This window comes from Plecotus auritus (genome assembly GCF_963455305.1).
Source record: "Plecotus auritus genome assembly, chromosome: 8".
Taxonomy (NCBI): domain Eukaryota; kingdom Metazoa; phylum Chordata; class Mammalia; order Chiroptera; family Vespertilionidae; genus Plecotus; species Plecotus auritus.
Window position 1 is genome coordinate 65,597,987 of NC_137782.1, and position 72,089 is coordinate 65,670,075.

Consider the following 72,089-nt stretch of genomic DNA (forward strand, 5'->3'; position numbering starts at 1 on the left):
CCTCTTCCGGAGCCTTCCTGGGGGAGCCGTGGCCCAGGGCGGTGGAAAAGGCCTCCAGGGGTTGGCCAGAGCAGGAGGCACGGGCAGCTGGGGTCTGGGGTCTCCGCTGGAACAGAAGCAGGGCTCCAGGGACTCAGGAGTGTGCTTGTGCTATGTCCCGGGCCCCACCCCTTCTCTGGAAAGGTGGGGTCAGAACAGGGAAAGGCCTAGAAAAAGATACTTTCTTTAAGGAGTAGATAGAAAGAGGGGGAGGAGGGGGCGGGGCAAAGGCAAGGCACAGGCATTTGGTTTCTCAAAGTGTGTGTGTGTGTGTGGGGGGGGAGAGACAGAGAGAGAGAGAGAGAGAGAGAGAGAGAGAGAGGGAGAGAGAGAGAGAGAGAGAGAGGACACAATGGAGAAATGATAAACAGGAAGAAAAATGGGAGGAAAAGAAAAGAAAGGCAGACAGATAAAAGGAAAGAGAAGAAAAGGGGAAAGAGGGAGGGAGGACAGGAAGAAAAGATGGAGAGGAAAGTGGACGTGGGAGAAAAACAGAAAGGCAGCTTGACACGGAAAACAGAAACCAGGGGGAAGAAAGATAAAAGGGAAAAGAAAAAAAGCAGCAGCAGCAGCAGCAGCAGCAGCAGCAAGAAAGCAGCAGGGTGAGGATGAAACACGTGGCCTGGAGGAGGGTGGTCAGGTGGCGGCCACCCCGGCTCCTCAGGCCTGCGGCCGGTGGGGCCTCCCGTCCAGCTGGTGGTCCATCTTCCTGTCCTTGCGCGGGCGCGGGTCTCTCCGGCCCTTCTTCGGGCTGGGGTTTCTCTCTGCAGCAGGAGCACAGGCTGCTGTTTCTGAGGCCAGCTGGGTCCTGGAAGACCCTCAATCTGAAAGATGAGGGTGCCCCCCTCCCCCCGACACACACACACAAACCTCCCAGCAGGGCCCAGAGTAGCATTTGGGCGCTGACCTGGCAACCACTCCTTTTGGAGTCTGGACTGTGGGACAACGTACCCCAAACTGAACCCTTCTCTCAGTTCCTTGGGGGCAGGGAGGGGTGCTCACTTGCTGGGCCCTCCCCAGGCCTGAAGATTCATATAGGGCCCCCCAGGACTAAGGGTGGCCTTGTGGGGGATGCCCGGGAGCCTTCCATGGACACGCACTCCATGGCTTACAGGGATCTTTGCTGGAGGGAACACATTTACCCACTCACCTCGGGGCCCCAGTGATGCCACGTGAAACAACGACAATCAAAAGAACAGCAACAGCACAGAGCATTCAGCCAGTGGCCCCGCATGGCAGCCATGCTCCAAATGCTCTGTTAGACTCAGGAGAGCTGTGGGAGCAGGCACTGGCAGGCAGCACCGGGCCTGTACCTCACCCGGTGCCCCTGTGGGAGGGCTGGGCTGGGATGCAAACCAGCCTAACTCAGAATCTTGACCCCATTGTGCCCCGACCCCTGTGGAGCTGGGGTGAGTTTTTGTTTTTTTTTTTTAAATATATTTTATTGATTTTTATAGAGAGGAAGGGAGAGGGACAGAGAGTTAGAAACATCGATGAGAGAGGAACATCAATCAGCTGCCTCCTGCACACCCCCTACTGGGAATGTGCCCGCACCCAAGGTACATGCCCTTGACCGGAATCGAACCTGAGACCTTTCAGTCCGCAGGCCGACACTCTATCTACTAAGCCAAACCAGTTAGGGCATGTTTCTGACACAAATATCAGATGAGTCCCACATTTCAGATGAGATGACTGAGACGCAGCGAGAGGCCTTGCTTGCTCAGTGGCACAGCCTGGGCTGCAATTCCTGGTGTCACTTTCAAGTGGCTCCCAGCTCACGTGGCCAGGGGTGTCCCTGGGTTCAAGTCCTGGCTCCCCCATGTCCCAGGTGCCCGAGCTCCAGGTCGCTCATTCTTAAACACAACTTTGGATCCCTCTTTGCACACAGACCTACATTGGAATACCAGGTCCATACTCCCCTAGCTGTGTGAGCCTTGGGCAAATGAGTTAACCTCTCTGGACCTCAATCTTCTCATGTGTAAAATGGGTATAATAGGAATACTTACCTCATAGTGTCATTGTGCACATTAAACGACTTAATGAGTATAGAGAATTAGCATAGTGCCCAGCATATAGGAAGTGCACAGTTAACATTAGCTAATTCCATATTATTACTATTCACCATTCACATCTTACCTACCACACTCTGCAGTCCCTCTTTTCCACATCCATGGTTCTTAAGCGCCCTCGGGGAATGATTTGGATATCTGTGTGGTGATCTTGGTTGTCACAAAGAAGGGGGTCTCAGAGGCATTCAGTGGACAGGGCTCGGAGGTGGGACAGTCCCTCACTAAAAAGAGTTGTCCCCATCCCATCCAGCTCTCACGTAGATGAAAAATCTGCTTGCTCAGAGCCAAATTCCATCTTGCGCGTGAATGCCAAGGGTGTTTGAACACTTTCCCCATTCACTGACTAGCCTAGGGTGGCCAGGGTGGTGTTAATCAAGTGGCCAGACAGTTCTGTTGACTTTATTAAGAGCTGGTCACCATTAGGGAAGTTGCATCTCAGATGGCAACACAAACGTGCACTTGAGCCCTGACCTTGGCCATCACTTGGCCATGATTCTACTTCATTGAGCATTCTTGGGGATGCTGGGCCCGAGCATTGCCATCACGAGGTTTCTTTTGTTTCTCTATTACATTGCGTTAGGGCACTATGCTGATCTTTTTAAATGACGTATGCAAGTGGGTTACATTATCCATGAGTTTCATGTCAGAATATTAAAGAGAGTGTCCCAAAACCCTTGTGATGAAAGGGATGTGGCCAGTCTGAAAGTGATGGGAACCCTTGATGTCAAGGACAAGCTCGATCTTCCTAATGATCTGGGCCTGACCCCAGGAGCGAAGACCCTCCTTTGAAGGGACACGGGGAGGGCAGTGCTTACCCACATGAAGTCACGGCTAATGGTGGACGCTCAGGTCCTGACATGTACTCTTTGGGAGACCAGTGTCCCAAGGCCGCTCAGAGTGACCATGGGCCCTCCCTGCTGTAGCCCTGTGGGCCTGGCCTGGAGCTCACCTCCTGGGCAGGGCCTCCGGATGGCACATTTCCTCGACTCAGACAGCACCTGGCAGTTTGCTGCTTCCTCCTGTTGGGCGTGGCCGGCTTCTCGTACCCGGGTTTCCAGGCCCCAGGCTGAGCCGCAGGTCTTCCCGCGATGCATGCAGGGGCTCCAGCTGCCCCAGGGGCCCAGCTCACACTCCTCTGTGGGGTGGAGGGAAAGACAGACAGACAGACAGACAGATGGAGTCAGCTGGCAGGGAGCGTCCTTCAGATCCGAGGGCAAGGTGAGAGCGGTTCAGTTGCCTGAGGCACCATCTCTACATGCCCTCAGGCTGCACAGGAACAGAGGGAGACATCTGAATCGCAACTTCTGAGAGCCTGGGACGAGGGCTCTTCTGAAGTGTGCACAGGCCATGTGGGCCAGAAACCAGCGTGGCCAACTGTCTGGCTTTAAAGGGGAAGGCTTCCCCGAGGGGGTGACACAGAAGCTAAGGGGAGACAGTGGTTCACTGGGTGAAGATAGAAGCGAGCACACGCCTGGCTCCCACACACAGCCCCAGGGCCTGGAAAACCATGTTTGAGGGACAGAGCAGCTAGAGTGGGGGCACAGTGAGGGTCTGGGAGGGCAGGGGCAGAAGAAGAGGCCAGAAGGTTGGTTGAATGGCCCTCAGGGCCAGGACATGGGTTTTGAACTTGATCACGTGTCTTTGATCAGCTGTAGAAGGTGGAAGCTACGCAGTGCTGTTGGAGGGAAAATGAAGTCATGGACATAAAAGGTCTTAGTAGGGAGTAATTTAAAAATATATAAATAAGTAGATAAAGTCTTTCACATTTGATGCTTTTCAGAGTCTTGAGAGGTAGCAGACAATGGGGGAGCTATTAACACCCCCATTTGGCAGATTAGGACACTGCGGCTCAGAGCAGGGAAGGAGCTGGCTAAGGGAAGAGAGAAGGGTCTCGAATGAGAGAACACAGGAGGTTTAAGATCCTGTTGGGCCCAGAACCAGGTCTCCAGACCTTAGAACAATGTCCTTCTGCAGGATGTATGCATTTGACTGGCAAAGACTGAGCACCTACTGCATGCCAGGGGCTGTGCTGGGTGCTGAGGCGCAGCAGGAACAAGGCACACCTGGGTCTGCCTCCTGGCCTTCGCGGTCCGATCCGGAGAAGTCAGGCTGGAAGGACAGGGTGCTCGCACAGTCATGGGAGGAGCCCAGGAAGCTGTGGGAGCTCAGAGGAGGCCCAGGTCCCAGCCTGGGGGACTGGGAAGGCTTCCTGAAGCAGGAGACTCTGACCCTGGTCTTACAGTGGGGGTGGGGAGGTTAGCCAGGCTCAGGGAGGGGCAGGAAAAAGAAGTGCTCCAGGTGGAAGGAATAACCCCTGCAGATCTTCTGCAGGACTCAGCCTGGACACCAGCCCGGAACTGGGGAAGTTGGAGTATAAACTCAAGTGGAGAGAAAACAGTGATGGGGTGGAGAGGCTGGCAGATGGGGACCAGATTGCACAGGGCCTGGGAGGGCTCTCCCTGAGGACAGTGGGAGCCACAGAAGGGCACTGAGCAGAAGGGAAACCTTATCATATTGCCATTTTGAAATAATCTCTCTGGCTGCCCGGACTAGAGCCAGCATGGGCTGGAGGCAGGGAGACCTGAGGCAGGCAGACAGGCAGGAGGCTGTGGCCATGATCCCAGTGATGGGCAGTGTGGGGAGAAGAGGGTTGGGAGGGGTAGGATGGTTGGGGACCTTTATTCTGCTTCATTTCCCCCCACAAAGTTTTGTGTGTGTGTTGTTTTTTTTTTGGTTTTTTTTTGCCACCTGATATTTGTATTTATTCTTGTGTGACTCTTCTGTGTCCCAGCACAATGTTACATGCACGAGGGCAGAGGCATTACCTATTTTGTTCACTAATATGTCCCCAGCACCTCGGAAGTGCCTGGCACATAGCAGATACCCTAGTAAATATTTCTTGGCAAATGAACGAGCAGATCGGATTGGATGTAGGATGAGAGAGGAGAGTCACCAGTGATGCCCATATCTCCAGCGTGGCCAGCATGGGCCGTGGAGCTGGTTATGGACAGAGAAAGCACCAGGCTGGGGATGGGGAAGGAGGGAAGGAAGCACCCAGAGGGCAGGTGCGGATGTGGCCTGATGCTCAGGGAGGGATGTGGCCAGGAACAGTGAGCCAGGAGCCACCAGCTTTTGGAATGACTGTGAACACAAGCCCAGAGGGAATGTGTGGGCAGAGATATGAGATTCAGGTGAGAGCACTGGGAACAAGGACAGATCACAGAAGAAGAGCTCACAAAGAGTCTGAAAAGGAGCAGCGGGGAAAACAGCAGTAATAATAATGACATGTATTGAGCACTTACTGTATACTTACTAGTCACTCTATTAAGTGCTTCAAATTTTACTGATTAATTTAATCCTTATAACAATCCTCTCCCATGAAGTAGGCTCTATGTTCTATGGTAATTTTTTTTAATGTTTGAAGAAATTGAGGGATAGAGAGTTTAAATAACTTGCTCAAGGTCACAAATGGGTAAATTTTAGAGTTAGGATTTGAACCCAGGTCTGTCTTATTTCAAAATCAGTGCTCTTCTGTACTCAGCTGCCTCCCTTGGAAATCATAATGATGCTGATGTTGCTAGCAATAATAATCATAATGATGGTTTTAGCATATTAAATGACTCCTGTGTATACCTGATTTGGTGTGTTGGGCCTGCCACCCATGTGACATTGTTTCCAGGTCTCCTGACACCCTCATCAGCCTCTGCTGCAGGGCAGAAGGGGAACGGGCAGGATGAGGAGGCCCCCACTCACCCTGGCACTCCCGCGTGCTCTGCTGGGCTGCAGTGCCCAGTGGGCAGGTGGGCAGACACTTCCCCTTGTACAGGTAAAACCGCCTCTTGCACTGGATGCAGAAGTCCTGGCTGAAGCAGCTCTCGCACGTGGTCCCGCATTCTGTAACAGAGCCAGGGCCACCCCTGGTGAGGGAAGCTGCCCAGGAAGAGGGCATTCTGGGGCTGCCTGAGGTGGGGGGGCCTCTGAGCATCCCCAGGCCCTGTAGCACTGGGTCAGGATTCAGTGTCTCCTTTGAAGCCCAGACTTGTCCAAGGAGAACTCCCTTTCTCATTTGAACTGAGGCTCAGCAGGGGCAGGTAACATGTCCAAGGTAGCATGGTTATTTGTGTTTAAAGCTCAAGGTTCCCTTTCTCATTGGAGCAAAGAAAAGGCAAATGACTCAGCAAATCTGGGCTAGGAGTGAGGACTCCTCTGCTCCATTTCCATCAAGGCTCAGAGATGGTCATGGTTGTCCCAGGTCACAGCAAAAAGAGAGTTAGGAGCTAGGATGCCTTTTCTCATTCGAGCTAGGCTCAGAGGGAGAGTAACGTGCCCAAGGCCACACAGCAAACTAGGGTAGAGAGGAAGGTGCCCTGCTTATACCAGAGAAGGCACTGGCTTGCCTAGGGCTTTAGAGCCAGCCTGAACCCAAGCAAGTATCTGAGTCTGGGTTCAGGCCTACACCTACTTCCCCTGTGGCTGTGTCGGGGTGCCAGATAGGATATGAGCCAGAGGTGCCCAGGAGCCCAACACTAGCACAGGACAAGGGAGGAGCCACGTACTTTTGCACCTGTTCACCTCCTGGCCACGGACGCCGAAATAGCCGTGGGGACAGTCATGCACACACTTGCCGTACTGGCGGATACCTTCTCGGCGGATGAACAGGAAGAGCCTCTGCTGGCAGGTGGAGCAGCCGTTCTCCTCTGAGCAGATGACACAGCCTGTGCAGTTGCCCCCCAGACCAGTGCCCACTGCCATCCAGACCAGGGTGGAGGGTGAGGGAAAGGGAGAGAGATGGTCAAACCATATATGTTGGCTCATTGGGATATTAACTAAGCACATAGCTACCAGACAAATGACTACATTTCCCAGCTTCCCTTGTGACTAGATATGGTCATGTGACCCAAAGCACCTCTCACACATCCTGCTGATAACTCCATTGCTGTTGCTTACATCTGAGACCCCTGACTGATCCAGTGGGCTCATATGGAGGTACATAGTACTGATGCCCTGACTGATCCAGCTGGCTCATCTGGAGGTACACAGTACTGATGCTCCTGAGAAGAGAAACTGCCACAAGTAAAGGTTTGTGTGTTTCCAAAACTATAGGCCTGGCAGGACCTGAGGGCAGAGAGAAAGTGTGATGTTGTAAGAGGAACTTCCAGGGCCAGGGAGAGGACAACTGAGAAGTGAACAGTGCCCAGACCTCCCACACAATAGGCAAAGATCTTAAGTTCTGATGACACCAAGGGCTAGCAAGGATGCGAGGAAACTTCCATCCTTTGGAGAAAAATCTAGCAGCATCTAGTAAATTTGAGGAAGTGCTTCTGCTATAAAACCTAGAGCAGTTGTTCTCAAACTTGAGCAGGCACCAGCATCTCTTAGAGGGCTTGTTACAACACAGATCGCTGGGTTCCACCCTGGAGTGTCTGACTCTGTAGGTCTGAGGTGGTGCCTGAGAGTCTGCATTTCCAACAGATACCCAGGTGATGCTAATACTGCCGGTCCAGGGACCACATTCTCAGAACCACTGACTTAGAGGAACTCGTGTGTGTGCACAAAGAGACATGTACAAAGATGTTAATTGCAACATTATTTAATAGCAAACAATTGCAAAGACCTAACCATTTATCAAAATATAGAAACACAGTGTGGTATAGACAGATGCCACAGCCATAAACCACATATATGACCCAGTCATGATGAACGACAGAGGTAGAGTTATAGTCTTTCCATGGCTACTTCTCAAAGGAAGTGCTGAGAGCAAAAAAGCAAGTTGCACAATGAATCATACAGTAAGAAGCTATTTACATCAAGTTCAAAACCTGCAAAACAATATTTTGTAACATTTATTATACATAAATTTGTATTAAGAGTAAAAGACAGAAGGGACTGATAAACACTGAATTCAGGACATAACACCTCTGAGGTGAGAAGTGGGAAAAGAGATTGGCAAGAAAACTGGGGACTTCACTAGTATCTGTAATATTTAATATCCTAAAATCTAAAGCAACTATGAAAATGGCAAGATTTGATAAAAGTGGCTGCCCAGTACACAAATCCTCACCATATTGTCTTTTATTCTCAACTGTAGGTTGGAAATATTTCATCATAAAGTATATTTTTTAAAAGAAGAGTTTAGCCTCTATTTTGTCCTGGGGTGTGGGGAGGGGCAGAGAACTATATTCTTTCTATTTCTCCTCCTCCCATCTCCCTTCCTCCAAGCACTGGCCCATCCTCAAGCTGAGATCTTGAGCAAGGGGGAGGTGACAGAAATTCTGAGAGCAGTGGAGACCTGCGCCTCTGAGCACTATGCTACCTGTCTCCATGTCCTTTCTCCCCCTCCTCCTCAGTAATGGAACCCTGATTTTTAGCAGAATTTATGTCTTCCAAGAATAAAGACTACATTTCCCAGACTCCTTTGCAGCTGTGTGTGGTCATGTGTCTAAGTTCTGGCCAATGGATTTTAAGTGGAAATGTCCTGTGCCTCACCTAGGAAATGCCCTTTAAAGGAAGGGCAGGGCTATTCTTCCCTTCTAACTTCCTCCCAGGAGGCTGAGAATGAGGTAGCTGTAACTATAGCAAAGGCAGGTGACAGAGGGACCTGACTTAGAGACACTGTGGCTGAGCCAGACCAACCCCGGGACTGTCTACCTCAGATTCTTTTATAGGAGAGGGAGGAAAGTGTTGTCCCTCCAGGTGAGGCCTCCGGTTCTGTCAGATACAGAGAACTACATGATAATGGCTGATGATGTCAGGTCTTTAGCCACACTGGTGGGCACAGAGTGATGTCAGGGGACACAAGGGTGCCCCTCCTCAGTGCCTTGGCGTTGTATAAGCCCCCTCGACCTGAGATGCCACCCCACCAACAAAGGGCAAAGGGCAAAAAATTGGCTTGAGATGACCTCTGCCATTTGGCAGGAAAGGAGTTTAAATGAGAAATTATGTTCAATTACAGAAAATCAAAATGGCATTTCCTGCAAACTGAGTTTGTGAACTGAGACTCATGCTCTGACAGGGGTGTTGTTGCCCATTTTGCAGCTGAGAAAACAGAGGTGCAATGACATGCCCAGGGTCCCATAGAACCAGTTGGGGCAGGGACCACGTCAGTAGGCCGTCCACTGCCCTCGTAGAGCATTCCTTCAGGGCCTGGGGCCTCAGTGGTGACCCACACATGGCCCAGCCATTACAGGACCTCATGGCAGAACTGAAGCCTGCAGAGGTGACGGATAGCAACACAGATGGGGACAAAGCAACCCGCTAAATAACCACTGTCTCTTGGGAGGGCTTAGGGTGACTCAGCCCAGCCCCTGCAGTTTCGCCGAGAACCTGAGGCCAGAGGTGTCCAACCTTCCCCAAAGTCAGGCAGCCAACAGCAAAGACGCCCCAATTAGAGCTATAGCACTAATATTTGTAGGGTGATATTTCAACTTTCTGAAGACAAAAGAACCTCACAAGGACCCTCCCCTTGACCCTCAGATAGTGTCAGTCTCTGTGAGTGAGTGTGTGTGCGTGTGTGTGTGTGTGTGTGTGTGTGTGTGTGTGTGTGTACAAGAACGCACTATGGATCTCAACTAGCCCCTTTTAACCCTAGGTCTTTGAAGAGAGGTGGCTCTGTGTTGGTCCTGGCGTTTGGCTAGGGTGCCCTCTAGTGCCTCTATGTTGTAATAGCACCTCTCACTGGGAATTCTGATGGTCTTACTCGAAGTTTTCATCACATCTGTATAACTAGTTAAAAAGCAGCAATGCTCTTTTCCTCCACCCCCAAGGTCACGGTTGGGGAGAGTTAAATGCCAGTTTTATGACTAATAAGTGATGACAACTACAGTTTGTATAATGCTGCTTTAGAAAGATCCAAACTTGATGGCTCTTAAATTTGACTGTGCATAAGAATCCCCAGGGAGACTTGTAAACCCGGGAATGTACATTTTAACAAGTCCAAAATAAGAGTTCTAGGCATTTTGGAAGTGTCCTCCTTGCTCACAACCTCCTTCCCCTCAGAACTGGCCCTGGCAGCCATACTTGTACTGCATGGGCCTGTTCCCTGGTGGATACTGAACCAGGGACAAACAGCTCATGCAGGCTGGGCTGCATCTCTTGAGAACTTTGACTTGGGTTGATGGACAATGGTCTGGGCTGGCCTGCTGACCTAAGAACATTTGCAGGAGGGCAGAGTGCCCTGATCTGGTGCGCGTGTGTGACGAGCTCCAGTGGGCAATTGCCTCTGTGGCCCCCCTCTGCTAACAGAGGCCCCAATGCCTCTGCACTCTCTGAGTGAGGTTCATGTGGAGCCATCTCCACCCAGAAGCACTCAACCTGGGCTCGGCCAATCAGAGCTCAGGTCCCCTTGACTACAATGGTGGGGTCAGACATAGGCATGTATCTCGACAAGAACTAGTCAACGACTCTCTGTGTGTGTTCTTTTCCACTCCCTTTGGATTTGGAAAATGTAGACCAGAGCTGGTGGGCACCACATGAGGGGAGAGTGTCCCAAGAACGGAGGCCACAGAGCAGCAGCCCAGCCACAGATCGGCTGTGCACCTGGATCCACCCGTGGGGGCGTGGAGGGGGAGGTGTCCATAAATGCTCTTCTTTTCTCAAGCCACTTTGAGTTAGGTTTTCTTTCACTCTCAACCAAAAGACTTCTGACCAAGACAGATGCAGAGAGAGAGAGAGCGAGAGAGAGAGAGAGGCAACTAGAAACCAACTGGGCTCCAAAAGATCGAGGTTCTGACCATGTTCCATGCCCAGGTTCCAGTCCCCCCAGGGTTGGCTCACCACATAGATCCAAAAAAAGTCACTTTTTCACTTGAGCTAGCTCTCCTCCTGTCAACTTACAATCACATGGTGTAATTTGCCAGACAGGCCACAGATCATGGTTTCACAGGATATAGGGGCCTGGAGCACCACTACCATGGCACCCCAAGGGGCTCTGGGGTTCCAGGGCCACACTTTGAAAAGACCTGGGTCCTTCTTTACGTCACCTGGACCCTGGCCTTCATCACGCCCTCTCCCAGCTCAGATGCAGGTTTCTAAGTGAAGGCGTGGTAGTTCTAATTGCAACCTTCCCGAGTTTTCTTGGGGCACCAGAGGGGATGGCACCACTTGTGATTTCCCTTAACAACTGTCTCCCATAATCAAGACCATCCTTCCCCAGTCAAAATGCCGGATGGACCAAGATGTATGGCCTCGTGTTATTCTAGCAGCTGGCAGGGGTGGCAGGGTCTTGGGATGACATCTGAGTCACTTTGCCTTTTCGGCAACTCAGGGGCTAGTTGAGAGCTGGATGTCCATGTTAGGGACAATGACAGTGGATTTCAGCATGTCAGGCTTGGCAGTTTACAAAGGGATGTAGGCTTAAGACAGCTCTGAATGCATGCATTAGCCCAGGATTGATCCGTCCGTCCGTCCATTCACCCACCCATCCATCCATCCATCCATCCATCCATCCATCCATCCAACAAGTAGCCTCTACTCTGTGTCAGGTCCAGGGGGCAGCTGTGTGGTCACGGGCAAAGTACCTTAACTTTCCGAGATTCAATTATTTGAGCTGTAGAAGAGGTAATAATGCTTATCTTCTAGGTTGTTGTGATTAAAGGAGATAATGCATGGAAAACTTAGCTGCCAGTCCTGCACTCAGCAGGCCCTTGATAAATGGAGCTACTGTTATTATATTGAAGCAGATGACATGTTTTCTGGCCTCAAAAATCTAAGGCCATGTGTTATGGTTCAGGTGCCTAGATCCAAATCCAGGCTCCACCACTCCCTGAGTGACCTTGGACAGGTACCCTAGTCTACCGTCATGGGTCTTGGTGTAAGGTGTGTGCAAATCAACTGGCAGGTGCCTGGCACATAGTCGGTGTTTCTCCATAAATGTAAGTTCCCTTCCTGTTCCCACACTATCACAACACATGGTGGGATTGTAAACCCACATGTGGACCATCTTCCCCTTTCAGAGGTGAGCAAACAGAGGACAGCAACTACCAACTACCATGTCCAGCGAGATGGTCTTTCATCCTTCGGATGGTGAAGAGCTCAGGGTAGAGACATGCGGAGGTAACTTTGCTCTAGGGTGAAAGGTAGTTTATTCTCTCTGCCGGGATCTGGGAATGACCTGCACTCTTCAAACCTCAGGGTGGCCCAATTCCTGAGCGATAGGCATCAATGGCTCAACGGTTGCAAGTGATCTCTATATTTTCTTCCATTTAGGGATTTGGAGTGGATTCAGGGTCATCTCTGCAGTATCATGCCCCTGCCTTTACTCGGAGAGCTTCCCTTGGGGGGTGGTTCAAAAGGCACAGGGTGACATCCAAGACTCTGAAAAGTTTGTTCTCCCAGACAGGTTCTCCTCCTCAGCAGCCCACAGCGAATGTGTCCCTGAAAAAGCTTCAATACCCAAGTGAAGAACTTCAGCCCCACACTTAAAAACAAAACAAAACAGAAAACAACCCCCGCCAAATAATTTGAATAGAACACTTGAAAAATCAAACTTCACATAAAAACAAAACAAAACTGGAATTTGGGTTTCTCTCTAAAAAGTCAGAATATCTGCCAATGCTGGGCCTGCAATACTGCAAGGCAATCATTGGAGTTACGTAGATGGAGCGTATGCACTCCAGTTTGCTGCAGTCCCCACCCCTCCCTATTATATCTGGCACTGAGGGCAAAGGTCAGCTGCTATGTATTATCATCCTCGAGCTGCTGTTTCTTTTACACCCACTTCACTCCCTCGGATTAGAAGACCTGTAGAGCAGGGGTTCTCACACCAGGGCACACATCAGACTCACCTGGAGGGCTTGTTAACACAGGGAGGCTGGGCTGTTAACACAGGGGAGCTGAGAGCTGTTGACTCAGTAAGTCTGGGCAGCGTGAGAGAATGTCTATTGCTAACAGGTTCCCAGATGAGGCTGATGCTGCTGGTCCTAGGACCACACTTTCAGAGTGGAGTCGTGTTAAGAGCCAGACTGCTTGGGTTTAAGTCCCAGCTCTGCCCCTTCTCCTTGCCCATGTAACCTTGAACTTAACCTCTTTGTGCTTCAGTTTGCTCATTTATAAAACGGGAACCGTACTGGCTGACCTAACAGATAACGCTGTGGGGACCTGAGCGAGCCCGACACTTACGAGGTCTCCGAGATATTACCACCCCACCTGCCGTGCCTCTGTGGGGGTTTGCAATCCTGGACTTGCTTTGGCAGTCAGTGCAGAACGCTTCATGTTGATGTCAACATTTTGGGGGATAGAATTTCTTCATAACTGGGGTGTGCCCAGAGAAGTGTGTCTTGCATGAGAACATCATGTGTCATGGTGGACTGAGGATTTAACACAGCTGTCCTGAAGGACCCTCTGGGGGGCTGAGAAGGAGGAGGAAAGAGAGACCACTGTCCCCTCCTCTCCCCTCTCCCCCCGCCCCGCCCCGAGGCTGTGCAACCTGCAGAGGGACAGATCCTGCTCTGTGCTTGGGAAGGATCCAGAACCATGTAGGGGGGCCACATGTAGGGAGTGCTGGGCACTCCCTAACCCCTGCCTGGCATTGGGGGATGCTGTCACCAATGACCAGAGGAAATGAACAACATCTGGGCTCCCTCCTGCCTCCTCAGCCGCCACATGTGGGAGGCGGTCACTACCACTGGAGAATGGGACTTTCCTGCCTGGGGGGCAGATTGCATCATCCCTAGTAAGGGATGGGTCCTGGAGTCACTCCTGGCTCGAGATTCCCAGGGCATCTGGGGCTAGAGGTGTCCAGCCTACCACACTCTTCTGAGTCCTCAGGAGGGAACCTAGAGGGTCTCGTGTTTGCAGCATGTTTAAGTGGTCTTGACTTTGGGGCCTGAAAACCACCACTTCCAGGCTGGGAGATCTAAGGCAAGTGCCTTCACTACTCTGAACCTCAGTCTTCTCTTCTGCAAAATGGGAACAATAGTAGCAATCACCTCCCAGGCACTTGTGAAGATGATGTGAACTCATTCATGCAAAGTGCTCCGCACAGCTCATGGCAGATGCATAAGCACTGTTTCATTACTTGATTCATGGGGCGTCAATGGGAGGCATCCGAAGGTGCTCCCTCGGGGGCTGGGGCCCAGCTTGGCTTGCTGTCCTTCCAATATCCATAGCCTTGCACATTGTAGGTACCAACTAGCTATTTCTTAAATGAAAGAATGAATGATGGCTTAATAAATGTTCTCAAAAACTGTTCTCAGGGAGCCTGCAGTCTGGTTGGGAGCACCAGGATCAGAGAGTGCAAAGAAAGCTGATGTTGTCCGCCCAGCGGAGCTCAGAGCCGAGTGAGGGACCCAGGCAGGCAGGCAGGCAGGGCTGGGCTCAGAGACTGGAGCCAGGAGGGATGGTTTTCTGGAGGGGCAGGTGTGGAGACAGAAGCAGGACTCGTTTGTGTAGGAGGAGGAAAGGATTTTAAGAGAGGCGAGTACAGGATGGTATGTGAGTTGGTGCCATGGAAAGAGCTTGGGCAAGGAGCATATAGCAAATGCCTGCTAAGGCGTTAATACATGACCCCTGAGGGGTGAATGGACAAGACCCTCAGAATATAATAAAAATAATGCCCTCCACATTTGTATCTCCCATCTAGCCTAGTCAACGGCTACTTTACTCAGCCAAAAACCGTAGAGTCATCTCACCTCTTCTCTTCCCTCATATCTTACATGCAGTCTATCCGAAATCAGTCAGTTCCACCTCTGAAACATGTCCAGGATCTGACCACTTCTCTTTGCTCCCCTGTTGTCTCTTAACACCCCACCCGGACCCACAAGATGCATTCTGCCCCCATTAGTCACTCATTAAGAGCAGTCACATTTGTGTTCCTGGTGGGAGCAGCCCAGAACGGCCACCAGTGACCTTCAGGAAATCATTTACTTTTTAGAAAGGACTGCTGCTGGATCCCCCCTCCCTGGGCAGGCTAACGCTGGGGGCAGGGCAGCTGGCTGAGGCCAGGACCAGGGCAGGCAGTCACACCTACCGAGGACTTCCCCGGGACCCACCTCCCCACAGCTCAGCACCTGGCATCCGTGAACACAGAATTGTCATGAAGCTGCCCTGGGTATGAAACTGTCAAAAAATCAGTCTGTCTTGGAAATTGTCACAAAGCTGTCTTGTGTGAAGGTGTCATAAGGTTGTCAAGTATGTGAAATTGTGTAAGAAATTGCCTTAAAGTTGTCCTACGTGTGAAACTGTCATGAAACTGTGGGGTATATGAGGTTGCCATTCTTTTGAAAAAACATTGAGAGGACAGTTTTTTTTCTTTTCATGTTATAGGGATACGTTTGCTGCGTGTGTGGCCTTAAAATACTTTGTGCCTCAGTTTCTTCTTCTCTACCTAGCTCATAGGGTTATTTTGAGGATCAAATGCATCGTGCTCAAAACAGTGCTGGGCACATAGTAGGTGCTCAAGAGAACTCACTACCTACGTTCCCCCCCCAAAATGGAATCTCCCTGAGGCAGGCCTGTTTCTCTTTGCTCGTGGCTGTGATCCCAGTGCCTTGTAGAGTAAGCAAGTGCCTGGTACACAGTAGGAGGTTCTCAATGAGACCCTGTGGGCTGGGGAAGGGACTCAGGTTCCTGCTCCTTCCAGTTCCTGCTCTTTCCACAGGGGGATGGTCTGACTGTGTGACCTTGGGCAGTCAGTCATCTCTGATCACCTCTGAGCCTCCCTTAGTTGCTGTAAAGTGCCCTGAGAGCTGTGTATAAAGTGCCTGGCAAGACTAGGGGGCAATAAATGCTGGCTGCTAGTCCCTTCCCTCCCTTGGGGAGGGAAGTTACAATTCCTCGTCAGGGTTGCATTGCCTCTCGTGGCTCTTTGGGGGGCTGTACATGCCTCAGCTTTGGCTGAGTGGGAGGGCATCTGCAGCAGTTAGGATTGGGGGGGACACACCCAGCCCATCTGGAGACCCACTGCCACACCCGGGGGCAGGGGCGATGCCCGCTGTCCAAACCAGGAGGCCCCCACGAGCCGGGGGCGGATGTGAGTGCTGGGATTTAGGAAGGTGGTGGGGGCGGGAGTGGGCCTTTTAAGAAGGACTGGAAAGCCTGTGACCTCTAAGATTCTGACTGAGGAAGATACCACACTTTGCAGTCTGCTCCACAAATGACCTCCTTTACTCTGTCACGTTGAAGTCCTTGGCCTAAGAACTAGGAAGGACCATGGCTCCTGTCTTGGCTTGGACTTAGACTCATTGTGTGCCCTTGACCTTGGCAGAGTCCCTCATCACCGCATGCCTCGGTTTCCCCAACAGAAAGACAAAGGTTTGGTCTTGATAGAGGGCTTTCGAGCTTTCTTCAGCCAAGGAAGCCTCGTTCTTCCTGAGACGAGTTGGGATATGGGAGCTCAATTAATAGGGCAGGTAAGAGCTGAAGCCGGATGGGGGTGAGGTGAGGCTTGAAAGCCTAGGCCAGTGGTCAACAAACTCATTAATCAACAGAGCGGCAAACCGCGGCTCACGAGCGGCATGTGGCTCGCGAGCCGCAGTTTGCCGACCACTGGCCTAGGCCTTTGGGTTCCCTTTGTCTGGGCCTGGATAATCTCTAAGCTCCTCGAGCCCCACAGGCCCCCAGTGCTGATGGCAGGAGGAGAGGTGGGGGAGTCCTGGCTCTGGAAACAGATAGCCTGGGTTCAAATCTCAACCTAACCTTTTGGGGCCACAGTTCTCCCACCTGTAAAAGGGCAATAACTGTCCTCAGACATTGCTGTGAAGGCGCAGTAACTTGGTGTGTGTGACATGAGCAGAATGAGGTTTGGCAGATGATGGGACAGCCGTGAGCAGTGTGGAGCTCTTACATGGCTAGGCTGTTTTGACAACCCTATAAGGTATCACGATCTCCTCTTACAGACAAGGAAGTTAAAGCACAGAGAAGGCAAGCAAGCTACCCGGGATCCCACAGCTGGTAAGTGGCAAGGTGGGATTTAAAGACAGGCAGTCTTATTAACGAGCAGTTACTATTATATATTGGAGAAAGCCTACCCCTCAAAATAGGCCCAACACAAACACTCCCCTCACCTCATAAAATTAAGCCCTAAGGAAGATTGAGGTACACGATCAGCTCCCAGTGCAGAGGGTACCTGGGGTCATACTGCCAGTTAGCCTCAGGGAAGGCAGCTGGTTTTAAAAGTCAGGGCTGGCGGAGAAAGGCCTGAATCTGGCCCTCAGACCACACCCTGTTGGCATTCCAGGGACAGCCCTAGCCCCCTCAGTCAGCACCCAAGGGACCTGGAGGTCCTAAGAGGGTCAGGAATCCAGTTTGGGCCTCCAGCCACACCAGGCACATGGTGAGCATGCATTTTCAGGGACCCTTTTCTGGGCCTGGCCTCTCTACACAGGTGCACCCCCCTCTCAAATCCTAGTAGAATGGAGAGAGCCCTGATGTGAACTCATTCCTGCTCTGTGAGTCCTCAGCAAGTCTCTCCCTGTCTCCTCAGTTTTTCTGTCTGTCAAATGGATGATTAAAGACAGTGTTTATAAGGGTCTCAACTATCCATCCATCCATCCACCCATCCATCCACCCATCCACCCATCTGGCAGGTATTTCTTGAATGCCTACAATATACCAGGCCCTTTTCTAAACTCCAGGAATATAAGGGTGAAAACATTTCAGAAATACGTGCAAAATGATAGTAGATTGTGAAGGTCAGTTCCCCAGGCCTTTGCGCCATGCCCAGTGCCAGGTACACTGGGTGCTCTGCAGACGTTTGTTGACTGACTGAATGGACAGGACTTATCTTACTGCTCCAAAACTTGTGACTAAGGGTGAAACAAAGCCTGTGTCCTCCCTGCCCCAATCACCATGTTCTAAGAGAGCTGACTCATGAGTGTGGAACTGGGGCCAGACATCCCCTCTGGGACTTAGTGAGTGGGGCCAACTGTCTTTGCGCCCTCCACTGCCCCACTGCCTCCCCAGCCCATGTAAGCAGATGTCTGAAGAAAATCCAAGAAGGACTGCCCCCGCACCCAGGGGCTGGGGCAGAGCAGAGTACTTCCTGCCTCCCTAAACCCCTTTGCGGTGGCAAGAGAATCCTCTTAGTTTGGAGGGGACCCGATGGCCATGGAGATGGGCATTTCATCCTCTGACTGGACCCACACTTGCTGATCCTCCCCATGGCTACGGGGGAGAATAATGAGAGGGGCAGGGGCACTCCTGGGAACCCTGCACAGCCACCATTTGGTCAATTCTCTCTTCGGGTCAAGTGGACACTGAAGGAGGCAGTTGAGTTTGAACCAAACTGTAGATCCCCAACCCAAAGAGGCTGGGGGGCGAGGGGAGACCATAGTGAGAACCAGGAAGGTCAGAAGAGGTCAAGCCCATGCTCCTGCCCATGTCACCCCCATGCCACAGTTAGGGCACCTGCCACACACGGAGGGCATGGAGGGAGGCAGAGGGACATTTAGACCTGCCCCTGCTGCTCGCTGATAGTGGGGCCCTGAGTTTTCTCTGTGCTCAGAGCTGTGAGGTCACAGGAGTATCGGAGAAGTGAGACAGCTGTCCCTATCCCATCCTTTCTTCTGCTCCCAACACACAAGGGAGGCAGGGAGGGAGCAGGACACATCTCCCCTCAGAGCAGATAACTGGAGTCAGTGGTGGGGAAGGAGAGAGCTTTGAATGAGACACATGATTTTAAAATGTAGCACTTGACTGGGCTTTTTAGTACCAGGAAGCTCTGAGATCTGCCCAAACCTATTAAGGATTGAGTTTTAGAGACGAAGAGAATTCGAGAAAAAAAGTACACGTGTCATGTTTATAATCTTCTATTATGTGCTCAATCTAATCATTAAGCCAATAACACAAAAACTAGGCCAAGGATTACCACCCTCAATATACAAAGAGCTCCCAGAAATCCACAGGAACAATAGGAACAACCCAAAGTGGGAAAACGGGCAAAGACATTAATTCAAAGAAGAAAAGACAAATGGGCTAGTCACCACATGAAGAGCTGTCCCACCTCACTAATAATTTTCAAAATGATGATTAAAACAATGAATTATTACTTATGACCTACCAGACAGGCAAACTATAAAAGACTGACAGCATCCAGCGCTCCCTTTGAGGAAGGAATTTGGGCAGTGTCTATTCAAGCTGAAAATTAGTAGTAATACCACTTGAGAGATGGTGCCCTGCCTGAGGCTCAGAGAGGGGCCAGCACTTGTTTAGAGCCACACAGCGGGCCGCTGGAGGGCAGGCTGGAACCCTGGTCTCAGAATGGGTGCCTTTGGTCCTTCCCACCTGGCCTTGTGCACAGCCTGGCCCTTGGCCCCTGACTGGAAAGGCCAGGCCCGTGATACCGTTGCTGCACCTGCTCTGGGGCTCAGGGTGGCTGGAGTCTTGCTGTTCTAGGGGACGCTCTCCTGTTGTCATCCCTTCCCCACCACAGGCGAGGCTCCCAGTCAGCCCTGCTCCGCAGTGAGATGCAGAGCGTAGAGGTGCCAGTGGGTCTCATCTGCGAAACGGGGACCATATCCTTCTTGCCCAGTTAAAACCAAGGCTGAGAGCTGGAGCCGAGACAGGCTGCTGCGGCTGGACATGTGGGTCTGAGTTCTGGCAGATCCTCAAAGGGACCAGGACTGCAAACGGGCAGCAGCAGGCGGACGCTGGCTGAGCAGCTGCCACCTGCAGGGCTCCATGCTCCTCAGGTCCTTGTGTGGAATCATCTCACACCCACAACCCTACAAAGCTGGGGCTACACCTACCCCCAATCTCATGGATGAGAAAACTGAGGCTGAAAGGTGAAGCGCTGACCTAAGAACTTGCAGTGAGGAGTCAGTGGGGAGGCACACCTGAGCCCAAGCTCCTAACTGCTCCCTGTGCCCTGCCAGCCTCTCCCTGCTGACTCCTGCCCAGTGTCCCTCCAAAAGCAGGGAAATGCCATTGAAAGCCATACACCTCTCTGGGCACAAGGCCCATCAGAGAGGGGCCCTGAGCCGTTTGTGGGGACAGACAGAAGCAGAGGAGTTACCCCAGACAGGAGGGGAGAGGAGGCTGTGGAACCGTCCACACTGTGGGATGAGCCCTTAGCAGCTCTCCCCAGACCTTCAGTAAAGTCTGCTTTATGCACAAATGTCCTGAGCGTCCTCTTTCTTTTCCTCGGTGTTGTTGATGCAGGAGAATAAGATGATCCACAAAGAGAAGCCGTTGAGCCAAAGCAGCCCTGGGAAATGTCTGCCGTTGGCCAGGGATGCTCAGCTTTGGGGAGGACTTCGAGCCAACCTCACCTTTCCCGGGACAGGGCTCCAGCTGACCTCCCTCCTACTCTTACGTGAAGACTCGCTCGGTTGGGACTGCCTCCTCCACCAGTCTGGGCCCCCGAGAATGGGGTCCAGCTGACAGCAAGTGTTCAACAGATGTGTGCTGACTGCAGTGCAGAGGCTCAGGACATCCAGGGGCAACAGTGAACAGGAAGTGTCCTCGGGAGGGGCCGAGTGCTACTGCATCAGTACTATCCACATGTGACACGGAAGAATCGCTCCCGGGAAGGTGGTCCCTGAACGTGGCGCCAGGTGTCTGCTCCAGGACAGAGAATTGAGGGCTCATGACCCTCTCATGAGCCCTCGTATAGGACGTTTTGTAAACTCAAAAAGGCCAGACCATGAGGCGGAAGGAACCCCTCCTCCTTCAGGAGATTTGACCACATAAACAGTATCATCATACGTGATTTCTATTCTCCAGAGGACACACCAAGTTAACAGGTAAGAGTCAGACTGAAGAAAGATATCGCCCATGTCCAAATCGACTGGGGACATTAATGTGGGTAATACAAGGAAGTCCTGTAAATTGGGTAGGGGCTGGGAGGAGAGGTAAAGGGGAGGAAAATGGGAGATATCTGTAATGCTATCAACAATAAAAAGCATATTTTTTAAAATCCAGGAAACCCAATAACAAAATGGGAAAAATAAAAATACAAAGATAATTTAAAAAATGAAAAACACTAAAAAGTAAAATAAAAAAATTAATATAAGGGGAATAAAACTGAAAAATATTAAATTTATTAAAATTTTAAAAATAAAATAGCATTTTAAAACAAAATTAGATGATAAAGTTAATATAAAATGAAAAACAAATAAACTGTAAGAAAAAATTAAAAAGTGTAAATTACATTAAAAGTAAAAACTTTAAAAATGAAATTAGAATGTTAAAATAAAAATAAAACATTTTAAAAAATGAAATAAATGTTAAATGTAAAATAGAAAATCAGCAATTTGTAACAATTGAAAAAGAAAAGGAAAAGGAAAATGCAAGCAAGCAGGGTCTCGCAGTACTGGTGCTGATAATGTGCTGTGAATTAAGGAGTCTGATGGACTCCAGTGCTGCCAGAAGCGGGGCAAGAGGGGGGAGGAAGAAAACATGTCTGCAAGGCAGCATCTGACTGGGTTTTTCCAGCCTGTTGTGGGCAGGGTTTAGACTGACAGGACCCACCATGGCTTCATCCACAAATAGCCATCACATTATTTAAACATTCACAAGGTGCCAGCACCACCCCGCCGCCCTCCCCCCCACACACATGCACCCTTCCATCCTTTGCTGCTGTCCTCTGAGGTCCGACTTCATAGAGGAGTGAACAGAAACTCAGAGAGGGTGAGTCATTATGCCACAGACACACAGCACCGAGGATCACCCTACCCTCTGAATCTGGGCTCCTCAAAGTAACCTTCCTGCAATGAGAAGGTCTGCCGAGGACTTTCAAATAGAGGCAGAGGCATATCTGACATCAGGCTGGAACACTGTGAACGCTGGAAAGAGCCAAGCTCCCAGGAATCATGTCTGTTACCACCATTCATTGCGCACCTGCTGTCTCCCAGGGGGGTTACATGCAGAATCGTGATCTTTGAGACACCTATGTGATGTAGATGCTATTATCGTCTCCATTATACTGGTGAAGACACTGGGATGCAGGAGGGAAGTATTTTCACCCCAGCATGGCAGTAGCAGAGCTGGGGGCGGAGCCCAGGCCTGCCAAGCCCACATCCCACCCCCCTGACTGCTTTGGACACCCATCATGGTCACTCACTGAGCACTCCTAATGTGCCAGGAATGCACTGCATGCCCCATTGTCACATTGGCCAACAGAGGAACAGAGGAGAGCGATGACCTGCCCCAGGCCACTCAGGTAGTGAGCGGCAGAGCCCACGGCCTTCGTGCCAGCCTACCAGCCTCCATTCCGCAACTTGCTAGAGACAGCTGTGCCCACTTGCCAAACCCAGAACAGGCTCCGGAAGGGCAGTTGTGACATTCCTTCTCCGTGCGTCTCCACCCCTGTGGATGTGGGCACGGCTGTCAGGATTCAGGGAAAGTGGAGGATTCTGGCGAAAGGGAGTGCTTTCTCCATGTGGTCTGGGTCCCCCAGGCTTGGGAATGCCTTTCTTTTGAGCTGGTGAAACAGAACCCCCCACCCGCAATGGCACAATGGAGCCCCCACCACAGGCCACAAAGCGGGCCCTATGAATCATGTGGCATTGCTACAAGAAATCATTCCACTGCAGGTGGTGGTGGCCTGGCCTGAGGCAGCAGTGCCCAAGAGGAGTTAGCTTCACCCAACCATGGGATCTGGAGGAATCTCCAAGGATGGGGCCGAGGGCATGTGTCCTAGATGGCGCTGACTGTTACACAGGGCTAAGAAAGGAGGCTCTGGCCATGGAGACCTGAGGGCACATCCCAACCTCTCCCCACCCTGGCTGTGTGCCCTTGGCAAATTGATTGCCCTTCTCTGAGCGTGGAGGGCCTTGTCTGTAGAATAACAAGATCAAACGAACTCATGGGCTGTTATGTGGATGAACTGGGAGAAGGCCTGGCTGGGTGGCTATGCACCCAAGCTATGGAATCAATTATCTAGGTTTACATTCTGGCTTTGCCAAATTCACTTGCCAAGCTGTTGGACTCAACCATATGAAATTGCTAATATGTGGCTGTATTCTACCAACAAAAATGGCAATTTCATATACTTCAATTAATGCTCCTGTCTCTTAAGGCAGTTTCCTTCTCTGTAAGATGTGGGTAACAGTCCTCTTACAAGTTGCTGTGAGGATGAATGAAGGCTGGGAGGCTATTGAGCTCAGCAGTTCGAGCTTGGGGTCTGGGACCAGGCAGGATTTGAACCTTGGCTGTGTGACCATGGGCAAGTTACTTAACCTCTGCGTGTCATCTGTAAAATAAGGAGAACAGTACCCACCTCAACAGTTTATTAGGAGAATGTATTCGGTTCATATGTATAAAGTACTTAGAACAGTGCCTGACGTTGTTGAATAAAACCATACGGGTAACATCTGGCATAGAGTAAATGCTCAACCAGAAAACCAAATCCAAAAGAGACTTTTCTAAACCTTTGATGCCACTGGAAATTAAGTATCCTTAAAGAAACAATATATGCTTTAAGGAACGTATAGGTGAGGAGCATGCTTCTGGGTGTCCAACAAGCCAGGGCCATTGTGTGTCCTGACAATGTCCACAGCCCGAGGCTCTGAGGCCACGGTGGCTTTGCCAGGTCCCTTTCTGGCCACAGACCCGATGCGGCACTCAGGTAACTCTAGAGGCCCTAATGAGGCTCCTGACCCCAGACTGGCCTCTGGTTATTAAGAAACCTCTGCAGGCGGCCCTCAAGCTGTGAACGGCCTTGTGGGTCCATCTGCTCATCTGACATTTATCCTTAGACCAGGGAGAAAGGCAAAGCAGAGAGGGCATGCCCAAGTCACACAGAGGGAAACTGAGGCTCTGAGAAGCTCTAAATCAGACTTTCCAGCTCTGGAACAAGCTGCAGTCCTCTACCTAACCAAAGCCACCCTCACCCTGATCTCTCCTGAACCCCCACTTTCACCCTATCTTGGGGACCTCGGCTGAACAGCTTCCCCGCTGGAGGTTCCATTTTTACAAGTGTTGGTCTCAAAGGTCTCAATTGGCCTTTTCAGCCCTAACATTCCATTATTCATAACCCTTCTCCGGGACTCCGGAGAGAAAATGAAGGTTGAACCGTTCTGCTAACTGTAAAGTGCTGTCTAAATGAGAGGGTGGTTAAGAGCAGCATTACATGGGTTTTCTGGAAAAGGCAGGATTTGCTCCTGTGGGTCTGGAACCAGGAAAGCCCAGGTCACACTCACAGGTGCTAGATGACCGTGGACAAGCCAGTTCCCCTCTGAACCAGCCTTCCTTCTCTGTAAGGGGAGAGGGGCAGCCAGAGCCACCGGCAGGGTTAGTGTGAGGAGCACGCAATGGCTGGTGCTCATTGGCGGCTCAGGGATGTCTGTGCAGAGCGACCTTTAGGCCCTGATGGATCCTCCTACCTTCCAAGGCTAAAATCTACACAGCTTGGGAACGACATGGCTGCCAGACTCAGGGCCGTTAGAAACAAGCATTTGAACTGAGGGTCTGCAAAACGCGCCAGGGGCAGTCACTGCTTATTAAGGCAATTCGGTGTCACGTTTGGAGCTCTGGGCCGGACTCTCTGGGTTCCCGTGCCTATTGCTGTGTGATCCACTGGGCCTTAGTCTCCCATCTGCGTATCGGGATCTTCCTAGATCCTGCCTCCTAGAGATGTCATGAGGACTGCGCTGATCCATTCTTATGTGTGTGTGTGTGTGTGTTTAATAAGTATGTTTTTATTGATTTTGGAGAGGAAGGGAGAGGGAGAGAGGGATAGAAACCTCAATGATGAGAGAGAATCATTGGTCAGCTGCCTCCTGCATGCCCCCTACTGGGGATCAAGCCCAGGCATGTTCCCTGACCAGGAATCGAACCAGTGACCTCCTGGTTCATGGGTCGACGCTCAACCACTGAGCCACGCCAGCCGGGCTGACCCATGCTTTTTGACAACGGTGAAATTGCACTTTTATATAAGTTCACACAGTACACAGAATATACACATTCACTCATTCACACATGCCAACACCCATGTGCACATCCACCCACACTTGCACACACATGTGCATGCACACTCACCACTTGCACACACATTCACATGTATATGAGAACTCTAACACATTTTCAAAATAATAATTCAACTTAACACTTGCAATGCACTCCGATATTTTCTAAAAAGGAGGTTGGCAAACTATAGCCCATGGGCCAAATCTGCGCTCAGCTTGTTTTCTGTATGGCCTGTAAGCTAAGAATGGCTTCATATTTTTAGAGCATCGTAAAAACCCCACCACCACAACAAAGAAGAGAATGTGGCAGATCACACATGGCTGCAAAGCTGACAATATTAAGTATCTGGCCCTTTACAAACATATTTGCCGACTCCGCGTATTTTATTTTATTCTATTCTGTTCCACTCCATTTCATTAAAAATGCTGGCTGTGCTTTGCTAAATGTATTTGCCTGACCTGCTGTTGGGTTGCCAACCTCAGTTTGAAAAACTTTTAATTAATGTGAGCTTCAGGTTTTTTTTTCACTAGATGGAAGGACAAAAAGATGGATGAATAAACAGTGGACTGAGAGGCCAGAAAAGGGAGGGGAACAAGATGAATAGGGTCGCCTTACCCATGTGACACCTAAGGCAAGCCAAGTGCCATCGTGGAGTCTCGGGTTCCTCAGCTGAGAGTGGGACCACCACGGACCTGCCTCCCAAGGCTGGGTGAGGAGCAGCGGGATCCTTCTATGTCATTCCTTCCGAGGGACCCGTTCTTAGCATCTCAAGGAGATGCTGGGCCCTCTGACAGCAGAGACAGTAGAGCGCATCTCTGCTGTCCTTGTCAACACCTAGTCCAGGGCCTGGCCCAGAGGAAGGGCTCAATAAATATTTCTTTGTGACTATGGTGACAGGCGAGTGGCATCCGAGGCCGTCCATGAGTGACTCTGGCCCTGTCTGCAATCTGACCTTCACTTCCTCTGGCCACAGTTCCTTGGACCCTTTCCACCTAGACACAACCTTCTCTCCTCCTGCCAGGGTCCCCAGCCCCTACCCTGCTGCCACGCCTGCCTGACAAAGTCCTAAATCTGCCCCTCTGACGAGGCTCCTCTCAGATGCCTCTGCCGGGCAATCCTGGGCAAGTCACCAACAGGGTTCACTTCTGTTTCTAGGCACAGGCTTTGGAGCCTCCAAAGCTCTGCATCCCGGCTCGGCTGTTGGAAGTTCCTGGACAGGTCACTGTCCCTTTCTGAGCCGCAGCTCCCTGTCCGAGAGATGGCAGAGCCATGGTGAGGATCCACGGCCCACACGCACAGCTCCGCAAGGGGCCAGCCTCACTAAGTGGCCTCAGGGCCTCCTTTTTGAGTCTGGGTGGAGGTTGGGGGGCTCCCATCCACTGGAGAGGGAAGTGGGTTCCCCTGGGGGATGAGAGCCATGTGAGGTGAAAACAGCATCTCATTTGAGCCCCAAGTTTGGCTTCAAAACTGGCTTCAGAGGAGGAGGGTGGGTGAGCAGGGCTTGGTTTATTGAGCACCTACTCTGCGCCAAGTATCCTGCTTCCCTTTTCTCAGCCAGCCCCTGTTTTATGAGGAAAACCATGATCCGGAGGGGCAGAAGGATTCGCCCAAGATAGCATTCTACTGACCCACAGTGCCATTCCCCGAGGGCTCCCCCTGCAGGCATCACCCCTCACTCTGCCCTTCAGGAGTCCTGCTTCCCCTCCAGCTCTGCCCCTGACGTGCATCTTCACCCGTTTTCACCTTGACACTAGTGTTTAGGGGCTGCACCTTGTTCTGTGCCTAGTCGTGGCCCTGAACTGCAGACGAGAAATCGGGTCCTCCCCCATCACACCTTGGGCACCTGCGTGCCGGGTCTCAGCTTCTCTGTCTGTGCACAGGGCAGTGCTGCCTGCCGGCTGCCCACAGGGCTTTCCTGTTTACAGAGAATTGTTATATTCAGTCCACCTAACAAGCCTTTGGAGTGGGCGCTGGCACAGTCCTTTTACAAACAAAGGAAAAGAGGATCAGAGGGGCCGAGACAAAGGTGAGTTCAACCCAGTGAGTCTCACCTCGACCCAGTCCCGGGGGTATTCCACCCTGCTATAAAGTGGGAGGGGAAGTGGCTGAGTTCACCCTGCTGTATGCCTTTGGGCACCTCCCTCTGGGACTGTGGTGGACCTTCCAACGTCCCACGAGGTAGGTACAATTGTTCCCATTTCACAGATGTGAAGCCCTGGGTCAGAGAAGGCACGTGGCCTGTCCACATTAGGGCAGAAGAAGCCTTAGGATTTGAACCCAGAGCTGTCAGAATTCCAGAGCTCCTCCCTCTGTCCCTTACTGCCTCAGGTCTAGAAGGATGGAAAAGCACCATAAGAATGTGGGGGACTCTTGCCTCCACTGAGCCTCCTTGCCCCCCAGCGTCCTTGGACGGCAGGGAAAGTCAGTCATAGCCTGTCTTCTCCTCATTGCCTAATGAATCTGTGTCAGGGTGGGGGGTGCAGACCAGAGCCCCCGCACTTTGTCCAAGTGTCCCATTGCCAGGACACCCCAGCGTGTTTTAAGAGAAATATCCCCATCTGGTTGTGATTCATTTATATTTAATTAATCAAAATGTTGTTTTGTAATAGACACGAGATCCAAAAACCTTTCTCAAGCCTTTTCTTTCATTCTTTCTTGTCTTAGAAACAGAAAAATTAAGTTTAATCAAGAAACAGTGACGCTGGAGCCCGAGGAAGCCCAGGTCTGTGGGAGCCAGGCCCCGGGAGTGATGGGTAAGACTGGGCGGCTGCTGGTCAGAGTCATTCCTCCTGTTCTCGCAGAGTAGGCTGAAGGCTGGGGCCAAGGACTGGGCATGGAGGGGAGGCCGGGGCGGGTCAGAGGAGAGGCATGCCTCCACACTGGCAGCTCCTCAAGGGCAGGTCCCAGGTCCTTTCACCTTGGCATCCTCGAGGTTCCCAACACAGAGCCTTGCACAGACACTGCCCTGTAACATTTGCTGAATGAACACCCAAATGAATGGATGGATGGATGTATGGATGGATGGATGGATGGATGAATGGATGGATGGATGGATGGATGAAGCACTGCCAATACCCAGGTGCCTTCAGGACACATTCTCCTGACAAAGTTAGACCAGAATGTCAAAGCTAGTAAGACCCTCAGAAATCATATGGAATTTTGATTTGGAATTTTCCAAACAGCTGCCTTATGAAAAAATGGACTCTGAGGTGTAATTAGTTTGGGAAAGGTCCTACTCTCCATCCTCACCTCTTCACCATGAATGCTCTGGTAAGTCCTGCAGTCAATAAGTCTACTAAACCCAGCATTTCCCAAACCTATTTGGCCAGGGATCCTATGACTACGCTGCAGAATATGTTATAGGAAGAGTTTTCCTCCACACCCCTCCAACACCCACCCACTCCAGTACCAATGGGGAAGCCAAGGCTGTGGGTGGGAAGAGGGGATAATCCACTTACTCAAAGTCACCCCATACAAAGGTGTCAGGAGTGGGACTGAAACCCAAAGCTGTCTCTATTGCACCTGGCTGATGAACGGAGCCACAGCCTTTCTCTGAAGATGCTGGGCTGGGTGGACATGTATGTGTCCAAATGCAACAGATCAACTACCATGGGGAGGGGTGCCGAAAGCCCCCTCACCAAACCGGGGCAGCCATGCTTGACCTCCTCACTGAGCAACTGGGAATGGAATTTTTCTTCTTTCTTGTGTGTGTGTGTGTGTGTGTGTGTGTGTGTCTTTTTAGAACGTAGAAACAAACATCTTTTAAAACAGCTCCTCTTCAGATGGGGAAACCGAAGCTCTGAGAAGGAAAGACCAACTTAGCTCAGGAGACACCTGTATCCTGTCAGAGGCATGGGGATTCCAGCCTGCTTTGCTACTCACCTGCTGTGCAACCTCAGACAACCAGTTCCCCACCCTGAGACTCTGTTTCCTCATGCAGATAATAAGCACCCCTGCTTGGCAGTTGTGAGTAGCCAAGAACACCATGGACAGGAAATAAGAATGACTAATACTTACAAGTGCCCACTAGTAGTGTGAGCACTCGGCTACTCACTTGACATACCCATTAACCCATTCAGTCTTATTCACACTTCAGATGATTATTCCTATTTTATAGAGGAGTCAGTGAGGAGAACGTTTTTTTGGTCTTTTCTAGAACGGATAAAATGTCTAGAGATCCTCTAAAAGATCCCCAGAAGGGTAAACTAAGGCTCGTAGAGGCAAAGTGACTTCCCCAAGGTCACTCAGCTAGTAACTGAGGAAGAGAGGGTTTGAGCCCAGGCAGGCTGATTCCAGAGCCTATGCACTTAACCACTATATCAGGGCCATTCACCGAGGAGTGTCCCTCTCCCTCTCTCCCCCCGCTTACTGAAAGCCCACCCACCTCTCTATTCCCTGGGTCCTTCTATCCCTTCGCACCAGGGCTTAGAGCCCTTGGGCCACATTTTCCCTGCCCCACCCAATCCTCCCTCCCAGTTCTCCCACGGCCCCTTTCTGCTTCCTGCTCCACTCCAGGAGGGATTGTGCCCACGTGTAGGGCTGTTCACTCAAATGGACTAGCAGTCCCCAGAGGGCAGACTCTGGTTCCCATTCCCTTGCAGCCTTGCTCAGCCCTGACAGCACACCTGGAAAGAAAGAAGCCACCAGTCTTCCATTCACCTGCTGGACAACTTGCATAGTCACTTAACCTGTCTGAAACTTGGCATCCAGCTATGTCGTGAGGATGTAGTGGGGATTCCCTTTGTATGTGAAAACCCCTTGGCACAGTAGCGGGCATTCGACTGTCGATTCTCAGATTGACACCCAGAGGTTCAAGGGTTGCCCAGCTTAGGTGGAAACTTGCTCGCTCTCCTCCGCCCATGGGCTCTGCCAGCTCCAGTTCTGTGGGGACAGCCTCAAACCCCCCTCCTGAGAATGCTCTGACTCTCCCAGCAAGGGGCAGTGGCGTAGGACCTTGTGGTATTGTGCCCCCGGTTATGATCTGAACCTTGGGCCATCTTCCTCGTGGCCCCAGGAGGTCAAAATGAAAAAAACGGAGGCTCTTGGAGGGGCTGGACTTCTTCCAGGTCATTCCCAGAAGAAACAGACCCAAACACAGGTCTCAGGTCTCCCTGAGCTCCTGCAGCTCATGCCCTCACCCCAAGGGGGGGGCACCGAAGATCACTGACTTCTCGGGAGTGACACCGTCAGTCAGGTAGGTGACGGGATTGGGCAGCCCACAGCGCTTTGTGTCACCTCCTGGCCTGTCACGGATGTTTAGGATGCCTTCCAGGCCACCAGCTCAGTCCCCTAGTCCCAGAGCCCTGCAGCCTTGCACTTGAGGCTTCCTGTCTGTGCACAGAGCCACCCTCCTTCCTCCTGGCACCGATGCTACTCTAGGGAGTGGGGGCACTGAGCCCTGCCCGTCCCTTCCTCTCCTCCCAGAGCCTCCTGGGTCCAGCTGGCGAAGCGGGTGCCATGGGCCTCAGTCTCCCCATCTGTAAAGTGGGACTGACACCTACCTGGAGGAGTCAATAGCCCAGGGCACCGGGCAGATGCCCCAATGGCCATCCCCATCGGTCCTGCTGTGCCTGCCTGGCCACCCCGCCCGGCTGCCCCTCGTACCTTGCTTTCTCCTTCTGTTCAGCGGGAGCATGTCCGCGGCGTGGGCGACGAGCAGCAACAGGCAGAGTGGCACCCGCATCTGGGCAGCCTGGTCCGGGCGGGTGTGCGGGTCTCCTGGCACCCAGGTGGCGCCAGCGGGGACTCCGGGGAGGCCTAATTGCTGGCGGCAACCCGACGGCGGGGCGGCGCAGCGGGCGCGGAGGTTGCTCCGGGCTCTCCGGACCCGCCGTCCGCCAAAGGACCCGCCACAGGGTCGAGTGAGGGCGTCTGCGGAGCAGGGACACTGCCCGGGCGGGGAGGAGCCGGCCGGCGGGGCGGCGCGTTAACCCACTCTGGGCGGTGCGCGAGGTCGGAGGTGGGGCCGAGGGGGTCGCCAGGCCAGGGACCAAGTGGCCGGACTGTCCCGCCTTCCCCGGGGTCTGGCATCGTTTCCGCCCCCTACAGTGTCCTACTCACGTATGTACTGTCAGGCAGACGCAGGCAGACACACACACACACACACACACACACACACACACACACACACACACACACACACACACACACACCTGCCTCTGATTTTCTGTTTCTTTCTCCTGCGTCTTCCTCTGTCCTTCTCTTTCTGTCTCTGTGGTCCTCCTCTGCTGTCTCTTCCCCGGACACCCACTGCATCTTCTTAATTTCTCGCTGGCCCATCTTCTCCTTCGCACTGGGTTCCTGTCTCTGGGTCCCCACCTGGCTGGCCCTCTGGCCCTGCCTTTTCTCTCTTTCTTGGCGCCCACCTCTCTGCTCTCCAACTACAGGGTGGGGTGTATGCCTTACACCCTGCTGCCTGCCTCTGTTTCCCTCTGCTCTGTTTCTTACAAGAGTCCTAAGTCCTTTCTGGCCACTGACCCTGAATTTTTCCTGCACCGCCTGGCGGAAGCCCCTAATCTTTGACTCAAACTAACCAGCACCTCATAAATTCTGTAGTGAAGGGGCAGGGGACCTGGACTGTTTCTCCAACCTTATCTGTGGGCTGGGAGCAGCCGGTTTGAATTTTAACCCTTTCAGGGCCAAATCCCTTCTCCCACCCAAACAAACAGCACACTTTTGTCCCCTGTTGCCTTACACACTAAAAACAATAACAATAATAATGCTAACTATCATTTTTGAGGTGGTTGTGCTAAGGACTTTACACATAATATAATCTTCAAAACAAACCAGAGAGGCTCTATTCTGATTAGCTCCATTTTACAGGGGAGGAAAGGGAAGTTCAGAGAGGCCTAGTGAGTTGTCTAAAGCCACACAGCAGGTGAGTCGGCTGTCTGGGCTCAGTGCCTGTCTTCTTAGCAACTACTTGGGACACAGAGGAACTTACTTTGACATGTTCTTGCTGAACAATTGTCCTTCCTTTTTCTTATGTATGTGGTTTGATCTGAAAGAAAAGGAAGGTAAATGCTGATGTTCTTGCTGAACAATTGTCCTTCCTTTTTCTTATGTATGTGGTTTGATCTGAAAGAAAAGGAAGGTAAATGCTGATGTCTCCTCTGTAGCCCCCTTTTCCCATCCTTAGGGGGTCCCCCAGGGCAGTGAGGGCATTTGAAGACATGTCAGGGGGAGGGAAACACACATCTGGGGATTCCATGAACACTGGCAGACAACATTCTAAGGATCTTGGTGGACTGTCAAAGTCATTCCACCCAAATGGCTCCATTTCACAGGTGAGGCCACTGAGGCCTCTGTACTGGGGGTGCCTATCCTAAGTAGCTCAGTGATTCTAGAACAGAGCTGGGACGTGCAACCAGGTGTCCCAGCAGGGTCCCATCCACCATACCCTTCAAGGCCCTCATGTTCTGACTTTTCTGATCTCAGTTTCCCCCACTACCCCCAACCCTCACCCCTGTAATCCTAGGGCCGTGGTCAGCAAACTGCGGCTCGCGAGTCACATGGGCTCTTTGGCCCCTTGAGTGTGGCTCTTCCACAAAATACCATGGCCTGGGCTAGTCTATTTTGAAGAAGTGGCGTTAGAAGAAGTTTAAGTTTAAAAAATTTGGCTCTCAAAAGAAATTTCAATCGTTGTACTGTTGATATTTGGCTCTGTTGACTAATGAGTTTGCTGAGCACTGTCCTAGAGAACTCAACTCCTGTAGTATTTCACAGACATCTCCAGGCCTCTCATACCTCTGAGCCTTTCATGTGTGGCCTCTCCATGGAATGCTGGTCTGCATCCCATCCCCCTGCTCCACTGACTCATTCAGGACCCAGCCCTGGATATGCCCTAATCCAGGAAGCCTTCCCTGATTCTCAGTTCAGGCTCAGTGCCTCTTTATCACAGCTTTGATCACACCAGGTGTGACCCCATCCTCTAAATTCTCAACTCTTTCAGATCAGAGATGAGGTCATATCTGGGTTTCTGGAGCCCAACACATGCCAGACATAGGGGCTTGGCATGTTTGTAGAATGAATGAATGAGTTCTTCAGATGCAGAAGTCTCCCAGCTTATATATGAAATTCAGGTACCTGGAGAAATGAAGTGCCTCTAGAAGATCAAGCGTTAGAAAGTTGGAAAGTCAGTTTCTACCCAACCACTCCCTGTCCTGAAGTCTCCAAAGTCTGGAACAGGACAGCGCCCAGGTAAGCAGAGGTAGGCAGGAGCAATGTGCACAGGAGTCACACACCCCCAGTGTGACTGCAGGCTACAGCCTCTTACCCTTCACCTCCCGTTCCCTTTGCTCAAGCTATTCAGTCCTCCTCCTGTTTCTCAAACTCTGTCTGTCATGTGTCCTTAGAAGGGCTTTTGCTGTCCCCGCTGTCTTGAAAAGTCTTCTTCAGATACCCTCAGGGCCTGTGTTAGCTCAAGGCTACCTTCTCAGAGGGCTCTCTGACCACTCCAGATAAAATAGAACAGCCGTTACGTGTCCCCCTGGATAGAAACATCAATGATGAGAGAGAATCATTGATCGGCTGCCTCTCTACACACCCACTACTGGGGATCGACTGCAGAAATCTTCTATTTTATCCTGTGCCAACACACAAAGTGCTTAAATATTTGTGGAATGAATAAATGAGTGAATAAATGAGCATTCACTCATTCCTCAATTCTTTGTGGCACCTCAAGTCCCTCCTGCTCTCATGGGCTCAGTTTCTCCACGTGTTCAATAGCTCAGCTGAGGTTCTGTGTTCCCTCAGAGCTCTTTCAGACTTTTCAGAATTTGATATTTCTAGGATTCGAATACCCCAAACTCAGGGCCCCATGTCACCCTGAGATACTCAGAGGATCTTGGGTTCTCTAGCTTTTAGGGGGCCGTCTGAGAATCCCAGTTTGTTCTGATCCTCCTCCTGAAAGTAGGCACCAAGGAAGGACATTGAGGCCAGTGGTACTAATGACATCCCCAGGGGGTGTGCACAGACCAGAGGCATCAGTTAAGGAACCATTGGAAACTGTTATAAATAGATGAAAATGGGTATAATGGCTGAAACACATTATGGTCACAGTTTATGTTCCTGACCCGCAAATCCTTCTCAGTGGGATAGCGGGGACTTAGGTCCCTTGCAGCGGATACTCTGAGTTCTTCAGTACATGGAGTAAAGCTCACTGTGGCTCTGGCTGGTTTGGCTCAGTGGATATAGCGTCAGCCTACAGACTGAAGGGTCCCTGGTTCAATTCTGGTCAAGGAAACATGCCCAAGTTGTGGGCTTGATCCCCAGTAGGGGCATGCATTGATGTTTCTATCTCTCTTTCCCTCTCCCTTCCTCTCTGAAATTAAAAAAAAAAAGCTTGCCCTGACCGGTTTGGCTCAGCGGATAGAGCGTCAGCCTGTGGACTAAAAGGTCCCAGGTTCAATTCTGGTCAAGGGCATGTACCTTGGTTGCAGGCATATCCCCACTGGGGAGTGTGCAGGAGGCGGCTGATCGATGTTTCTCTCTCATCGATGTTTCTAGCTCTCTATCCCTCTCCCTTCCTCTCTGTAAAAAATCAATAAAATATATTTTAAAAAAATGTTCACTGTGGATGGGGCAGGGCATGGAGGACCACCTACATATAGAAGGGGCAAAACATATTCCCCCACATGCCATTGGTTAGAACGCAGACACATGGCTCACCTATCTAAAAGGGCTGCTGAGAAATACCGTCTAGCCATGTGCTCCAGAGGAAAACCAAAGAGTTTGGTGAACATCTGGCCAGTCTGCCACATTGGGCCACTCTTGCAGTAGCTCCAGTGAGGCGGTAGCTCCTACCTGTGTTGGCTCTAACACCTACAAGCTCTTCTTTCTAGCAGCTCTTTCTAAGGGCTCAGAGAACACAAAATCTCAGCTGAGGACTTACATTTTTTTCTAGGTGAAGCCCAAACTCCTCAGAGTTGCAAGTGTTGCAAGATGATCCCTGCTAGAGTGACCAACTGTCCTGGTTTGCCAGGGGTTGAAGAGTTTTCTGGGATGCAATGTTTTCTGAATATATATTTTTATTGATTTCAGGGAGGAAGGGAGAGATAGAAACATCAATGATAAGAGTGAATCATTGATCGGTTGCCTCCTGTACGCCCTCTACTGAAGATCAAACCCCAACTGGGGCTTGTGCCCTGACCAGGAATTGAACCAGTGACCATCTGGTGCATAGGTCAAAGCTCAACCACTGAGCCACACCAGCCAGGCTGGGATGCAATTTTTATGTCATGTATAACTTAGTGTAACCAACGCTACATTAAAATACCTAACTGAATCATCACAAGACTCCCTTATACTTCCCCGTTATGATTTCACCCACACCTTCTCCTCCACCCTAACCCCTGCAAGCACCAATCTGTTCTCCATCTCCATAATTATGTTTTACACAAACGTTATATAATGGAATCATGCAGTATGTATACTTTTGAAATTATCTTTCTTTACTCAGCACAATTTCCTTGAGATTCGTCCAAGTTGTTGTATGTATTAACAGTTGCTTTCCACTGCTGAGTAATATTCCATGGTATGGATGTACAATAATTTGTTTAGTCATTCATCCATTGAAAGACATTTGGATACCTTCTAGCTTTGAGCCATTAAAAATAAAGCTACTATGGACATTTGTGTACAGATTTCTATATATCCTGGTTGGCAAAGTGTCTGTGCATGTCTTTTGCACATTCTCAATTGGATATTTTTGTCTTACTGTTGCATTTTAAGAGTTGTTTATTTTATACAGAAGTCTTTAATTGCATATGTTATTTTCTAATATTGTCTCCTAGTCCATACTTTGTCCTTTCAGCCTCTTATCAGCATCTTTCACAGAGCAAATGTTTTTAATTTTGATGATGTCCACTTTATACATTTTCCCCCATTTATGGATAATGTTTTGGGTGTTAAGTTTGAGAACATTTGCCTAGAACTAAGTCTCAAAGATTTTCTCTTATTTTTTTTCTGGAAGTAATATAGCTTTATATTCAAGTCCATAATCCATTTTTGTATTAATTTTATATAAAGGCTCAGGTTTAGGTCAAGGTTTGTTTATTGCTTATTAATGTCCTGTGATTTGTTGAACAAGCTGTCCTACCTCTATAGAACAGCTTTTGCTCTTTTGTCAAATATTAATTGGTCATATTTTTGTGCATCTATTTCTGAGTTATCTATTCTCCATAGACTATGTGTTGTTCTGTCTGCTAATACCACATGGTCTTAATTACTGTAGCTTTATAATCAATCTTGAAATTGGGTAGACTGATTCTACCCATTTTATTTTTTTTCAAAATTGTTTTAGCTATTCTAGTTTCTTTGCCTTTTAATATAAATTTATAATAATTTTGTCTATATCTAAACAAATCATTCTGGGAATTTAATCAGAATTACATTAAATGTGTATATCAATTTTGGGGAAAATTACGCATTAACTATAGGATGTCCTAAAAAATATATACGCATACTTAGAATAATTATAAAGACAGTGCTTATTAAAATACATTTCATTTTCAAAATAGAGCTACCAGCTGTTAAAGTGTGTATACATTTTTTGGGTGTACCCTGTATATTGAGAGCTTCCAATCCATGAACATGGTATGCCTCTCTATTTATTTAGATCTTCTTTGATTTTTTTAAAATCAGTGTTTTGTTATTTTCAGCATATAAGTCCTGTATATGTCTTATTAGATTTACACCTAGTATTATTTTCTTAGGCAATTGTAAATGGTATTGTATTTTTAATTTTGCTGCCCATATGTTTATTCCTAGTATGTAGGAATATAACTAATTTTATGTATTAATCTTATATCCTGCCACCTTGCTGAATCCACTTATTCGTTCAAGGAGTATTTTTATAGATTTCTAGGGTTTTTCAACATAGCCAATCATATGTCTGAAGATAGGGACAGTTTTATTTTTTTCTTCTGATTTATGTGTGTTTTGTTTCCTTTTCCTGCCCTATTACATTGGTTAGAACTTCCCGCACTATGCTGGATAAGAATGATGAAAGCAGATATCCTTACCTTGTTCTCAGTCTTAGTGGGAAAGCATCCATTCTTTTGTCATTAAGTAGAATGTTAACTGAAGGTGTTTTGCCCTTGATCAAGTGGAAGAAGTTCCTCTCTATTGTGATTTTTCTGAGGTTTTTTTTTTTTTAAATCATGAACAAGTGTTGAGTTTTGTCATATCTCCCCCCCCACACACACACATACCTTACATCTATTGATATAATCATGCAATTTTTCTTCTTTAGCCTATTGATATAATGCATTCCATTGATTGATTTTCAAATATTGAGCTAGAGTTCCCTCCATGGAATAAGCGCCATTTTTGCCATGGTGTAGAATTCCTTTTGTATATTGTGAATTTTACTTGCTAATATTTTGTTAAGTATTTTGCATCTAAATTCATGAAATATATTGGGCTCCCTATGTTTTTTGTACTGCCTTTGTCTGGTTTAGGTATAATGATAAAAAGACCCCTAGTAGAACTAGAAGAACAAAGGAGACAAAAACAGCATTGTAAGGGCTCTGGAAATGACACTGTCATTGCAACTATAGCCACTCAAAGTAGGTGAGAACCTACATGCTACACCTAAACAGTGATGCTACCTGCTAAAACAAAGGATTTAAATAGGCTCTGGAGTTCCCTAATATAATGGCCCAAATGTAGAGAATATATAGAAAATCACCTGTCATACCAAGAACCAGACAACCATAATTTTGATAAGAAGAGACAATATCAAGGTGATTCAGATGTTGAAATTATCTGACAAGGCTTTTAAAGCAGCCATCATAAAAATGTTTTGACAAGAAATTATAAATTCTCGAGAGGATCCAAGATGGCGGTGTAGGTAAACACCTAAACTGCTGCCTCGCACAACAATTTCAAAACTACAACTAAAAGACAAAACGTCTATCACCCAGAACCACGGGAAAGCTGGCTGAGTGGAAGTTCTACAACTAGAAGGAAAGAGCAAACAGCATTGAGGGGTGCACAAGCGCGGAAAAGCTGAGCTTAACCTAGCAAACCTGCAGCCCGGGTCAGACAGCTCCAAAACCTCCAAACCCCAAGCAAAGAGGAGAAAACTGCAGTTCTCGCTGTAGCGCTTGCTGGGTGGCCTCAGACAGTAGCTGACCTGCACCCCATTGGAAATCCAGAAGCCAGTGTACCTAGTGGTCAGTGTGAGACACCAGATTTCAACTCCTCACATCCATAAGTGACACATTCAAGAGGCAGACTCAGTGAGCACCAAAGCCCCACTGAAACAAGTCCTGCCCCATAAGCGTGTCTCCAGCACAGCAGTTCTTCCATTATAGACACAGCGGGTCCTCACAGCCAGTTAGCCTGGAGGTCAATTCCTCCCAGTGTACCAACAGCAATCAAAGCTTAACTACACCAAGACTTTGCACTCAGCCCACAAAGGGGTGTACCAAAGGCGTCCACCTCAAGTGGTTGGGGAGGCTGAGCTACTGGCCCCTATAGGTCACCTACCACACAAAGCCACTCCATCAACACAGGGAAGCAGCAAAATGCGGAGACCAAGAAACATGTCACGAATGAGAGAAATGGAAGAAAACAAACTACTGGATGACATAGAGTTCAGAACCACATTTATAAGGTTACTCAAGAATCTTCTAAAAACCGCTGAGGAACTTAGTGAGACCTTTAAGGATCTTAATGAGAATACCAAAAAAATGGAAAAGGACCAGTCAGAAATTAAGCATACACTGTCTGAAATAAAGAATATACAGAAATTCAACTGTAGATCAACGTACCCCAAGAATCAAACCAAAGATCTGAAATATGAGGAAACAAAAAACACCCAACCAGAAAAACAAAAAGAAAAAATCCAAAAATATGAAGATAGTGTAAGGAGCCTCTGGGACAACTTTAAGCGTACCAACATCCGAATTTTTGGGGTGCCAGAAGAAGAGAGAGAGCAAAATATTGAAAACCTATTAGAAGAAATAATGACAGAAAACTTTCCCTACCTGGTGAAAGAAATAGACTTACAAGTTCAGGAAGCACACAGAACCCCATACAAGAGGAATCCAAAGAGGACCACACCAAGACACATCATAATTAAAATGCCAAGGGCAAAAGACAAAGAGAGAATCTTGAAAGCAGCAAGAGAAAAACGGTTAGTTACCTACAAGGGAGCACCCATACAACTGTCAGCTGATTTCTCAACAGAAACTATGCAGGCCAGAAGGGAGTGGCAAGAAATATTCAAAGTGATGAACAGCAAGAACCTACAACCAAGATTACTCTATCCAGCAAAGCTATCATTCAGAGTTGAAGGTCAGATAAAGAGCTTCACAGACAAGAAAAAGCTAAAGGAGTTCATCACCACCAAACCAGGATTACATGAAATGCTGAAGGGTGTTCTTTAAGAAGAGGAAGAAGAAGAAAAAGGTAAAGATAAAAATTATGAACAACAAAGTGACATCAAATACATACCTACCAACAAGTGAATCTAAAAATCAAGTGAATAAAAAATCTGAAGAACAGAATGGACTGGTGAATATAATAGAATCAAGGGCATAGAAAGGGAGTGGACTGACAATTCTCAGTGGGGAGGAGGTGTGAGGGGTGCGGGAAGAGATTGGACAAAAAGCTTTCACCTATGGATGAAGACAGTGGCGGGGGTTAAGGGCATGGGGTGGGATGGGGAATCAGGTGGAGGGAAGCTATGGGGGAAAAAAAAAGAGGAACACCTGTAATAATCTGAACAATAAAGATTTATTAAAAAAAAAGAAATTATAAATTCTCTTTTTTAAAAAAAATATATTTTATTGATATTTTACAGAGAGGAAGGGAGAGGGATAGAGAGCTAGAAACATCGATGAGAGAGAAACATCGATCAGCTGCCTCCCGCACACCTCCCACTGGGGATGTGCCCGCAACCAAGGTACATGCCCTCGACCGGAATCGAACCCGGGACCCTTCAGTCCGCAGGCCGACGCTCTATCCACTGAGCCAAACCGGTTTCGGCTATAAATTCTCTTAAAACAAATGAAAACAGAACATCTCAGCAAAGAAATACAAGTTATAAAATCCCACATAGAATTATAAAACTGAATAATACAATAATTAAGAAAACAACTTACTGATGGACTCAATAGTAGAGTGATGATATTCAATGATGGACAAATACCCCAACTCCCTCCTTCAACCAGTGGGAGAGTCTGAGGCAGGGTCTACTCTGTCTCCCAGCACTCCCCAGCAGGGCTGAGCTTCAGTGTCCCCAGTGGTAACTGTCCTAAAACCCACCCTCGATGGCTGCCTTCGCATCCCGTTTCACTCCATATTCTCAGCCTCATGTTTCCCAGGATCAATTCTCAAGTAACCTTCTTGAAGTTAAATCTTTGTCTCAAGGTCTACTTCTTGTCAACCTCAAAGTCAGTATTTTTTTAGTTCTCATAACCCCCAATGAGGTTGTGCAGGTAAAAATAATGCTTAACCAGAAGAGTAATTTTCATCAGCTGTGCTACATTTTCATCATCTATAAAAGGGAGGAACTGAACCCCCCACCGTTCTCCACTGGGCTTCATCTTATTCTCCTCTTAAAGCACACCCTCTGCCACCCTCTCTACTCTTTGCTTGGTCTGGTTTTTCCCAGGGGAAGGCCAGCAGCCTTGTCCCTGGGTGCGCAGGCAAACAAAGAAGCTGCTTCAAGCCAGCCACCCTCCCTTGCCAACCACAGTGGAATCGCAGCCTCCATGGTGGGTTGGGTTATTGTTTTTAATACCAGTGTGAAATAAATTGAAAAATTACCCATAAAATACAGGTTTTCAGCAGCTGGCCTGAGATTTCTTTCCATAAACAAACAAGTTTAAAGAGATGCCTTCATGCCACCCGCCAGCTCCTCCCGCAGCCTTTTATGCCCACCCCTAGGTGGGAGTGGGGTCCACGGAGAGACTCAGCTTCCTGGGCAAGGCAGGCTGCTGGGCCCATCGCTGGCTTGCTCCTCTCACCCCATTTGTCGGCTCCAGGAAGAATCCCCCACCCCAGTTCCTACACTCAGCGTAGACTTGGAGGCCAAACTGCCTGGATTTGAATCAGAGATGTCCTACATATCGAGTGTGTCTTGAAGCAAATTACTTAACCAACCTGTGCCTCAGTTTCCCCCTCTGAAAACAGGGATAATATTAGTACTTACTTCATGCGGTTGTTTGGGGGTTAAATTACATTTACATGACGCTCTTAGAACAGTGCCTGGCTCAAGGCCATGCTGTGTACCTGTCGGCTATTATTAGCTTTACCGCGGAAGAGATACTAGGGTAGAAGATGGAGTAGGAGCTCAGTGACGTTTGGATTTCTCCACAACGAGCCTTCTTTGGGGCTTTCATGGAGGGTTTGTATAAATGACTGTCTCACACTCTACAGTTTGCAAAGCTTGCTGACATCCGTATTTCTTTGGCCTAACATTTAACCCTGGAAGGATTCAGGACAAGGACTGTGATTATCCCCAGCTCCCAGAAGAGAAACTGAGGCCTAGGAGGTGAACGGATCTCTCTCAGGAAATGGTAGACTCCTTTTTAGTCATGTGACAATCCAGAATGAATCCTGATTGTGGTAACAAACTGAACCCTAACTCCTCATAGATGGAGCCCTGCTCCTTCATCACACTGAAACTTGAGCCTGACTATTTAATAGAGTCTTTTCTGGTTTTATATTCACGGTCCTGGTTGACTGGGGTAGGGTTTTTCTTCCCTATGTGATTGAACTGGTAACATTCTTTCAAACAAAGGAAAACATTTAAAAACAGCAGTAAAAATATTTCCAAAATATGTTCGCCATCACGTTGATCTCTCGGTAATTGGCTGGGGGAGAGAAGGGAAGGACCAAAAGAGGCTTCCATAGTGAGAGGATACCAGGTGGGCTGGGGGTAGGGGTGTGGGGACCAGCCCGGGCTCTGGGTGGCAGTGGAATTGGGGAGATGGAGGAGAATTGAGTGCCTGAGGTGGAGGAGAAAAGCCAAGGTTAAGATCTCTAAAGGTTTCTTCTCTGGAAGGAGCTGAGACCTGGTGCCTCTTACTTGCTGCGTGCCTTTAACTCTGAGCCTCACTGTTCTCATCTGTCAAATGGAAACAATAACACCTGCCTAAGGAGGACTCTGGGTATCAAAAGACAAAGGGGCTGCAAAGCACCCAGCACAAGGCCTGACACTGAGCAGGTGCAAGTAGTAGTAGTTTCTGCCATTGTTATTATTTGTATCCATGTTTGTCATCTGAGAGGCAGCAGAGTTTGCTGGTACATGGAGGCCAGAGTCAGACTGCCTGGGTTCAAGCCCTGGTTCTACCACTTACTACCCTGGTTTTTCCACTTACTATGTGACCTCAGGCAAGTTGCTGAACCCTCTGAGCCTCAATTTCCTCATCTGTAAAATGGGAATGGTAATCAAGTTATTGTGAAGTTTGAATGAGTTAATACATGCAAAGCACTTAGAACTGTGCCCGGCACATAGTAGGCCCTAAGAAGTCTTAGCTATTCTTATTTGTTCAAAAAAATATTTCATGTATCTCTACTATGTGCAGGTTGCAGGAGAGGAAAAGTACTTCACCTGGGGGCAGTAAGGGACCCTAGGCCCCCAAATTTTCTTGCCCCCATGTCCCCACCCAATTCTGGCTACTCGCAGTTGATTAACTGGTTGGCCCATTGATTCCTTCATTACCAATCACCAGCTGTGTGGCAGGGAGTGGTGAGAGTTAAAGACATGGAGGACACAGAAGGAAAGCATGACATCACAACATAATCAGATAAATTCTAAAATCCAGGCTTTTAGGAAGGTTTGTAGGAGCTGAGGGGAGGTGTTGGAGAGAGGCCTACAGAAGCTGATGTCTCAGCTGAGTCCTGAAGGGTTCATGGGAGTTAAACATTCATTCATTCACTCAACACATATTTATTAAACTCTGGTTTACACACGGAGGACTCAACCAATAACACAGCAGGTTCAAGTCTGGTCCTCCCGGGGCTTATGGTCCAGCAGAGGAGACAAGGGACAACAGAGACACGTGCCATAGAATATGACACTGGTGATGGTGAGTGCTATGAAGAGAACGAGAGTTGGGTGAGGGGATAGAGAATGAAGAGGGTGGTCAGGGAAGGCTTCTATGAAAGGTGACGCTGAACAGAGACCTGAGGGAGCAAGTGGAGTGGAGATCAGGGGTGGGCATGTCAGGCAGAGGGCACAGCAAATGCAAAGACCTGGAGGTAGTAATGAACTTGGGGTCCTGGCAAGGTTGAGTGGCTAGAGTGGAGGAAGCGAGGAGGGTTGTGAGAAGGGGAGCAGAGTAGTCACAGGGGTAGTGTGGATGGGGCACACAGGGCCTCGTCATGAGATCTACTTTTCCTCTGCCACCTCCCTGTGGCCCTCTGTCCTGCTGGACACCCTTCCTGATGCCCCGTGTGACCCTTCCCGCCCACTGGAAACAAAGAACATGGGCTTTGCAGTCAGGCAGAACAGGAGCAAGGTGGCTTCACCTCTCTGAGCCTCAATGGCCTCAATTATAAAATGGGCTTAAGAGCATCCATGAGCTCATTAAACAAATTTTTATTTGCAGTCACGATCTATCCAACATTTAAATAAACCCATATAATGCATTTGAAAGGCTGATAACCAAGCCAATAATACTGCCACCAAGTGTGCTAAGCTCTTCACACGCATCAGCTCAGAAATGCTGCCCCTTCCACTGCACTCTTTCCTCCTTCGCTAACGCCTCTCGCTCCTCCTTCTCAGTCCTGGCTGCAGTCCTGAGCCAGTTTCAGCTCAGCTCTCCTCTCTCCATCTCCGCAGCTCTCCGGACCATTTCCCAGCTCTGCTGCGACTCATCATCTACCTACCTGGCTGCACAGCTCCGCTTGACGTCCATCGGGCATCTCACACCCAGGGCGACTGGAACTGAACTCAGCCTCTTCTCCTCCTGGCTTCCGACCTTGGGAGGGACCCAGCCACCGACTCCCTGGGTCTGTGGAGCCAGACTGGCCCTCAGTACCCCTTCTTTATGCCCTGGCCCCAGCCGGTCTGGCCTCAGGATCCGCAGCAGCCACTTCCCTGGATCTTAGACTCTGACTTCTCATCTTCCTGTCCATGCCCATCCTGCCCCACAGCTGCTCAATTACTCTTCCTAACACACTCTTTTATATGTGTCATCCCCACCTATGGCACACATGGTCACTGTCCCGACTATGTCCCCTCGCCCTCATCTTTCCCCCAAACACCTGCAACTCTGCCTGAGGCCAGAGGTGCTGGAGAACTACAAAGTAAACACGCCTTTGCAATGACTGATGGGACTTGGTGGATGAGTACCAGCTCCTTGCCCTCAGCTGGGAGGCCTTTGTGGTGTGGTCTTCACTGTCTCCTGGAAGTCGCCCGTTGAGATCCAGTTGGGACTGAGCTCCTCTCCCACATCAGCAGTTTGCTTGACTACACACCTTTATTTTAAATCCTCACCTGAGGATATTTTTTCCATTAATCATTAGAGAGCGCATAAGGGGGGCGGAGGGGGAGAGAGAGAGAGAGATATGAGAGACACACATCTTGATTGGTTGCTTCCTGCACCACCACCCCTGCCCCAACCGGGGCCTGGGATCAAACCTATAACCCAGGTACATGTCCTTGATTGGAAATCGAACTTGCGACCCTTCAGTGTGCAGGCCCACGCTCTAATTGCTGAGCAACACCGGCCAGAGCTTGATTATACATCATCTTGACAGCCTTTCCTTCCATGCCTCACCTCCCCCTCTTTACAGTGTTTCCTGGAATCACCTCCTAAATTAACCATTTTCTTGATTCCTCATCTCAGTGTCTACTTTGTGGCGAACCTGAACCAAGACACTTTCTTCTTCTGTTTAAAATACAACACAAATTTGAGTGGCATCAGTGGCTTACTGCCAGAAGCTAAAGCACACTTCAGTTAGCATCAAAGAGAGACATTAGAAGGCCAACGGACTTTGATATTCAGCCCTGCTTACCCCAGTGCCTTCACTGTCTCTCGGTCACAGCCGCTCTCCTAAGAGCTCATCTGTGAAGCCCCCTTGCCTCTGTTTGAGAACCCCAGGTGTCCAAGATGACATCCAAGCCCCTTACCTGATGTTAAAGCTCTCAGCATGCTGACTCCATCACCATGTATCTGCCCTTCCACATTTTGCTCATGTTGCTCCCTCTGGTCTGGAATGATTGTCCCTTTGCTTAATGCTCACCTGAGTGCACTTACCTTTTAAGATTCAGCTCAAGTTCATTTCCTCCAGGAAGCCTTCCAGATCATATTAATCCTTGGCGTCTTCCCATAGCCCTAAGAATCCACTCCCTACCTGGGGCACAAATAGTATCTTGAGTTTTATTTGGTTTGTTCCTCCGGCACGTAGTCAGGTTAGCATTTTCTCTGTGCGTGGCTCTGAGAGCTGGGAGAGCTAAAACATGGAGGTGCATCAACACAGACCCTGCCCTGAGGTCTGAGCAATTCAATGGGGGAGATGGAGTTAGCATTCCAGGAGTTAGCATTCAACTCCATGAAGAAAGGGACCATTTTTATACACTGTGAGACATGCATGAGTCATTTATTTTAGTGGCTTAAAACAGGGTTGGCAAACTTTGGACCAGAGACCAAGTCAGGCCTGTCATTTGTTTTTATAAAAAAAGTTTTACTGAAATACAGCTACCTTTACTTATGTGTTGTCTTTGGTTGGTTTGCACAACAATGGCAGAGCAGTTGTGACAGAGGCCCCATGACTTGCAAAGATAGCAATGTTCACTCTCTGAACTTTTACAGAAGAAGTTCACTGACCTCAGGCTAAAAACACCAATAATTATTTATTATTTCACGCAGTTGCCGAGGAACAGGAAGCTGGGTGTTTCTGGCTTGGGGTCTCTCTGAACATTGCAATGCAGATGTCAACTGTCAGGGACTGTACACATCCGAAGATTGGCTGGGACTGGAAGATATGTCTCCACTCACATGGCCAGCAGGCTCGAGCTGGCTGTTGGCTGGGGATCTCAGTTCCTTTTCATGTGTGCCTCACTGGGCTGCTTGAGTCTCCTCACAACATGGCATCTCAGTGAGAGTACCATGATAATCCCTTTATATAGAGCTTTGTGTAATCCTTATAACACCCTTAAGGGACAGAAATGATTATCATCTACATTTCTCAACTGAGGAAACCAGAGCTCAGAGAAAAGGAAGCAACTTGCCCAAGTCAGGACAGAACTAGGGCTCGACTTCCAGTCCATCCGGTAAAAGCCTAGGTCTGTCTGATTCCAAATCCAGTGCTCTTTCTACTCTACCCATTGATCTATCAACCCACTGGCTCATCGGCCAATGGACCCATCCTTCCATCCATCTATTGTCCCATCAACCCACCCATCATCTTCCCATCCTTCCATCCACCATCCACCCATCAACCTGTTGACCCAATGACCCATCATTCCATCCACCAACCTATAATCACCCAACCTCCCACACTCCGGTTCATCCATTCCTATCCATCTATGCTCCTATCCTCCCACCCAGCCACTCACCTACCCATTTATTCAGTAGTTATTGAGAGCCTACTATCTACCAATTACTCTTCCAGGAGACTGAGCTGTGACTTTAAGCTGGACAAAGTCCTGCTTCATACTAGTACAGCTCACATTCTGGTTGTGGGGGGCAGACAACAAACAAATAAATACACATTTACATGAGGAGTATATGCTACAAAGAAAAATAAAGCAGAGAAGCAATGCCAGAAGTAGCTAAGGCAAGATGACAGGGAAGTCCTCTTTGGCAAGGTGACATTTGAGCAGAACCCTAAAGGAATGAAGCACGTCCTGTGACAATGTGGGAGAAGAGCCTTCCAGCAGAAGGAACAGCTGTGCAAAAGGCCCAGGGAGCAGCAAGGAGGCTGGTGTGGACAAAGCAGAATGAGAGAAGGAACAATAGAAGATGAAGAGTCCATTTAGGGCTACATGAAATTTTATTTCAAGTAAGTTGGTCAACAGTCTCCCAAAAGAAGAGTGATTTCTCATTTGCCAGGAGAGGAACCGCCAAGCTCTGAGCATCAGAACTTCCTGATCTCTCCTTCTTCAGCCACCCAGCCAGTGGCTTTCCCAACCGCAATGGAAGCTGGTACCAGGGATGGGGCGTAGGAGGCTGAGCTCTGTGCATTGGCTTCCATGAGAAACAAGTCTGCCATCTGTTGGGTAAAGAATGGGAGGGGGCAGCCATTACCAAGCACTGTTCCCACGCTTTACTTAGCGCATTCCGTCTTCACCACTTTCTAAAGCTGGCATCATTAGCTCCATTTTACAAAAGATGAAGTTGAGGCTCAGAGAGGTCATGAGGTGGCATCAGTTTCGCTCATATTCTATTTTGTCACTCTACTCAAATCTTTCAAAAAATTGTTTGAGTTCCTGTTGGGTGCTGGACTCAGAGTGAGAGGCACTTGTAAGCTCATGGCCAACTCTGGAGGTGACCTTCGAAACCACCTGACACAACCCACCATTCCACTGATAAACAGAAGCTCTGAGAAGGTTAGTCTTCAGGTCACACAGCTTAGAGGGTATCGAGCTGGCATATTCAAACCCAGCTTACTTTGCGTCAACTCTGCGTGGGAGGAAAAGGAACCAGCCCATATTTACTTCACAGTTTCGGTGGCTTGATTTGGAGCTTGACAACAGATGTGTTCTCAGGCTGTTGGCTATAAAACAAACCAACCTTCTCCACTGATTGTCACTGTGTTTTGGGGGATGGCCCGCAGGACTCCACTGTGTCCACTTTGGGGCAATAACTGCCCCAAATAAACATATCGGGTAAAAGTGGACATGTATTAATTCATGAATCGTTTTCTTACTTGGTTGATCGATTAAGTTCTATATCTGTATTGTATGAAGGGTCTGAGGCAACTTCGGAAGGAAGTGAAGGGTGACAACCAGTCATCTTCCCTTCTTACATTCCACTCATTGGGAACATCAAGAAATCAAAAAAATACCCAGCTGCTACATAGCTGGGAACAAATTCTTGGTATGGAAATAATTCTCCTAAGGCTAGCCTCCTCAGAGTTCATTCCAAATGCTTTTCTTATTTTCACATTTAATTAGGAGACATTTTTTGTGTGTGTGGTGTGAGTCATCGTTTAATAACGAGGGGGGTGTTTATTAGGGAACTGGTAGAGAGAATGGGACAGGACAGTAGGACAATTCAGATGTGAGTCCCGCAGTCATTTACTGGCTGCGTGATCTTGGGTGAGGCACTTGACCTCTGAGCTCCAGTTTCCTTGTCTGTAAATTCACATTTACCTGGCAGATATGTAGGGGGGGGGGGGCTCAGCTAGTTCATGTACATACTAGCTACAGCACATACTCACTGCCTTATCCTCCCATTTCTCTTCTAACTTAGTCTCCTAAGCAACCTTGGGGACCATGGTAAGAGCGTGTGCGAGCCATTCAACCACCTCCTGAAATGGAATTTTAGGTCAAATCTGAGGCACCTTCTTACCCTGGCACACCTTTTTCTCTCCCCATTGAGCTAAGTACATAGTCATTTCTGTAAAAAACAATGTCTTTGGATGGGGTGGGAAGTTCAGAGGAGGGAGACATCCCCTGGGCTAGGGTCCTCAAGCAGGAAGCGCTAGGAATTGGTTAGGTGATAAGGAGTGGGGCATTCAGGAGGAATAGCAAGAGCCAGCGTGTGCAGTCAGGACTGACCTGAAAGATGCTGTGGTTGGAGGTGATGATGGTAGAGCAGCCCCCGAAACCCCAAGAGCTCAAGAGCAGGAGGGGAGGAGATGAGTTTCCATTAAGGAAAAACCAAAGCAATTCGTTGGCGGATTTGTTCTTGGTCCTCCCCCACTAGTTTTCCTGGGGCAGTTACCATGGTCAGCACAGAGTTTGTTTGCCCACCACACTATCTTTTCCCCTTTCCTCTGTCTCTGGGGAACTCCACCCTGATTCCAGCAGCCTGGATGGAGTTGTCAATCAAGATGCCTGTCACTCTGGCTACAAGAGGAAGGCTTTCCAGGTGGGGTCCCTCTTTTCTTCCTGTTGGGGCTGTAGAGGAGGGTTTCCCTCTCCAGGCTATCAGGATGCAGTCTTGAGCACTGGCGCCATATTTAGGCCATGGGGAGGGAAGTTGTCTAAAGCAGGAAAAAATGATGCTACCAAGCAGAGAGACAGAGAGAAACAAAGCTGAATATGGAGGGAGGCTTGCCAATATTGCCTCTGTACCTGGATCCAGCCATACCTGTAGCCCATTAGATATGCCCTTTATGAGTAAAAACAAACAAACAAACAAACAAACAAAACAAAAACTACCTTTGCTTATTTAAAGGGATTTCTGTCACTGTCAACTGGAAGAATTATGATTAGTCCAGTCAGCAAACCAGACAGGCTTCCTCTTTGGAAATAGAGCAGGGACGGAGCACAGCAGACATGAACAGGCTGAATGGGAGTCTGCTCTTCTCTGTTGACTCAGCCCTGGCTCAAGTTACTGCCCCTCTGGGCACCTCGGTTTCATCCTCTATGAAATGGGATGTTATGAGCAGGAAATAAAGTCATGTATGTATGCCCACATTGTTGAAAAATGGTTGTAGGCAACTTACAGATGTTATAAAACCAGAGAATAGAAAAAGAAATGGACAATGAAATTGTACAAGAGGAAAAGAATGTGAACTCAAGGATGGGGATCAAGTTACTGGATGCCTGCTGGGAGGCTCTGGACCATTGCTAGAGGTGAACAGAAAAGTTTGTCCTGAGCTTCCTTGCAGCCAAAACAAGAAAAGAGAATCAGTTACATGGATTCATAGCAGGGAGAACCCCCAAACCAGTTTCTGAGAAGAAGCCCAACTTCTCCTGGAATAAAAGTCTGAAATAAATTTCCTGTGGTTCCCCATCAGAGCACACTGTGGAACACCATGAGCAGACAACAGACAAGTTAATAGGCTGCGGAAAATAGTTGCAACATATATACATCAGAGGATTAAAATCCATAATAAATTGAGAGCTCATACAAATCAATGAGAGAAAAAAAAAAAAACATGTCACGAGAAAATGGGCAACGGGGAATAAAGATACAATTCACATTCAGAAGAAATAGCTGTCATATCAGTAAAAAAAAAAAAAAATCAAAAGAATGGGTAATACCAGTGTTGGGGAGGGTATAGAGAACTAGGCATGCTCAGACACCTTATGCACCTTATTCTCCTCTAGCACTCTCATTGCCCAACAGGATATATTCATGTGCTTATTTGTGTGGGGCTGTTTTCATGACCAGACTGAGTTCCATGATGATAAGAACTATCTCCTGCTCACTGCCGAGTCCCCAGCACCTAAAACAGTATGCTCAGCACAGAGCAGGTGCTCCATAAATATCTGTCAAGTGCATGAGTGAAGGAATGAATGAATGGACAGTGTGTCAATCGGTGTAACATCTTTTGGTAGGCGATTTGGCAGCATCCATTAGATGTTTAAATGCACATTCATTGATTCAGAGATTACTCCTTTAGCCATCTGCTCAACGGAAACAAACTCTCAAGGAAATGGGTAGAAGAATGTTCCTTGCTGCATTGTTTCAATGGCAACGGTGGGAAATAACCTAAAAACCCAACAGCTCTGCACTGATTAAGTGATGGGATAGCCTCACTGCGGGATACTATGTGTACTTCTTGAAAAGAACAAGAACAGATCTATGTCACTGATGTGTTTGGTCTCTAAAACACATTATAAAAGAAAACTAGAGGCCTGATGCACAAAGATTCATGCAAGAATGGGCCTTCCTTCCCCTGGCTGCCAGCACTGCCTTTGCTCCGGCCCGGAGCCGCCTTTCTGACTTCCCATGCTGCCCAGAGGCCCAGAGCGGCTGGGGAGGTGCGGAAAGCCTGCATCCCACCCCCGGCAGCTCAGTGCCTGTGTATGCAAATTAACCCGTCATCTTTGTTGGGTTAATTTGCATACTCACTCCTGATTGCCTGGTGGGCATCACGAAGGTACGGTCAATTTGCATCTTTCTCTTTTATTAGTTTAGATAGCCAGTCACAGAACAACGATACACATTTAATATGCACACAGATAGGTATAAAAATTGATACTTTTTCACAAACTGTATACACCCCTGTAACTGGGACTCTGATGAAGAAAAAGAGAATACTGGCTCCCCCGAAGCCCTGCTTATCATGCTCCAGAGGGCAGTTATCACGATTCTCTATCACCTTTATCACCCAAGAGTCTCTTGCCAATTTTCAAACTTTATATAAATGGATCCTAAGATGGATACAAATTTTGTGCTTGGCTGTTTTTGTGCAACGTTCTGTTGTTTATGTTTCATTATTTTTCCTTTTTAATTGATAGATTTCTGTACATTTCAATTATTTTCAAAGAGAATGTATTGCTTGTATTCTACATATGTGACTTGGATGCTTACCATTTGCTAAATGCACACAGACAGTGTGTGTGGACCAACAATTTGCCTTCACCAAGGACACCAGGGAGTTTCACAAGGTCAGAGGAGAGAATGAGGATCGCCGAGCAGGTCGCGGGCTGCTGTTTCACACCCCTCATCCCGGAGCAGGCGGCTGGATCCTGGGACCTGCTTGATGGGTTTCTTTCTCCTTGGCTGAGTCTTTTATGGGAGTTGAGGGTTTGGCAGATGGGGCTCGTTTTCCATGATAATGCAGCTTCCATGGTGTGAGTCCCTTGCCAAGCCTGTGCAGGCATCGGCTCCTCTTGGTGATTTGGTGCAGCGGGGATCGCACTCAGGTCTGTCTGGCTGCAGAACCTGGAACAGTGTTTTACAGTTTGGTGATGAAATGGGCAGCCAAGAAAATGATGAAAACGTGCTCACCAAGACACATGCGGCTGCACAGAAATGGTGTGGGAGGGGATAGGACAGTGAGGTGGTGGTGGCTCGGGGAGTGGGAGGGGGTGCAGTGGGGCTTCAGAAGGCCTGGGTGCTCCTCTCAAAACTTCCAAAGTCCTCTGGGGGTGAAGGGGCTCGGTCTCCGCCTCTGGTCAGGGGAAGACAGATTAAACAGCCCTTTTTATCTGCTGTCTATGATTCTTTTTATGCAATTCCAACAGTGCGCCAGGACAGCAGGTATAAGCTGATAATAATTAAAAAAATTTTTTTAAGAATTCTTCCTTCCTCCCTCCCTCCCTCGCTCCCTTCCTTCCTTCCACCCTCCATCTTTCTTTCTCTCCCTCCCTTCCTTTTCCATTTTCTCCCTCCCTCCTCTCTTCCTCCTTCTCTTCCTTCTCCTTTCTCTCCTTCCTTCTCCTCTTCCTCCCTTTCTTACTTCCTCCTCCTCCTCTTTCTCATTCTCGTTTCTTTCTTCTTTTTGGAATAGGTAATAGACATATGTTGTGCAAACACACACAGTACAGCCGTGTGTATTGGGGACAGTGATTCTCCCTCCCACCTGTCCCCCAGCCACCGAATGCCCCTTCCTGGAAGCAGCCACTGTGTTTGGTTTCCTGCCCGTGTTTCCACTCAGAAATGGTTTGTGCATTTATTAGCCTATCACATGCAGCCTCTCTCCCCTGTTTTCTTTACCAAATGACAGCTCAGCACAGTGTTCTGCACTTCCCTTCCGCCACACAACGTGGACATCCTTCTTCACCAGGATTTGGAGAGCTGCCTCCTTCTTTTTCGCAGCTGCAGAAACTCCAGGGGTAGCTGCGCCATCCCTTATCCAAGGGTGCCCCATTGATGGCTGTTTAGGTTGTTCCCTGCCTGTGCTATCACCGCAAGGCTGCAATGCCTGTCCTTATGCAGATGCCGTTTTGCAAATATGCGTACGTGCAGAACAGACTCCTGGAAGTGGGACCAGTGGGCAGAGGGGATGTGTTTGTAACCTGGTGGGTGTTGCCAACGGCCTTGCTCTCTGAGCAGCGCAGCAGAAGGCCTGCCCCTCACGGGCCAGCCGCTCACTGCTTCTCATCTAACGCAGTCTGTATCCCAGTTTTTCAGCTGTCCCAGTGATGTCCTTCATGGAATTTCTCCCAGTGCAGGATGCAGCCCAGGATCACATTGCTTTAGGCGTTGTGTTTCTTTAGTGCCCTTTAATCTGGAACAGTTCCTGGCCTTTCTTTGCCTTTCAGGACATTGTTTTTATTTATTTATTTTTATATATATTTTATTGATTTTTTACAGAGAGGAAGGAAGAAGGATAGATAGTCAGAAACATCGATGAGAGAGAAACATCGATCAGCTGCCTCCTGCACACCTCCTACTGGGGATGTGCCCGCAACGAAGGTACATGCCCTTGACCGGAATCGAACCCAGGACCCTTCAGTCCGCAGGCTGACGCTCTATCCACTGAGCCAAACCGGTTTTGGCACGGACATTGTTTTTAAAAATATATATATTTTATTGATTTTTTACAGAGAGGAAGGGAGTGGGATAGAGTTCGAAACATCGATGAGAGAGAAACATCGATTCAGCTGCCTCCTACACACACCCCCACTGGGGATGTGCCTGCAGCCAAGGTACATGCCCTTGACTGGAATTGAACCTGGGACCATTCAGTCTGCAGGCTGATGCTTTATCCACTGAGCCAAACCGGTCAGGGCAACATTGTTATTTTTTGAAGAATATAAATGTGTTTTATAAAATGTCACGCCCTTCAGTTCGGGTGTGTGTGATGTGCCCCATGATTAGGCCCTGGTGATGCCTTTTTGGCGGGAATGCCTTGGAGGCCATGCTGTGTCCTTCCCACTGCGCTGGATCAGGAGGCGCACGGTGGCTGTTTGTCCCTTTATTCATATTAACTTTGATCACTTGGTTAGAGTGGTGTTCAGTTCTCCATTATGAAGTTACTGCATCTGTTATTGTCATTACTGCTGAGGGATAGAGTTTAATATCTGTTAAGCATTGTTCTTGACAAACCCATTGTACATTTACGACTTCCTACTTGGGAGTAATGGGGGGAAGTACTGCTGTATTTTAGAGCCATTGTGTTGCCTTTTCATTGCATTTTGATGATTTTCTTTTCTTAGGCAGATTTGGGAATTTATTTTTTAAACTGAATGGCTTAAGGTTAGCCCTATAGCTCTTGATCCACGGTGATAAAAATGATTTTTAAAAAATCCTCATTTCTCTAGCACCTTCAAGTAGGATTGCTTTCCAAAACCCCTTTGGGTCTCACGCCCAGTGATGTGCCTGGTCTGCCCCATCTGATGGCAGCCAGAGGCCTCCCCCACCTTCTTTGCTGCAGGAGAGGACAGAGAAATGCCCCTGTCACTCCCAGGGGACTGTAGCTGTGTTCCTAGGCTGCAGGTCAGAAGTGGTGCAGGCCAAGATGCAGCCTGCCCTGAGAGCCAGCCCTAATGCGACAGTTATCACCCCCTCACGGTCCCCCCATCCTCAGCCCAGGGGAGCCCCCTCTGCCCATTGCATCTGCGGGATGCTAACGCTTGCTCCAGAACTGGGGGCCACCCTGCAAGTCATCCTGGCCTCAGGCTCCCAGTGTTGCCCATCCCACTCCAGACTGTCCCCGACCGTTCCCACCGGCCCTGACCCTACAGCCTTGGTGCATGCGATGGCCCAGACGGAGGGAAGGTTACAAAGTGTTTCAGCCACAGATCTCTGTTCAAATAAAATCCTACTCAGAACCCCAGCCCATTCAACATCTCAAGGTGGAGTTGAAAAACCCTTCGTGGGTTCTATGTTTTTCACTTGGCAAGCATTCCTAGGGGAGTGTACAATTGTCATGATGTTTCAACAATTGTTACTTACTAGTAAATAAATTACTGATAGCCAATACTTATAAAAGGTAAGAATTTTAAACTCTTTCAAATAATTTCATAGCTACAATATATTTAATGTGGGTATACTTAAAAATATTTGATACAATTTGATTTCAAAAAAAAGAGTGCCAGGGGCCCACAGTGAGCCACCCTCCCGCACCTCCCCAAATAAATCAGGATCACCTGGTTTTGTCTGTCTCTACACTGTTCCCTTTAGTGTCATCACAATCCATTGCACGTTATTGATGGGACTACTTATGTTCTCTTCCCCTTGACCATCAGCTCTGTGGGGTGGTCTGGTCTACGTTGTCTCCCCAGTTCCGAGAATAAAAGAAAAAATTGGTACATTGGGCTACAGCCAGGGGTCCTCAAACTACGGCCCGCGGGCCACATGCGGCCTGCCGAGGACATTTATCCGGCCTGCCAGGTGCCGCTGCCTGTCCTGCTTAGCAGCCGACTCGTCCCGGGCCCGCAGTGCGCATAGGAATTTGTTCATAGTTGTTTTTTTTAAACTATAGTCCGGCCCTCCAACGGTCTGAGGGACCGTGAGCTAGCCCCCTGTTTAAAAAGTTTGAGGACCCCTGGCACTAAAATGAAGAGTTTCTCTGAGGTGAGGTGCTCAAAATGTAGCAGTTGGGTAGATGAAAGAATAAATGGATGAGTAAATGAATGAGTGGATCTATGTTAGCTCCCGGTGATGTCTGAGGGTGATGACACTCCATTTGCATGGTGATTCCAGAGGGCTTTTAGGGTTTAGATTTTGTGGGGAAGCTGCTGGCCTCTGTCCCTACTTCACAGTCCCTGCTAGTTGTTGGCACCACTCCCACATGGCTGTGGAGTCTCCTGGAGCCACCTCATCTCTCCCTGGGGGTGAGATGTTGTCCGGCAAAGTGACTTCAACTACTCAGTGATCACTGGTGTCTCTCTCTCTCTCTCAGAGGGGGAGGAGGGCTCGCTGTTTCCAAGGGGGTTAATTTGGGCTCCAGGGGGTAGGGACAGGGCAGGTCTTCTTTGTGGCTGGCCAGTGCTTAATGGGAAGGTCCTGAGTCCACGCTGGGCATCAGCCCCCATGTCCTGCCAGGGGACACTGCAGAGCTCTGGGAGGTGTCTGCCATGAGGAGACCTGACCTTTTCTCCCAAGCCCTAGGGCAACCTTGGTCCTGGATGGAGGCAAGCGACCAGAGGGAAGTGGAGCTGAGTGGAGCTCCACTGGTACTTAGTAGCCACATGACCTTGGGCAGGGGACTCCTCCTCTCTGGGTGGCTCTCAGTTTCCTTCTCAATAAAATGAGAACAGTTGCAGCCCTACACCCACATAATGCCCTTGTGAAGGCCAAGTACTAGTAAGTGTGGGTGAGAAAGGGCTTTGCAGGAAGTACTGCACACGTGGCATGGCCATTCTTTTTAAGGGGGACATACATTAAGGGGTGGGAATCAGGTGGAGGGGAGCTATGGGGGGAAAAAAGAGGAACAATTGTAATAATCTGAACAATAAAGATTTATTAAATTAAAAAAAAAAAGAAATTTCAATTGTTGTACTGTTGATATTTGGCTCTGTTGACTAATGCGTTTGCCGACCACTGCCCTAGAGTGAGCATCCCAAGAGAACCAGGTGGAGGCCACATGCCCTTTTCTGACCTTGCCTCAGAGGTTATTGAGCATCACTTTGGTGGCACTACTAAGGCTGGTCCAGACTCAAGTGGGGGAGGGGTATATCCCAAACCCCATATCCTGATGGGACAAATATCAAAGAATTTGTGGACATGTTTTAAAACTGCCAAGCTACTAGAGAATATACTCCATCAAAAAAGGGACTAAACCAAGGAAGAGAAAAACATGTATCACTTAGCTCTCCCTGTGTAACAAACTTCCTAAAAACTTAGTGGCTTAGCCCGGCTGGTGTGGCTCAGTGGTTGAGCATCCACCTATGAATTAGGTCACAGTTCGATTCCTGGTTCAGATATATGTCTGGGTTTCGAGCTCCATCCCCAGTGTGAGTTTTGCAGGAGAGCTGATCAATGATTCTCCCTCATCGTTGATGTTTCTAACTCTCCCTTCCTCTCTGAAATAAATAAAAATATATTTAAAAAAAACCACACAAACCAAAAAACTTAGTGGCTTAAAACAACTACCGTTGACTTGCTCATGAATGTATGGTTCCTCTCATGTGTCTGCTCTCATGTGTCTGGTGATCACTGGTGTCTCGTGGTTGATATCAGCTGACATTTGCTGGGGTAATGAAGATGATTTGGCCACAAGTCTCTTACCTCCAGCAAACCAGCCTGGATTCACCACCAGCTGGTGCTGCTTGCAGGGTTCCCCAGAACTGCAGAGGGCAAAGCCCCCAAATGCACAAGTACTTTGCAGTCCTCTGCTTGTGTCATGTGTGTTATTATCCTATTGGTTAAAGCAAGTCATAAGATTGTGCCCAGCATCTGAGAGCTTCGAAAAGGACTCAGAACAGGAAGAAACTGGGGGCTTCGGTATTTGGTAAATCTCCTTCACAGTAAGAGATACAGGAGATGGTGGAGAGAGGCAAAAGAATTCCTCGTGGGTAGCTGCATCCTACGCCCAGAACAAAACAAGTCTAGGTGGACCCTAAAGGTCAGAGAGCCCAGAGAAAAAGATGGCAGCATCACGTTAATTACGAGATTTGTCTCTGCAGAAATCACATGAGAGGAGTTTTACAGAGCTATGTTCAGGGCGTGGGAAGCTTGAGTCAAATGTTCAAAGAAAACTAAGCAGTTAAAAATAGCCAATTACTAATTCAAGGAGAAAGTGCTGGGCGTTTAAGAGAAAGCAAATGTCATTACAGCACAGTACTTATTCAGCAAGAAACAATACTTGTATAGGCATAATCATGGAAACACTGAAAAGAAAAGAACAAAAATATGGATATGACATTGGAAAGAGGAGAGAGGAGAAATGGGTTTAATTGAGCTAAAATCCCTTCTCTTTTATAACAAGCAGTTAATCCTATCTAATAAAGAGGGAATATGCTAATTGACCATCACTCCATCACAAAATGGCTGCACCCACAGCTGAGGCCAAGTTCCCATAAGGAGCCTTAACAAGCAATCAGCAGGGACCTGAGGTTATGTCCTCCCTCGCCCCTGTGGGGCTTGACAGGGGACCTCAGGCCATGTCCCCCACCTGTTAGGGCTTGACAGGGGACCTCAGGCCCCGCCCCCTACCTGGCAGGGCTTGTTAGGGGACCTCAGGCAGCACCCCCCGCCTTAGTGCCAGGCCAGGGGACCTGAGGCCACGGCCCCCCGCCTGGCGAGGCTTGACGGGGGACCTCAAGGTGCGCTTTCCATCCTGGTGCTGGGCTAGGGGACCTCAAGCTGCTCCCCCTGCCCCAGCGCCAGGCCGGGGGACCTCAGGCCATGCCCCCCACCAGGCGGGGCTTGACAGGGGACCTCAGGCCATGTCCCCCACCCCATCACTGGGCCAGGGGACCTGAGGCTGCACACCCCTGCCAGGTGGGGCTTGACAGGGGATCTCAGGCCATGTCTCCCACCTGGCGGGGCTTGATGGAGGACCTCAAGGCACACCCCCCGCCCCGGTCTGGGCTGGGGGACCTCAGGCCACGCCCCCTGTCCTGGCACCGGGTCAGGGGACCTGAGGCTATGCCACCTGCCTGGCAGGGCTTGACAAGGGTGGGACTGGCTGATTCTGGATCTAGCCCAATGCGGGGGGGTGGGGGTGGGGCGCGGGCAGGTCTGGGTCTCACGCAATTTTGAGGTGCATGTGGGTGGGTGGGGACTTGACTCTGGGTCCTGTGGTGAGCCCCAGACTCTGACAGGAGGAAGGTTTTCATATACATTTTACTAATTTTCTTTCATCTTTGACACTTCTATTATAAAGAAAGGGCAAATAGCAATATTAAATTATTTCCTCTAATGAATCCCCTTTTAATGTGCACGAATTTTGTGCACCGGGTCACTAGTATATAATATCTAAAATGGATACATCAAGAAATAGCTGTAAGATTTAGAAATATGGAATCAGAACCAGAAGACACAGCTAAATGATATTAAAATGCATTTTGCATCAGGTGAGCTAATGGTTACATCTCCCAAAAGGGGAGGTAAACTTAGAATTTCACATCATTCCAGGCTGCTAAAGATGCCAGACTTCTGGCTGTGCCACCATGTGCGGAAGGGCATATGCAGAGAGGAACTTCTGTGACCACTCTCCATCAAGTTCCCCCCCTCCCCCCAGAATTAGGGACATCCCCTGGGTCCCCAGTGGCTCCCATATGGGCTTTCTGAAGGACAATTACCTTTTCATCTCAATGTTTTGGGGGCCACCTAAACTGAGTTGAATCTAGTCTACCCTTCAGTTATACCCAAAGGACTGGAGCTCTGAGAAGGGATTTGGTCACGGGGACTGTGAGACCCTGGAGGGGAACAGTAGACAGAGAGGAGTGCTGGGCCCACCAGTCTTGAGTTCTAGTCCCAGCTTTGCTGCTTACTGGGCTGTGTGGCCTTGAACCCCAACCTCCCCAGACTCAGTTTTATTTGTTTGTTTGTTTATTTATTTATTTATTTATTTTAAATCTTTATTGTTCAGATTATTACAGTTGTTCCTCTTTTTTTCCCCCATAGCTCCCCTCCACCCAGTTCCCACACCCTCTGCCCTTACCTCCCCCCCAATGTCCTCATCCATAGGTGTACGATTTTTGTCCAGTCTCTTCCCACATCCCCCACACCCTTTTCCCCTTGAGAATTGTCAGTCCACTCCCTTTCTATGCCCCTGATTCTATTATATTCACCAGTTTATTCAGTTCATTGGATTTTTAATTCACTTGATTTTTAGATTCACTTGTTGATAGATATGTATTTGTTGTTCATAATTTTTATCTTTACCTTTTTCTTCTTCCTCCTCTTCTTAAAGAATACCTTTCAGCATTTCATATAATACTGGCTTGGCGGTGTTGAACTCCTTTAGCTTTTTCTTATCTGTGAAGCTCTTTATCTGCCTTTCAATTCTGAATGATAGCTTTGCTGGGTAGAGTAATCTTGGTTGTAGGTTCTTGCTATTCATCACTTTGAAAATTTCTTGCCACTCCCATCTGGCCTGCATAGTTTCTGTTGAGAAATCAGCTGACAATCATATGGGTGCTCCCTTGTAGGTAATTAACTGTTTTTCTCTTGCTGCTTTTAATATTCTCTTTGTCTTTTGCTCTTGGCATTTTAATTATGATGTGTCTTGGTATGGTCCTCTTTGGATTCCTTTTGTTTGGGGTTCTCTGTGCTTCCTGGACTTGTAAGTCTATTTCTTTCACCAGGTGGGGGAAGTTTTCTGTCATTATTTCTTCCAATAGGTTTTCAGTATCTTGCTCTCTCTCTTCTTCTGGCACCCCCATAATTCGGATGTTGGTATGCTTGAAGTTGTCCCAGAGGCTCCTTACACTATCTTCATATTTTTGGATTCTTTTTTCTTTTTGCTTTTCCTGTTGAGTGTTTTTTGCTTCTTTGTATTTCAAGTCATTGACTTGATTCTTGCGGTCCTCTAGTCTGCTGTTAGGTCTCTGTATAATATTTTTTTATTTCAGTCAGTGTATGCTTAATTTCTAGTTGGTCCTTTTTCATATCCTCAAGGGTCTCGCTAAATTTATCGGCCTTTTCTAGAAAATTCTTGAAAAACCTTATAACCGTGGTTTTGAACTCTATATCCAGTCGTTTGTTTTCCTCCATTTCTTTCATTTGTGATCTGTTTCTTTGTCTCCACATTTTTACTGCTTCCCTGAGTTGGTAGAGTAGCTTTGTGTGCTAGGTGCCTATAGGGCACAGTGGGTCAGCCTCCCCAGTTACCTGAGGTGGATACTCTTGGTGCACCCCTTTGTGGCTTGTGTGCACAGCCTTGTTGTAGTTAAGTCTTGATTGTTGTTGGTATCACTGGGAGGAATTAACTGCCAGGCCAATTGGCTGTAAGGATCAGCTGTGTCTACGCTGGGAGAACTTCTGTGCTGGAGACACCCTTATGAGACAAGACTTACAAAATTACAAAAGCCTCTGTGCTCAGCTTGGATGGGGCGGAGTCTCAGGGTGGAGCAGACAGCCTTGGCTTCCCATCAGCCCTGCCCTATGAGGCCCTTGGGTCTCAGTGTCCCTCAGTAATCGCTGCAAGCACCTCTAAGAGAAAGCCACCCTTGAGTTTCACCCGCTGCCAGACAGTCCAGTTTCTCCACAAATAGGTCTGGGTTCCCCGATTCTCACCCAGAACTGGAGTTCAGCGCAGTCTGGAGTTTTTATCTCCCTCACGCTTGAGAAAGCCAGCAGCGCACTGAGCAGTCAGTCCTCTCTGCGCACGCTTCTCCGTACCTCAGCCTTTTGCAGTTCCTCTGAGTCTCCGTGTGCTTTTCTCTTTCCTTCTAGTTGTAGAATTTCCACTCAGCCAGCTTTCCTGTGGTTCTGGATGATGTCCATTTTGTCTTTTAGTTGTAGTTTTGAAATTGTTGTGCGAGGCAGCAGTTTAGGTGTTTACCTATGCCGCCATCTTGGTTTCTCAAAATTTCTTTCGAGAGCCAACATTTTTAAACTTAAACTTCTTTTAACACCACTTCTTCAAAATAGACTTGCCCAGGCCGAAAACCAACTTCTGCACATGGGCCACGAAGTTTCAATCGCACTGTATGTGCGCGCCCGCACGTGGTATTTTGTGGAAGAGCCACACTCAAGGGGCCAAAGAGCCGCATGTGGCTCGCGAGCCGCACTCTGCTGACCACTGCTCTAGGGGAAGCAGCCACCATAAGAGGTCTGACTACCTCAGACGGCCATGCTGGAAAGGCCACATGTAACCAGACAACAGTGCCAGCTGAGCTCAGCCCTCCAGCCATCCCTGCCAAAGGCACCAGACCACAGTGCCACCATCTTGGACACCCCCAGCCCAGCCCATCCACCAGCTGAAAACCATGGAGTGATCTCCATCAATCAGAATAATCACACAGCCTAACCCTCCCTGAGTTTCTTTGCCATGAAATTAATCTACTAACTCTGGAGATAGTTTGTTACACAGCAATAGATAACCAGACTCCACTTGAGGGGTAAAGGGGCAGGCGCTCTGGGAAGGAAGAAACTTTGGCTATTTGTGCAATCTACCACATATATTTCCAGTTCTACTTTCTTATTCTCTACTAGGGGCCCAGTGCACGAATTCGTGCACCTTGAAAGGAACTGTGGTCTGCTAGGCTGCAGTAGGCACAGGGGTGGGTCTTGGCCCATCCTCCACGCCCCCACCTGACCCCTCCCACCACAGCACCCAGTCCCCTGTCTGCCGGAAGCCCCACTCCCGCCGCCGCTCCCATGTGCTGATGGTGCCGGCCCCACTTGCACCCGCTGACTGTGTGGAGTGATTGGGGCTGGTGCCATCAGTGGGTGTGAGCAGTGGCTACTGCCCTGATCGCTCATCAGAAGCAGGGGGAGGTGGAGAAGCGCTCAGGGGCTATCAGGGTGGGCAGCCCCTGCTCGCACCTGCTGATGGCACCAAGTGATCGGGACCGGCGCAGGGACTGGCAGCGGGCCCAGCAGTGGGTGCGAGCGGTGGCTCTGGTGCTGGCTGAAGGTGCAAGCGGGACTGGCGCTGGCAGTGGGTGCGAGCAGGGCCAGCGCCAACAGCAGGTGCGAGCACCAGGTGGGACCACGGTGTGCAAGAGCAAAGAATTTTCAGTAACCACCAGAGGCTTGCCCCAGTGACAGCGACCGGCGCCCCTCCTTGATCTGGCGCCCCTGCTCACCTGCTCCACCATCCCACCTCAGCCAACACCCGCCATGTTCTGCACACGACCCCGGTGGTCAGTACACGTCATAGCAACTGGTTGTTTGGTTGTTCCACTGTTTGGTCTATTTGCATATTAGCCTTTTATTATATAGGATTCCTTTTTAGTAGCTTCCAGTTCATATTGTCTGGATGCAATATCTTCATCTCTCAAAGGATATTCCTTGTAGGATTTATTTTTAAGTTTTCTCCTGTTCTTTGCATTTTCTCTTTCTCTAAGTCTTTTTCCTCCACTGCTATGGGGTGTCTGTGGAGTATATAGGGATCCTTGGCTGTCCATGTATTAACAATCTGATTGGAAGCCGTGGGTGGGGATGGGGGACTGGTGGGCTTCTGTGTAGGTTGTGTGATCAAGTAGCTGCTAGTTAGCTTATTCTGGGGAGCATTCTCCCTCTCCCCCAAATTGTCATATCTGTAGGTCTTTGTCTTAGAAGTGGTTCTCTAGATGATTTTCTGCCTGGAGGTGAGGGGAGGGCATAAGTCCACCCAAGGACATTCTGCAACTAGACAAACGAGTGGAGCTGAGGAGCTCATCTCCATTTTTGTGCCTTTCAGGCAAATCAGTTTATTTCTCTTTGCAGCAGTCCACTCACTCAGGGACCGCCCACTCCAGGCATGTAGGTTTGACTGTATTCCTCTCTGTTAAATCACTGGCCATTTTTTCCCTCACTTCTCTTCCTTGTATATTATGATTCAGGGTTACAATGTCTCCAAAGTTTTCTCAGAGATAGAGTTTGTGTTTTTGTTTCTTGCTTTGTGGAGCATTTTTAATAAGAGAAGGGGGTAGAAATGCCTGTAGTCTGCCATCTTAAAATGACCATTTTGTTAGGGTTTTCAATGGTAAAAGCACCATTATATTGAGCTGAAGTATATCAGCCATGTGGGTTTCGTGAAACTCACTGGACAGCATGTGTTACATAACCCAGACAGCTTTGTGTTCTGCTTTTACAAATGCATTTGACACTATCAATAACGTAGCAAATTATATATTAAGGAAAATCCAGGAAAGTCATTGCTTGCCAGACAGAGCAGAGGGAAGGCCCCCCTGGAAGCTGGGCAGAAGTGCAGAGGTGGAAAAGGGCGGGGGGGTGGCCCGTCTGACTTTGCTATGGTAGAAGCGCCACTGTCCCCACAGCCAGACCATCAGGTCTCTGCTCAGATATCACCTCCCCTTCCACCACTTCCTCCCTCCTACCTCTGCTCTCACCTGACTGCCTGGCAATGGATCCTATATTGACTTACTCATCTTTAGTGTCTGTCTACCCACTGGAATGTGATGAGGGAGTTTTTCTTTTTCGCTGTTCTATGCCATGTGCCTAGCACAGTGCCTACTATATTAGATGCTCGATAAAGAGGTGTCGAGTGAATGAGTGAATGACGGCATGAACGCCAGGTTTCATGAGAAGGCAGGAGCTCTGAGGACACAGACAGAGGCCCAGGGGCAGTATGAGAGTCTTGCTGGTGCAGGTAGTGGGTCTTGCACTGCCTCCTATGGCAGCCCCTTCTCTTGTGGAGCCACAGCTGCTTCTCTGCTAATAACTACCTCTTTAGAGGCCAGGGGGCTATGAGAAAGGAAAAGAATACAAAGTCCCTTTATTTGGGGGAGTGGATTCCATCTCAGGACAAATTGTTACCTTTGAGGCCATCAGCCACCCAGTCACCATGGCCTCCCTCTAAAGGATGTGGGCACAGGCCGGGACGGAGCTGAAAATGTCCTGGAAACTAGTCTCCCCTTTAATTAACAGGGAGAGCGACCAAGCCTGTTAACGGGGTGGGGTATGGAGTGGGGGTAAGGTCAAGTTCATAAAGTCCCCAAACGATCAAGGCCTCCTTGTTCATTTCCCCGAAAATGTTCCCCTTCACTCAGAATAGGGTGGTGATCCAGTGGGCCGCAGGCAGGGAAAAAGCTTTACCCTCCAGTCTTCTCAGCTCAGCATGTCACAATGGGACTTGCATTTTAAAAAATAATTGCAAACTTAATGAAAAAATAACCTAACCCCAAGACACAGCAGGGACTCATGGCCAACAGTTGGCGGGAGGCCCTGGCAGCTCTGAGGACAAGATGCAGAGGGTACAGAGGAGCCACTGGAAGACAGAGGATGCGCTTCATCTGGAGAGCCCCTCTCTCCAGAGCCAGCCTTGGCTCCCTATTGCCTTCTGTGTCATGCCTAAGGTCTCAGCCTATGTCTTAGAGCTGATTTCCCCTGGCCCTATGTGGTGGATCCTGGGACCCAGAAGGGAAAGGAAGGTGTTAGGTTGTGTGCTGTGTGAGAACTGATGTGGGCAGTGGGGTTGGTTGGGATGAGTTCTCAGACAGAGCTAGTGGGAAATGAGAATATGTTCTTGTTACATCCTGAGCCAGCTGGGTATGCCCCACATGCCAGGCAGCTATGATTATATCTATTTTACATCCCAGGACTTGAGCTCAGATCTGTCTGGCTTTTAACCCACACATTACATGCTTTGAAGGGAGCTGGGGGTAGAAATCAAGTTACAACAGCAACACCATCACCAATAGCAGCTCCCATGGATTGCAGACTTGCAGTGTGCCAGACACTGTGCTGAGATGTTCACCTTCACTCGCTCTTCTAATCTCCACAGCAACCCCATACAGTAGGTGGTGTTATTGGCCCATTTTACAAATGAGGCTCAGAGCATTGGTCCAAAGTTCCACAGTCAGGAAATGGCCTGTGCTCTCACCCTTTGAGCACATGCTCTATAGTGAGTGAGACCTGAAATGAGTGTGTGAGCTCCCAAGAGCAGAGACGTTGTTGCCCTCATTCACTTTTGTGTCCCTAGAGCCTAGGACAGAGCTTAGCATATAGTAGATGTTTAATAAGTATCTGTGGAGTAAAGAAATGGTTGAACAAAGGTATATGGACCTAGAAGTAACTTACAAAGGAACTATCCCAATTCCCCCTTCCCCATTGCAGATGACCTCAACTTACCTTGAAGTGGACATAAATTAATATAGTTTTATTTTATTTCAGAGAGGAAGGAAGAGGGAGAGAGAGAGAAAATCATTAATCATCTGCCACCTACACACCCCACACTGGGGATCGAGCCCGAAATCCGGTCATGTGCCCCGACAGGGAATCAAATCATGACCTCCTGGTTCACACTCAACCACTGAGCCAAGCCCGCCAAGCTAACCCAGGCTGAGAAATATAACTTAATTGTAAGGACAGGAGGGAGCCACAGCAGGTTCTTCAGGAAGGGAGTTCCAAGCTATGGGGGTAACTGTCTTCCTGTGTCTCCATGAGTTCCGGGAGTTAGTCAGCATCAATGAACTCGTGGCCAGAAGGTCAAGTTATCTCCAGGTGCATGTGTGTGTTGAGGGCAGAGAAGGGTACTTTCCAGAGGCTGTGAGTCCCAAGCTTGTCATGCTCTTTGGGATGGTGGCTGAGAGAGCCAGACTCCTCAGTTTGCCCCGGCACACTCCCATGATCCTGGGACAGGAACACCAAAACACATATGTTCACAGCCAACTTCCAGAACCCGTGTATCACTGAATCTTTGAACAATGGGTTCTTTGAAACTTTTAACCCTGGAGTCTTGGAGGCCTAGAATCACCCATCTCAGACTCCCAGGCTGTAGAAACTTTCCAGTTTAAATAAAGGCAGGAGCAAAACATTTATTGAGCACTTACTATGCTCTGGACACTGTTTACAAACATTAACTCAGTCCTCACAACCATTCCATGAGACAGTTACTGCTATGCTCCTTAATTTACAGAGTGGAAATCGAGGCACCCAAAGGTCATGTGTAATTTGCCTAAGGTCATCTAGTTAGTGGGCTTGGGGCTGGCAGTAGACAAACCAAGGCCATCTGGCTTTAGGGCACACTGCACTGCCTCAGATACTTAAAAATCATTGAGACTCTGAAAGTCAGAGTAATAGAAAGTGTTAGACTCTGAGAACCACTGAATCTTAAAATCAAGCACTTTAGCACCCACCATCGCTGACCTGTCAAATTCTGCAGTCATATAACCCAGGCATTTTACAATCCTGGAACTCTGCACTCTTTCTTGGGTGCCTTCAAACCAGAGAAGTTTGGGTTCTGGGATATTAGACCCAAGTTCAGCCCTCTCATATGGCAGACAAGGAAACTGAGGCCCACAGAGAGGCAGAGCCTGGGGGACTTGGCGGTGGTATTGGAGAGAGAGATTTTAGTGAACAAAGAAAGGCAGACCTTGGGCGTGCAAGGATCTGTTTGTGATTAGCGGTGGGACTTAATGTTGCTTAGGAATGTGGCCACGTTACCGGTACCCCTGCAGGTTGCTGCCTCCTTTCTTCCCCCTCAGTTGCTGTCCTCCAAGCCTGCCCTCGCCAGGCTCGATATCCTGTTTATATTACTGACAAATTGAATTTTCAGGAGTTGGCCTCCTAGCAGCCTGCCTAATACAGTGGAGGTTTTCGGTGCCTGCATGCTGTTATTTGGTGAGGTGCCTGCGCTCCAGGATCCCAGAGGAAGCCCAGAGAGGTTGTGAACACTCAAATCTCCAGCCTAGGAGGGAGGAAGACAGGAACCGTGGTGGGGGATGGACGGAGCCAGGGGCAGGAACAGAGATGGGTGTCCCAAAGGGGGAGATGATAAGCCCACAGGGGCTCCATGCCTCTCAGGCTACCTGGAACTGCAGGTCCTATTTGGGGGCTCTCAGTCTTTCAAAGACATCAACCAAGTAGGGCTTGTCCAGAGGAGAAACAGGGGAGAGGTGGATGGGAACCCTGAGCACTGTGAGGGTTTAGCCTGGAGCAGATGGGAAAGCAGCGTGAATTCTGAAGCGTAGCCTCTCAGGCGCTGAGCATCTTGAAGGCAGTGGAAAGACAGGTGGAGTCCTTGGGGCCAGATCTAAGACCAAAGGGTGGATACTCCCTGGAAAAGGTTCTGGTTCCGTTAAAAGCAATGGTTCTCTCATGGACACAGACAACAGCATGGTGACTACCAGAGGGGAAGGGCTGGGGAGAGGTAGAAGAGGGTATAGGGGGGATAAATGGTGATGGAAAGAGACTTGACCTGGGGTGGTGAACACACAATACAATATACAGATGATGTATTATAGAATTATACACCTGAAACTTTTATTAACCTTTTATTAACCCATGTCACCTCAATAAATTCAATGAAAATTAAATAATTTAAAATGATTGCATTAAAAGCAATGGTTCTTGTTCATTAGATTCCACATATTAATGAGATCATATGGTATTTGTCTTTCTCCGACTGGCTTATTTCACTTGGCATATTCTCCAGGTCCACCCATGCTGTCCCATAGGGTAAGACTTCCTTCTTTTTATAGCTTTTTTATAGCTTTCCCATTGTGTAGCTATACCACAGTTTTTTATCCACTCATCTGCTGATGGGCACTTGGACTGTTTGCAGGTCTTAGCTATTGTAAATAATGCTGCTATGAACAGAGGGGTGTGTATATTCTTTCTGATTTGTGTCTTGAGATTCTAAAGAAGGCAAAGGAAATAACTAAAGAATATATATGCATACCCCATGGACATGGACAATAATTTGGTAAAGGCCAAGGAAGGGGTAGACAGGGAGGTGGAGGTGGAAGGGGGACTCCTGCAATGACGTTAACCTTAAAATTTTTTAAATAATTAAAATAAATAAAAGCAATGGTTCTTAAGGTACAATCTGAAATCCCTGGGAATGTGGGTCCACAAGGTCAAAACTACTTTCGTAATACTAAGACATCATTTGCCCCTTTTGCTCTCCCTGGAATTTCCCATAGTTGATATGATATGTGGTAGCACCATCACTCTGAAATCAATGAAAAAAAGTAATGTAAAAAAAAAAAATTAATGCCCAGCCAATGTGGCTCAGTGGTTGAGCGTCGAACCAGAATTCAAGAGGTCACTTGTTAGGTTCCCAGTCAGGGCACATGCCTGGTTTTGGGTTCAAAACCCAGTGGGGGGTGTACAGGAGGCAGCCGATCAATGGTCCTCTCTCATCAATGTTTCTGTCTCTCTGTCCCTCACCCTTCCTCTCTCTAAAATCAATTAAAAATATTTTTTTTTAATTTCATGTTGAACAAAATATAAAAAATGTTAAATAAAGACAAGATCTATATTATTGATTTTTTCCTTTTGCCTCAGTCTCCAATATGCATTTTCAAAATATCATTAAAATGTTTATCTTGATTACTGAGATTTGGGGCACCCCTTAAATTTTATGCTCTTTTAACTCACCCTAGTCCTGGCTCTGGATATCATCCACATGAACAAAAACTCTTTGGGTGCCTCAATAATTTTTAAGGGTGTAAAGGGGTCCTGAGACTAAAATGTTTAGGAATCGCTGACCAAAGGGATCATGTTCCTTCAGCTCAAACTACCCAACAATGGAAGAATCACATTCCAAGGTACAGAATCCAAGAGGGATGAAAAAAAAAAATCACGAACAGGGAAAGGGGACAAACATCCAGCATCTCTTGTCCAGATGCCTACAGCATCTACCCCTCGGACCTCCTGTTGCCCCATCTTGTCAACTGAGAGATCTTCTCATTTTCCCACTTAAAACCTCCCAATGGCTTCCTATCACACTGACCAAAACCCAGCTCTTCTCCATGGCTTACAAGGCCCTGAATGCCTGGCCCCGTCTCTTACTCCTAGCCTCTACCTTGCTTCAGTCTTACCACACTGACCTCGTTTCAGGTCCTCCACAGGCCAAATCCTTCCCTACACCATGGCTGTCACACAAGATGTTCCCTTGGCCTGGAATATCCTTCTCTTCACTCTTCTGAGTTGTTCCTTTCATCTTCCTCTGCCTGATTGTTATCTCTTCTGGGGGCCTTCCCTGACCACCTTATAGATAGCAGGATTTCTCTGACATCATCTCTCAACCTCTTGCTTGCTTCCTTCACAGACCTCATTACCAGCTATTTTATCTTTATTTTATTTATTTATTTTTTTTTGGCTGAGATAGTTCTCATCCATTCTCCCCATGTGACCATGAGCTCCTCCAGGCAGGGAGCCTGGCTATCTTGATGCTGACATAGCACTTGGCATAGAGGAGGCCCTGGAGAAATGTTTGTTCAGCAAATAGACAAATTCATTATGAATGAATGAATAAGTAAGCAAATAAATGATGAAACCTGCTGTGCACTGATGCTCAGGCACTCATCAGGAAGCCCAAGGCAACACAGAGTGCTGGAAATGTCAGTAACCAAAGCTGGATGGTATGTGAGGATGTATAAAGCGTTAAGTGTTCACCCCACTACCCATCAGCATTAATCAAGCGGGAGAAGAGAGAGATTGGTCTTGCCAGAGAAATCAGCAGCAACTTGGATGGGTTGGGGCCTTGAATACAAACCTCTAGGCCTTTGCTAAAGCAGTTGCTACTGCCTGGAATGCCTTCCAATCTTGCTCTGACGATTCATATTTTTTTTCACTATCAAGGCTCAGCTCAAATAGTCCTGCCTCTAGAGCCCTTCCTGGACTCTCCTTGGGTCAGAACGAATCATTTCTTGCTCTGTGTCCTTTTTATTAGGACAACAACCCTTGTCTACTACCTAATTTGAAGACATTAGCTTATAGAAATGTCCCAACAGCCTAGATGTCATTGTTCACATGCTGCCTAACCTCTCTGAGCCCCAGTTTATCTTTTTTAAAAATAGTACTCCTGTTACAGGGTCACAAGAGTTCCATTTCTACCGAGCTCTTAGGAAGAGCTCTGCCCAGCACACATTAACATCTCAGTTCAGGTGACTCATTCTTGTTTGATCTCTGTCAGCCATCATGAAATAAAAGACCATAGGATAAAATTTTCCAAATGGGCAAACTGCCTCTGATTTCTGAAAAGTCTTGGGAAACTTTAAGGCTGCAGAGAAGGGGGCCTTAGGGGTAAAATGTAAAAATGGTGCCTCTGCAGGATGATTTGTAAACTGCCTTCCTCATCCCTTAGGAGGGATTTCGTAAGAGGTAGCATTTATGAGCACCCCAGAGACCTCGGGTTCTATGGTAGGAGCTCTGCAGCACCCCTTGTTGACTTTTCCCAGCCCCATTACACAGTTGGCACCACGGAGGCCCACAGAGGTAAAGTGACTTGCCCAAAGCCCCACAGTGGGTCAGAAACAGAGTTGGTATTCAAACTCAAGGGCAGGCCCCACAGCCAACACCCATCACTAAGGAACAAGGGTAGTCATGAAAACCAGGGCAGGAAGAAGGCTGGAATATTGCAGAGACCCAGGACTGGACTGCCCAGCTTTGCAGTGTCTAAGCCTTCCTGTTCTGGGCTTTCTTTCCATCTCCCACCCTCCCAGATTCCTGCACCATTTTCCCGGTGTAGGAGTACTAGAATTTCTGCCATGCCTGTTATCTTCCATTGATTCCTCATGTGGAGGTCAGTGTTCAGGGGTTTACCAGGGAGGGCTCTTAGGATGATACCTGTGAGGGAGTGCAGAAGGCAGGCCTGGGATGACAGAAAAGCTGACACACAGTGGAGCCACAGCACAACCCTCAGCTGATCCCATGAGGAGCTCTGGAGCTGAGATGGCCTTCAAAATGTCCCCAGCTGGGGGCGGAGTTGAGTGTTTGTATTGCACATCAGGTAGGGGATGGGCCCAGGAAAGGATGATCCCTGGGCAGGGCAATTCCCTACTTCCAAGGGCAATTCCCCACTGGGAACCATCAGCAGCTGATATTTCCATCACCTGGAATGGGTCGCTGGTGGGGCTTCCAGGCAGAGCCCCAGCCTCTACTCCACATTCACTGTGTTTGTATCAGTTGCCTCTTGGTTTCAGGAAAACAGCTCCTGAGAAAAGGGGATTTACTGGATTGAAAACTCAGGATGGAGCTTCAGGTGTGGCATGGTCTAGGGCTCAAATGTAGTCATGGGAGTGGGTTTCTCTCCATTTTTCCACTCAGCACCCTGCCAAGTTGGCTTCATATCTGGGACCCCTGTGGAAGCAACATGGCAGCATCAGCAGCATCTGTCTGGACTAGTCACTGTGGCCGAGGAGTGCTACACCTGGATTGGCTGAGGCGTGATTACACTGACCAAAGAGCAGGAAGGAAATGGAGACAAGGGGAAATTTTGGAAGAAGAGGGGAATGGATTCCAGGGAGGTAAGCATCCAACTTTTACTGTTGGAGCCTACTGTACACTAGGTAGCTGTTGTTCACTTTGCTGATTTACAGATGAGGAAATGGCCTCAGAGAGGCAAAGTCATGCTCACCGTTTTGAACGGGCAAAGGCAGGCTTTGAACCCATCTCTGTCTGGCAGCAGAGCCCAAACTCTGATTGTGCTCCAGCATCCTGCTTTCCAGGCAACATCTGCTAGAACTTGGGCTTGCTGCTGCGTAATTAGGACGAGGATGGCATTCCCAGGAGGCCTTCCTGGACACCCTCTCAGACAGCCTGACAGCGACACTTGGCAGCACTGGCTTTAAGTAAAACCACACTCAGAGCAAACTCGTCTGGGACTATCTGGAGAGACACAAGAGCTGGGAGGCAGCAGCCATGGCCTGCTTGTCTGACCTCAGACTAGCCTGGAGAAAGAAAAGGCTCCACACTCACAGGGCTTTGTGGGGTTATTCTGAATAATGGTAACATGTAGTGAGCACTTTCTTCATGGCGGGCATAGTTATAGGTCCTTTGCGTGTTTTAACTTCTTTAATCTTTTCAGCAA

The 72,089-nt window shown here is 48.7% G+C and overlaps 1 protein-coding gene across 1 annotated transcript; it reads right to left on the reverse strand.

The window, feature by feature from the left end:
* Window positions 1-543: 543 nt before the first annotated feature.
* RSPO4 (R-spondin 4) lies at window positions 544-30,633 on the reverse strand (the record flags this gene model as incomplete). The annotated part of the gene is made up of 4 exons (XM_080685725.1): window positions 544-803; window positions 5,862-6,002; window positions 6,665-6,853; window positions 30,555-30,633. 4 exons carry the CDS (start codon window positions 30,631-30,633, stop codon window positions 700-702), a joined length of 513 nt encoding a protein of 170 aa, XP_080541851.1. The 3' UTR covers window positions 544-699.
* Window positions 30,634-72,089: the final 41,456 nt, after the last annotated feature.